The sequence below is a fragment of the Oncorhynchus tshawytscha genome, linkage group LG21 (genome assembly GCF_018296145.1).
Source record: "Oncorhynchus tshawytscha isolate Ot180627B linkage group LG21, Otsh_v2.0, whole genome shotgun sequence".
Lineage (NCBI taxonomy): Eukaryota > Metazoa > Chordata > Actinopteri > Salmoniformes > Salmonidae > Oncorhynchus > Oncorhynchus tshawytscha.
Window position 1 is genome coordinate 10,685,730 of NC_056449.1, and position 59,308 is coordinate 10,745,037.

General features: G+C 43.2%; 4 protein-coding genes across 8 annotated transcripts; 1 reads left to right on the forward strand and 3 right to left on the reverse strand.

The window, feature by feature from the left end:
* Positions 1-8,599: 8,599 nt before the first annotated feature.
* Positions 8,600-26,392, reverse strand: LOC112220903 (EGF-containing fibulin-like extracellular matrix protein 2). Of its 2 annotated transcripts, none has more exons than XM_024382865.2 (11): positions 26,168-26,392; positions 13,930-14,165; positions 13,550-13,598; positions 13,208-13,420; positions 12,781-12,903; positions 12,216-12,332; positions 11,927-12,046; positions 11,132-11,251; positions 10,824-10,950; positions 9,684-9,879; positions 8,600-9,412 (listed from the first exon to the last, which is right to left on the reverse strand). In XM_024382865.2, exons 2-11 carry the CDS (start codon positions 14,017-14,019, stop codon positions 9,251-9,253), a joined length of 1,317 nt encoding a protein of 438 aa, XP_024238633.2. In that variant the 5' UTR covers positions 14,020-14,165; positions 26,168-26,392; the 3' UTR covers positions 8,600-9,250. The 2 variants fall into 2 exon arrangements, with proteins under 2 accessions (XP_024238633.2, XP_042159012.1); XM_042303078.1 differs by lacking the exon at positions 26,168-26,392 and adding an exon at positions 16,837-16,977.
* A 1,330-nt stretch (positions 26,393-27,722) lies between these two features.
* LOC112220904 (acidic fibroblast growth factor intracellular-binding protein B) lies at positions 27,723-31,163 on the reverse strand. Its single transcript, XM_024382866.2, has 11 exons — positions 30,809-31,163; positions 30,542-30,626; positions 30,215-30,413; positions 29,997-30,123; positions 29,712-29,812; positions 29,497-29,630; positions 29,227-29,335; positions 28,962-29,025; positions 28,601-28,687; positions 28,357-28,454; positions 27,723-27,998 (listed from the first exon to the last, which is right to left on the reverse strand). The coding sequence occupies exons 2-11, from the start codon at positions 30,624-30,626 to the stop codon at positions 27,929-27,931; spliced, it is 1,074 nt and encodes a 357-aa protein (XP_024238634.1). The 5' UTR covers positions 30,809-31,163; the 3' UTR covers positions 27,723-27,928.
* A 13,558-nt stretch (positions 31,164-44,721) lies between these two features.
* ccdc85b (coiled-coil domain containing 85B) lies at positions 44,722-47,781 on the forward strand. Its single transcript, XM_024382870.2, has one exon. The coding sequence runs from the start codon at positions 45,994-45,996 to the stop codon at positions 46,594-46,596; it is 603 nt and encodes a 200-aa protein (XP_024238638.1). The 5' UTR covers positions 44,722-45,993; the 3' UTR covers positions 46,597-47,781.
* Positions 47,782-48,733: 952 nt separating this feature from the next.
* On the reverse strand, positions 48,734-54,690 carry LOC112220905 (fos-related antigen 2). 4 transcript variants are annotated; one of them, XM_024382868.2, is made up of 6 exons: positions 54,444-54,690; positions 53,935-54,139; positions 53,087-53,386; positions 52,389-52,646; positions 50,194-50,301; positions 48,734-50,020 (listed from the first exon to the last, which is right to left on the reverse strand). In XM_024382868.2, exons 3-6 carry the CDS (start codon positions 53,216-53,218, stop codon positions 49,460-49,462), a joined length of 1,059 nt encoding a protein of 352 aa, XP_024238636.1. In that variant the 5' UTR covers positions 53,219-53,386; positions 53,935-54,139; positions 54,444-54,690; the 3' UTR covers positions 48,734-49,459. The 4 variants fall into 4 exon arrangements, with proteins under 4 accessions (XP_024238636.1, XP_042159013.1, XP_024238637.1 ...); XM_042303079.1 differs by having other exon boundaries at positions 54,440-54,690; XM_024382869.2 differs by lacking the exon at positions 54,444-54,690 and having other exon boundaries at positions 53,925-53,967.
* Between the last annotated feature and the right edge of the window lie 4,618 nt (positions 54,691-59,308).

A 59,308-nucleotide genomic window follows, 5' to 3' on the forward strand; every position in this document is an offset into this window, starting at 1 on the left:
TTAGCCTGGGTACAGAGCAGGTTATGTCTTTAGCCTGGGTACAGAGCAGGTTATGTCTTTTGGGTACAGAGAGCAGCCTGGATATGTCTTTAGCAGAGCAGGTTATGTCTTTAGCCTAGGTACAGAGCAGGTTATGTCTTTAGCCAGAGCAGGTTATGTCTTTAGCCTGGGTACAGAGCAGGTTATGTCTTTAGCCTAGGGTCTTTAGCCAGAGCAGGTTATGTCTTTAGCATGGCTACAGAGCAGGTTCTGTCTTTAGCCAGAGCAGGTTATGTCTTTTCAGCCTGGGTACAGACCAGGTTATGTCTTTAGCCTGGGAATAGAGCAGGTTATGTCTTTAGCCTGGGTACAGAGCAGGTTATGTCTTTAGCCTGGGTACAGAGCAGGTTATGTCTTTAGCCTGGGTACAGAGCAGGTTATGTCTTTAGCCTGGGTACAGAGCAGGTTATGTCTTTAGCCTGGGAATAGAGCAGGTTATGTCTTTAGCCTGGGTACAGAGCAGGTTATGTCTTTAGCCTGGGTACAGAGCAGGTTATGTCTTTAGCCTGGGTACAGAGCAGGTTATGTCTTTAGCCTGGGTACAGAGCAGGTTATGTCTTTAGCCTGGGAATAGAGCAGGTTTATGTCTTTAGCCTGGGAATAGAGCAGGATATGTCTTTAGCCTGGGAATAGAGCAGGTTATGTCTTTAGCCTAGGTACAGAGCAGGTTATGTCTTTAGCCTGGGAATAGAGCAGGTTATGTCTTTAGCCTGGGAATAGAGCAGGTTATGTCTTTAGCCTAGGTACAGAGCAGTCTTTAGCCTGGGAAGGTTATGTCTTTAGCCTGGGAATAGAGCAGGTTATGTCTTTAGCCTAGGTACAGAGCAGGTTATGTCTTTAGCCTGGGAATAGAGCAGGTTATGTCTTTAGCCTAGGTACAGAGCAGGTTATGTCTTTAGCCTGGGAATAGAGCAGGTTATGTCTTTAGCCTAGGTACAGAGCAGTTTATGTCTTTAGCCTGGGTACAGAGCAGGTTATGTCTTTAGCCTGGGTACAGAGCAGGATATGTCTTTAGCATGGGTACAGAGCAGGTTATGTCTTTAGCCTAGGTACAGAGCAGGTTATGTCTTTAGCCTGGGTACCGAGCAGGTTATGTCTTTAGCCTGGGTACAGAGCAGGTTATGTCTTTAGCCTGGGTACAGAGCAGGATATGTCTTTAGCATGGGTCTTTAGCCTGGGAGAGCAGGTTATGTCTTTAGCCTAGGTACAGAGCAGGTTATGTCTTTAGCCTGGGTACTTTAGAGCAGGTTATGTCTTTAGCCTGGGATGTTATGTCTTTACCGAGCAGGTTATGTCTTTAGCCTGGGTACAGAGCAGGTTATGTCTTTAGCCTGGGAATACAGAGCAGGTTATGTCTTTAGCCTGGGTACAGAGCAGGTTATGTCTTTAGCCTGGGAATAGAGCAGGTTATGTCTTTAGCCTGGGAATAGAGCAGGTTATGTCTTTAGCCTGGGAATAGAGCAGGTTATGTCTTTAGCCTGGGTACAGAGCAGGTTATGTCTTTAGCCTGGGTACTGGGAAGAGCAGGGTCTTTAGCCTTATGTCTTTAGCCTGGGAATAGAGCAGGTTATGTCTTTAGCCTGGGAATAGAGCAGGTTATGTCTTTAGCCTGGGAATAGCCTAGGCAGGATATGTCTTTAGCCTGGGAATAGAGCAGGTTATGTCTTTAGCCTAGGTACAGAGCAGGTTATGTCTTTAGCCTGGGTACAGAGCAGGTTATGTCAGCCTGGGTTATGTCTTAGCATGGGTACAGAGCAGGTTATGTCTTTAGCCTGGGAACAGAGCAGGTTATGTCTTTAGCCTGGGTTATGTCTTTAGCCTTAGGTAGCCAGAGCAGGTTATGTCTTTTTAGCAGGTTATGTCTTTGGGTACAGAGCAGGTTATGTCTTTAGCCTGGGAATAGAGCAGGTTATGTCTTTAGCCTAAGTACAGAGCAGGTTATGTCTTTAGCCTAGGTACAGAGCAGGATATGTCTTTAGCCTGGAAATAGAGCAGGTTATGTCTTTAGCCTGGGTACCGAGCAGGTTATGTCTTTAGCCTGGGTAGAGAGCAGGATATGTCTTTAGCCTAAGTACAGAGCAGTTTATGTCTTTAGCCTGGGAATAGAGCAGGTTATGTCTTTAGCCTGGGAATAGAGCAGGATATGTCTTTAGCCTGGGAATAGAGCAGGATATGTCTTTATCCTGGGAATAGAGCAGGTTATGTCTTTAGCCTAGGTACAGAGCAGGTTATGTCTTTAGCCTTGGTACAGAGCAGGTTATGTCTTTAGCCTGGGTACAGAGCAGGTTATGTCTTTAGCCTGGGAATAGAGCAGGTTATGTCTTTAGCCTGGGAATAGAGCAGGTTATGTCTTTAGCCTCTCTACAGAGCAGGTTATGTCTTTAGCCAGAGCAGGTTATGTCTTTAGCCTGGGTACAGAGCAGTTTATGTCTTTATGAGCAGGTTATGTCTTTAGCCTGGGAACAGAGCAGGTTATGTCTTTAGCCTGGGAATAGAGCAGGTTATGTCTTTAGCCTGGGAATAGAGCAGGTTATGTCTTTGCCTGGGAATAGAGCAGGTTATGTCTTTAGCCTAGAGCAGGTTATGTCTTTAGCCTAGGTACAGAGCAGGTTATGTCTTTAGCCTACAGAGCAGGTGTCTTTACAGAGCAGGTTATGTCTTTAGCCTGGTACAGAGCAGGTTAGAGCAGGTTATGTCTTTAGCCTGGGTACAGAGCAGGTTATGTCTTTAGCCTGGGTAGAGAGCAGGATATGTCTTTAGCCTAAGTACAGAGCAGTTTATGTCTTTAGCATGGTACAGAGCAGGTTATGTCTTTAGCCTGGAAATAGAGCAGGTTATGTCTTTAGCCTGGGTAGAGAGCAGGATATGTCTTTAGCCTAAGTACAGAGCAGTTTATGTCTTTAGCATGGTACAGAGCAGATTATGTCTTTAGCCTGGAAATAGAGCAGGTTATGTCTTTAGCCTGGGTACCGAGCAGGTTATGTCTTTAGCCTGGGTACCGAGCAGGTTATGTCTTTAGCCTGGGTACAGAGCAGGATATGTCTTTAGCATGGGTACAGAGCAGGTTATGTCTTTAGCCTAGGTACAGAGCAGGTTATGTCTTTAGCCTGGGTACCGAGCAGGTTATGTCTTTAGCTTGGGTACCGAGCAGGTTATGTCTTTTGCCTGGGTACAGAGCAGGTTATGTCTTTAGCCTGGGAATGGAGCAGGTTATGTCTTTAGCATGGGTACAGAGCAGGTTCTGTCTTTAGCCTGGGAATAGAGCAGGTTATGTCTTTAGCCTGGGTACAAAGCAGGATATGTCTTTAGCCTGGGTACAAGAGCAGGTTATGTCTTTTTAGCCTGGGAATAGAGCAGGTTATGTCTTTAGCCTGGGTACAGAGCAGGTTATGTCTTTAGCCTGGGTACAGAGCAGGTTATGTCTTTAGCCTGGGTACAGAGCAGTTTATGTCTTTAGCATGGGTACAGAGCAGGTTATGTCTTTAGCCTGGGAATAGAGCAGGTTATGTCTTTAGCCTAGGTACAGAGCAGGTTATGTCTTTAGCCTGGGAATAGAGCAGGTTATGTCTTTAGCCTGGGAATAGAGCAGGATATGTCTTTAGCCTGGGAATAGAGCAGGTTATGTCTTTAGCCTAGGTACAGAGCAGGTTATGTCTTTAGCCTAGGTACAGAGCAGGTTATGTCTTTAGCCTTGGTACAGAGCAGGTTATGTCTTTAGCCTGGGTACAGAGCAGGTTATGTCTTTAGCCTAGGTACAGAGCAGGTTATGTCTTTAGCCTAGGTACAGAGCAGGTTATGTCTTTAGCCTGGGAATAGAGCAGGTTATGTCTTTAGCCTGGGAATAGAGCAGGTTATGTATTTAGCCCAGGTACAGAGCAGGTTATGTCTTTAGCCTGGGTACAGAGCAGGTTATGTCTTTAGCATGGGTACAGAGCAGGTTTTGTCTTTTGCCTGGGAACAGAGCAGGTTATGTCTTTAGCCTGGGAACAGAGCAGGTTATGTCTTTAGCCTGGGTCTTTACAGAGCAGGTTATGTCTTTAGCCTGGGAATAGAGCAGGTTATGTCTTTCTGGGAACAGAGCCTAGGGAAACAGGATATGTCAGGTTATGTCTTTAGCCTGGGAATAGAGCAGGTTATGTTTGTAGCCTATGTACAGAGCAGGTTATGTCTTTAGCCTAAGTACAGAGCAGGTTATGTCTTTAGCCTGGGTACAGAGCAGGTTATGTCTTTAGCCTAGGTACAGAGCAGGCTATGTCTTTAGCCTGGGTACAGAGCAGGTTATGTTTCAGCCTGGGTACAGACCAGGTTATGTCTTTATCCTGGGAATAGAGCAGGATATGTCTTTAGCCTGGGAATAGAGCAGGTTATGTCTTTAGCCTGGGAATAGAGCAGGTTATGTCTGTAGCCTATGTACAGAGCAGGTTATGTCTTTAGCCTGGGTACAGAGCAGGTTATGTCTTTAGCCTGGGAATAGAGCAGGTTTTGTCTTTAGCCTGGGAATAGAGCAGGATATGTCTTTAGCCTGGGAATAGAGCAGGATATGTCTTTAGCCTAGGTACAGAGCAGGTTATGTCTTTAGCCTGGGAATAGAGCAGGTTATGTCTTTAGCCTAGGTACAGATCAGGTTATGTCTTTAGCCTGGGTACAGAGCAGTTTATGTCTTTAGCATGGGTACAGAGCAGGTTATGTCTTTAGCCTGGGAATAGAGCAGGTTTTGTCTTTAGCCTGGGAATAGAGCAGGATATGTCTTTAGCCTGGGAATAGAGCAGGTTATGTCTTTATCCTGGGAATAGAGCAGGTTATGTCTTTAGCCTAGGTACAGAGCAGGTTATGTCTTTAGCCTGGGAATAGAGCAGGATATGTCTTTAGCCTGGGAATAGAGCAGGTTATGTCTTTAGCCTAGGTACAGAGCAGGTTATGTCTTTATCCTGGGAATAGAGCAGGTTATGTCTTTAGCCTAGGTACAGAGCAGGTTATGTCTTTATCCTGGGTACAGAGCAGGTTGTCTTTAGCCTGGGAACAGAGCAGGTTATGTGAGTTCTAGGAGAAGTCGGACATGTTGGAGATGTCCTTAGATTGAGTGCTCTATATCTTCCATTAGATGTTTTCTCTGCACTAGTGGTTGTATTAGGGTTTTTTCACAAAATGAAGTAAGATTTTTTATTTTTTATTAACATTTATTTCACCTAATTTTAATAAAGAGGCCATGTTCAACTTAATAAAAAACACATTTACCTATTTCAAGAGGTAAAAAAAAATGACTAGATTGCCAAAAACAGTAACAGAATTAACCATAACAGGGGTGACCATTGAATCCCCCCATGAGAGGGGGGATGGAAGCTTGTTGTGTGCAACAGAGATTGGCAGTTGAATGCAAGATTCACAAAAACATTTAAATAGTGAAAACATGTATAGCCTGTCTATCTATGGGTAACAGGGTTGATGTGTTATGCTCGACCCATTCAGTTTTACACTACAAAACACCAGAAAATGGCCTAAAAGAGTAGAACCAGCTCACCTGGTTTTACACTATGATTTGACTATTAGATGTTCAATGTTTGAAAAATGTATTATGAAGGAATAGTTTCATCCTATTAAAATGAGAGTTCAGTTCACGTAACAGGGTTGACCTTAAAATCAGGGATATGTTCTTGTCATTTTTTACTTTGTACATATTTGTGTGTGTATCCATAGTGTCTTTAATCACATCTTCAGAAATGACTTTGTCAATGTAACAAAATACCAATATTGGTGCACAGTTTCTACTTAGAATTGAAATGGGACGTGAAAGGGACACATTCCGTGGAACAACCCATTACTGTCCCATTGACTCCACCCCCACACCCGGCCCGCCCACGGTGGAAGGCTTGCCCAGGGAAACAAGCTCATACCTTGGTGGAAGTGGCAAAGAGAGGCCCACTGTTCCGCTCCCTACTGCCACCCCAAACACTCCTCCCCACGTCTGCATACACTCACACACACTCACAGTCTTATTACTCATACACAAACAAACACCCTCGCACATACAAATGCCCATACACGCCCACCCACACACAACATAGTGCCATCCTTCCCCATGCCCACTGTGCGGGCACAGTACAGTCTGATCCCATTTCGCTCAGGTCATTTCTGTGTCTCAGTGCCAACAGGAAATGCCATGGGACTTGTACCACTCTGTTCCTCCCCTGTAACCCACACACTCCTCCCACATACATCACTCCCCCCTCCTCCATATCCCGCAACAACATCACGTTGTTACCTCTGATCTGACCACTAAGCCCTCAGCTAAGGCTAACATACTGATGCCATATGTTTTGTAACATCTCATTCCAAAATCATGGGCATTAATATGGAGTCGGTCCCCCCTTTGCTGCTGTAACAGCCTCCACTCTTCTGGGAAGACATTCCACTAGATTTTGGAACATTGCTGCGGGGACTTGCTTCCATTCAGCCACAAGAGCATTAGTGAGGCCGGGTACTGACGTTGGGCGATTAGGCCTGGCTCCCAGACCGTTATACCTACTCCACCAAACTTTACAGTTGGCACTATGCATTGGGGTAGGTAGCGTTCCCCTGGCATCTGCTAAACCCAGATTCATCTGTCGGACTGCCAGATGGTGAAGCATGATTCATCACTCCAGAGAACACGTTTCCACTGGTCCAGAGTCCAATGGCGACGAGCTTTACACCACTCCAGCTGACGCTTGGCATTACGCATGGTGATCTTAGGATTGTGAGCAGCTGCTCGGCCATGGAAACCCATTTCATGAAGTTCCCGATGAACAGTTATTGTGCCGATGTTGCTTCCAGAGGCAGTTTGGAACTCTGTAGTGAGTTTTGCAACCGAGGACAGACAATTTTTAGCCTAGGTACAGAGCACGTTATGTCTTTAGCCTGGGTACAGAGCAGTTTACTATTCCTGTCTCAGCCTGGGAGAGAGAGCTGTGTGTCACACTGCCCCCCTGTGGCAGAAATTTGACAAACTGACTTGTTGGAAAGGTGGCATCCCACATCACTGAGCTCCTCAGTAAGGCAATTATACTGCCAATGTTAGGCTATGGAGATTGCATGGCTGTGTGCTCAATTTTATACACTTGTCAGCAACGGGTGTGGCTGAAAAATCCACATACTTGTGTACACATCACGTTGCCTCAGCATCTCTCAAGCCTAGGAGTTCACTGATAGGGAGAGGGAAGGCAGGTTCAGTAGTCAGGTTACAAAACCAGCAGATTCCATCACCTCGGGTTGTTACTATTCCTGTCTCAGCCTGGGAGAGAGAGCTGTGTGTCACACTGCCCCCTTGTGGCTGTACTGGCTACAGACTTCACCCTCGGTTCCTTGTGTCTGTACTGGCTACAGACTTCACCCTCGGCTCCTTGTGTCTGTAATGGCTACAGACTTCACCCTCGGCTCCTTGTGTCTGTACTAGCTACAGACTTCACCCTCGGCTCCTTGTGTCTGTACTGGCTACAGACTTCACCCTCGGCTCCTTGTGTCTGTACTAGCTACAGACTTCACCCTCGGCTCCTTGTGTCTGTACTGGCTACAGACTTCACCCTCGGCTCCTTGTGTCTGTACTAGCTACAGACTTCACCCTCGGCTCCTTGTGTCTGTACGGGCTACAGACTTCACCCTCGGCTCCTTGTGTCTGTACTGGCTACAGACTACACCCTCGGCTCCTTGTGTCTGTACTGGCTACAGACTACACCCTCGGCTCCTTGTGACTGTACTAGCTACAGACTACACCCTCGGCTCCTTGTGGCTGTACTGGCTACAGACTTCACCCTCGGCTCCTTGTGTCTGTACTAGCTACAGACTACACCCTCGGCTCCTTGTGTCTGTACTGGCTACAGACTTCACCCTCAGCTCCTTGTGGCTGTACTGGCTACAGACTTCACTCTGGGCCTGATTACGTTAGACTGCGTGGCGTATGAGTCATCACCATTGAGCTGAGGATAGAGGGGAGGGGTGGGGTGTGTGTGTGTGTGTGTGTCAAGGTGGAGGCTGGCTGGGCAGAGTGAGCAGCAGTGGTGGCGATGGACGGTGCATTAGGGCTTTCCCCTGTTTTTTTGTGGACTGGAGAAGAATCACTACCCAAGCAATATGGCTTTAGTCACCCAGGGGAGAGGCTGTGGCTGTTCCATCAGTATGCCACTGCAGAGCAGGTCGCCTTGTTATGCCCCACATATTAAGGCTAATGAGTCTTAAGTGAATATTGACCCGTATAATCCAGCTGATTTCTCTAGCGAGACCTTTTGCCTGCTCTCATTGTTCAAGAGATCTTTTCCATTCTCTCAGTGGTTGTCACACAAGAAGCCCAGACATGTTCTGCAGCTGTGGAAAGACAGAGTGCCACTGGCACTGGAGCACAGTGGACCTGGGGGGATACATTCAGAAAGGTCAACTGGCTACGACCATAGCACGCTGTGGGGGAAATTAGGACATACTGGTTGAAGGAAAAGGAGAAACAGGAGTTGAAGAAGTAGGAGAGAAATGGGACTATATTAAGAAGGGTGACATGGTGAAATAATATGCACAAAAAGCTATGGTTAACACGTGATTTAAATGTATATCGTTTTATTTTGTATCAGCTTTCTGATACAGCTTTCTGTAACGTTACAAAGCTACAAACGGTGTGTGAGTGAGTCAGAGCTTCAGCACCAAGACTAGGTATGATTCAGGAGCGGGATGGATGCGGGAGCGACAGGGCGAATGAAGAGGTTTGATCTGAGTGGTTATTGAGTCGTGTCCATGGATGATAAGGGAAACTGTCATAAAGGAATGGGAATAGCACGAAAACATAGGAGTGAGAATGAGTCTGTTCAAAGCAAGGGAACGACAAAGTCGGGATGAGAATGATTATGATACAATGATAACGTAATACGTTTTTTTGGTTCTCTCTAGATCTTCAATTGGAGGGTGTTTGGTTGGTACCAAAGGTTACTGGGGTAATGGGCAACGTGGAGCGGTTGAGAATGATACTCTAGGAGGCAGGGAGCAAACATGTACAGCATATCAAAACTACTTCGTAGTATTCATATTTATCAGTCATACGTTATTGATGCAGTATTCCTTTTTTATGACTGTTCTGTTTCTGACCCCTTTCAATACTAGATTGTTCTGTGTTTCCTATTTTTCCTCTCTTGCGTCTATACTGTGTGTCCCCCTCCCCCTCCCCCCTCCCCCCTCTTTCGGTCTCTCTCCCCTTCCTCTAGAAGGCATGAGGCCCTACGTAGATGGACAGTCGCAGGGCCGAACTGGTCTGGTAGCTCAGGAGGGGATTGACTGACACCATCTCCAGGTCCAATGTGTACTCCAGGGGTCCTGTCACGGCCCGGGCTAAAACCAACATGGCGCTGATGTTGTTGATTTGCTGAGGGAGACACAGAGATGATAGTGAGGTTAGTCAGAGTCAGTCACACTACATTATGCAGAAAAAGTGGGGGTTATTTCTCCTAGTCTTCGAAGTCAAGAAGCTTATCTAAGTGTTGTTATGATGCAAGGTCTCAAAACTGCAATACAATACATTTCTAGACCTCCACTGTCATCATAAATTCACTAGTCTATCATATATTCACAAAGTGGATGGGAGGGTGACTCAGGCTGGTGCTATACAAGGGTTGTTACACTATATCTGTGCTCACTCTGATGTAGAAGTCTCCGTTGTCGTCTCCAGAGCGGATACGGAAGGTGTTGTAGGCTCCGGGGTAGACGCTGGTGGCCTGGATCTGAAAGATGTCTGAGGGGACGGAGCGTTCCGACGTGATGCTCATGTAGCGGTGGACGATAGAGAAGGGTAGGTCTCGACAGGCTGGCTTGGTCACAGGACAAACACAACGACTAGACACACAGGAGAGAAAAGTAGCAGTTATTAGTCCTCTCTCTATTCTGTTTTAATTTCAATGAAACGGAATCAAAAGTGAATCATTAAGCCATCTAGTTCATGATGTCAAATTTCAGGAAGTGACTTCCACTACGACACAACTCATATACAGTCAGAGAGAGAGAGAGTTAGTTATTTAGTTAGTTAGTTAGTTAGTTAGTTAGTTAGTTAGTTAGTTAGTTGTCACCGTCCATCGCCTCCGCTGCTGCTCACTCTGCCCAGCCATATGAGTTGTGTCGTAGTGGAAGTCACTTCCTGAAATTTGACATCATGAACTAGATGGCTTAATGATTCACTTTTGATTCCGTTTCATTGAAATTAAAACAGAATATTTGTTCATCAATATTGTATATTTAGTGATGAATAAGTCTCATGTCTCATGATGAAATGCTCATGCCTCTAGATAAAATGTTCAAAAGAGTAGTTCATAACTCAACCACTAGAGGGGTATATTGCAATACAGAAGGAGCACTGGCGAACTATCCCCAAACCAAGACGGATTACATACAACTGTATTTGAACAGTGGCCATTTCCCCAAGTAATTTTCTGAAACCTTTTCATAGAGCCAAAACAAGTTGAGGGAAATACACCACTGTCCACACCTGTTATCAATTTAACACTTGTTTCCCTCTTCTAACAGCGTTCTAATTGTACTGGAACACGTTCAACTGAAAAGGGCACAGAATTGGACAGAAATATGGAAAAAGTAATTGGAGCAATCTTAGAAATAATGTGAGCTGTGCTCCATGCAGAGCGAGGCTGATGATATGGACAGAGGTTGATAATGGGGGAAGGTGTGTGTGTGTGTGTGTGTGTGTGTGTGTGTGTGTGTGTGTGTGTGTGTGTGTGTGTGTGTGTGTTTGTGTGTGTGTGAGCATGTTTTTATAAATGTTCACTCACTTGTCAGTTATTTGGATGTAAGGGTCCTGACAGAGGTTGGTGTCCACACACTGATAGGCACCGTGGATATTCACACAGGTCTGTCCTGTAGTACACTGGTGCTCTCCGGTCTCACACTCATTTATATCTGGGGGGGATAGAGAAAAGGTTTGGGAAAGGGAAGGTTCGAATACAATAGGACACAGAATCTCAATGAATAGAATAGAATCAAGTTGTCCACTAACGGGACAACGAAAGGACACAGGTACAATTAGCTGACGTTGAAGTGAAAGACGGACAAATGGAGAACAGATGGAGAGAGTGCTTACCCTGGCATAGTCGGGTGCCCAGCAGCTGGTAGCCTTCTGGGCACTGACAGGAGAACTTCCCGGGTTCATTGACACACTGGAACTGGCACAGGTAACTGGAGTAGCTGCACTCGTCTATGTCTGCAGAACGCAGGAGGGAGAGGGAGGGGAACAGCATTTCAGATCATAGCGCAGCTGTTTTAACCAAGGAAACAGACAGAGAGCTTTTAAATAATGCAAGAAAGAAAGAGATGGTTTTTCTTTTCAGATCGTAGCACTGCGATTTTAATGGCACTATAGAGACAGACAGACAGACAGACAGACAGACAGACAGACAGACAGACAGACAGACAGACAGACAGACAGACAGACAGACAGACAGACAGACAGACAGACAGACAGACAGACAGACAGACAGACAGACAGACAGACAGACAGACAGACAGACAGACAGACAGACAGACAGACAGACAGACAGACAGACAGACAGACAGACAGACAGACAGACAGACAGACAGACAGACAGACAGACAGACAGACAGACAGACAGACAGACAGACAGACAGACAGACAGACAGACAGACAGACAGACAGACAGACAGACAGACAGACAGACAGACAGACAGACAGACAGACAGACAGACAGACAGACAGACAGACAGACAGACAGACAGACAGACAGACAGACAGACAGACAGACAGACAGACAGACAGACAGACAGACAGACAGACAGACAGACAGACAGACAGACAGATAGATAGATAGATAGATAGATAGATAGATAGATAGATAGATAGATAGATAGATCCTCTCACCATTGCAGGCGAAGCCGTCAGGCCCCAACTCGTAGCCCTGGTCACAGCGACAGAGGAAGGTACCGTAGGTGTTATAACACCTCTGCTGACAGGGGGCGCCCATGTCACACTCATTCACATCTGGAAGGAGGAGGAAAGGGAGAAGTCTATCAGTATATATACATTCTAACATCAGTCTGGATAGTGTGGGACTCTGTACTTTTGTCTGGTTGTAGCTACTAGTTTTACCATGACTCTGTGTGTATACAGTATGCGGTATTGCGTGTGTGCGTGTCTGACCATGCCTCACCAATACAGGAGCGGTTGTTGCCGGCCAGCTGGAAGCCTGGTTCACACTGACAGGAGAAGGAGCCGGGGACGTTGACACAGCGATGCTGACAGTACCTGTATCTGCACTCATCAATATCTAACAGCACAGATGGAAGGAGAGCATTCAGAAACAGTTCCAGAGAAAGAGGAGATTGCTTTGACCAACCAGGTTGTTATGGTAAAGGAGAATTTGATCCAAGGACTTGCCTGGTTAAATAGAGGTCAAAAAACATGCTACAATGACTAAGCTGAACCACAACAATGCAGTGAGACCACAAACAGTGAGTTGGTGTGACTCAGGCCAAGGGGTAGGCTGGTTAGAGAGAGTCCTATGGAGTGCTATACATTCTTAGAAAGAATGGTGCTATCTAGAACCTAAAAGGGTTATTTGGCTGTCCCCATAGGAGAACCATTTGAAGAACCCTTTCTGGTTCCAGGTAGAACCATTTCCCCAGAGGGTTCTAGGTGGAACCCAAAAGAGTTCCTACGGGGACAGCCGAAGAACCCTTTTATAGAACCCTTTTTAAGAGTATAGTTTGACCTACCAATGCACTCGGTGCCAACCTTGCGGTAACCATCAGGACACTGGCAGGTGAAGGCTCCAGGTGTGTTGATGCACTGCTGGCTGGGCTGGCAGTCGTGTTCATCTCTCTCACACTCATTCACATCTGTGTGTGTCATATGGCAATGAAACACACCGTTTTAAGTAACATAGTAAGTTAATACATTTGATGCACCAACAGCTGAGAATGCCCCACATTGCTGAATTGTTATTCCTGTCTCATGCATTCCCCATCAACAACACCTACCACCCCGACCCCAAGGACAACAGGACAAACAGCTCTTTCACCACTCTCCGTCCCATAAAACTAAGAGCAGCTGTCCTCGTGAAATCTACACATTCCAGTGCCAGCTATCCACGTACACACACACATTATCCCTCCCCTGTCTCATCCTCCAGCCGGTACTCACCCACACAGCTGTCTCCCTGGGGTTCGTAGCCTAGAGGACAGGGGTTGAAGGGCTCTCTGGCAGTGCTCTCCAGGTTGGTCCCAGGCTGGCTGGGGGGGTCCTGGGCTGGGATGACTGAGGCAGAGCGGGGGAGGCAAAGGTAGCCCCCGTAGTGGTTGAAGCACTTCATCTCACCCTTACAGGCCTCCGGAATGGTCTCACACTCGTTTATGTCTGACGGGAGAGAGGGAGAGACAGCGAGAGGCTGAAGGAAAAGGACTGAAAGACAGGAGTGGTTTCAAGTTGTAATGCTCTCATTCACGACACGGACATGGGGACATGAGGATAAACGAGAGCCTTTACCTTTGCAGTGCTGAGTCTGGGAGTCCCATTGATACCCATCTGTGCATTCCTACAGATAGCAGGAGAGAGAGTCTCATGTACTGTATCATCCAAATAAACTTTCATGTACAGCTATTATATGCACTTTAAATCATGGCTGTCCACTGTCACACCAATAGGATGAGAGGGAGGAGGAGATGATGACACATAGTCCTGAGCACAGAGAACAGGTCAGCGGAGGTCAACTGAAAAGAGAAGAGCAGCTGCAGTACAAAAAGGGGCCAAATCATCAGTCTGGTACATGCTGGGAGGGGGACGAAAAGATAGCAAGGTAGGAGAGCGGGATTGAGAGAGTGAGAGAACGAGAGTCCTGGTTTGCACGCCGAAATACCCATCCTTACCGTGTAGGTGTCACTTTCTGTAGGTGGCTGTGAAATAGCACTGCGGAGGATCACAGACACACACAGGATGGACACACACACGCCCCGCATGCTCACGTACTGACTGGCAGATAGAACAGGATCACACGCGTTAACACACACTGGCACAGCCGGCGGGTCACACAGGTAACGGCGCCTCAGGTCAGGATGAAAGAAGCTTCCGACTTGTTGTGGTGCTCAGAGCAGTTCAGTGGTATCTGTAGAGAGGGAAAGAGAGACAGAAAGAGAGACAGAAAGGGGGGAGGAAGAGAGAGAGGGACAGAGAGAGAGGGACAGAGAGAGAGAGAGAGTATATGAGTTGTGTCGTAGTGGAAGTCACTCAGAGTTAGATACTCTGGCGACTCATTGACCTGGGTTGAGAACACTTCAGAAAGAGAGAGAGAGACTCAGCAACCTGAGTGGTAAATCATCCACCTCATAAACTTCTCAAAACACTGAGCTGTGTGTTGACATCTTTTCTAAAGCCAGGCTCAGACACAGAGCAGAAGTCAAGGTGGATTCCCTGATCCACCTCTACGCAGACGACACCATTCTATATACTTCCGGCCCGTCCTTGGACACTGTGCTATCTAACCTCCAAACGAGCTTCAATGCCATACAACACTCCTTCCGTGGCCTCCAACTGCTCTTAAACGCTAGTAAAACCAAATGCATGCTTTTCAACCGTTCGCTGCCTGCACCCGCACGCCTGACCAGCATCACCACCCTGGATGGTTCCGACCTTGAATATGTGGACATCTATAAGTACCTAGGTGTCTGGCTAGACTGTAAACTCTCCTTCCAGACTCATATCAAACATCTCCAATCGAAAATCAAATCAAGAGTCGGCTTTCTATTCCGCAACAAAGCCTCCTTCACTCACTCCGCCAAACTTACCCTAGTAAAACTGACTATCCTACCGATCCTCGACTTTGGCGATGTCATCTACAAAATTGCTTCCAACACTCTACTCAGCAAACTGGATGCAGTTTATCACAGTGCCATCCGTTTTGTCACTAAAGCACCTTATACCACCCACCACTGCGACTTGTATGCTCTAGTCGGCTGGCCCTCGCTACATATTCGTCGCCAGACCCACTGGCTCCAGGTCATCTACAAGTCCATGCTAGGTAAAGCTCCGCCTTATCTCAGTTCACTGGTCACGATGGCAACACCCATCCGTAGCACGCGCTCCAGCAGGTGTATCTCACTGATCATCCCTAAAGCCAACACCTCATTTGGCCGCCTTTCGTTCCAGTACTCTGCTGCCTGTGACTGGAACAAATTGCAAAAATCGCTGAAGTTGGAGACTTATCTCCCTCACCAACTTCAAACATCTGCTATCTGAGCAGCTAACCGATCGCTGCAGCTGTACATAGTCTATTGGTAAATAGCCCACCCATTTTCACCTACCTCATCCCCATACTGTTTTTATTTATTTACTTTTCTGCTCTTTTGCACACCAATATCTCTACCTGTACATGTCCATCTGATCATTTATCACTCCAGTGTTAATCTGCAAAATTGTAATTGTTCGCCTACCTCCTCATGCCTTTTGCACACAATGTATATAGACTCCCCTTTTTTTTCTACTGTGTTATTGACTTGTTAATTGTTTACTCCATGTGTAACTCTGTGTTGTCTGTTCACACTGCTATGCTTTATCTTGGCCAGGTCGCAGTTGCAAATGAGAACTTGTTCTCAACTAGCCTACCTGGTTAAATAAAGGTGAAATAAAAAATAAAATAAAAAAGTCAAACAAGTGACATGTGACATTATTTGCTAATCAAACATCTTTCCCCCTGAATCCACGCCAGTATTATGGAGAGGATATACGTCTCCCCCTGCTGGTGAAAGATAAATATAAGGGTGTACTCCATCCATCAGCTAAAAATAAAGTCAACAGCAAGGAAATGCTTTCATTATAGCTCTCCACACACAGCCATCTATTTCCCTAGACAGCCCCACTGTAACTGGGACTAGGAATACACACATACACACACACACACACACACACACGGAAGCGCCCACACACATACCACACACAAGCCCGCTGGGACTTCACATTGAAAACTTGTGGAGGCTGAACCTGCAGTATACCAGAGTGGGCCACTAAACACAGTAACCCTGTAAGAGGTCCAAAATCTCAGGGTATTATCTGTCAATTTCAAGACATTACTTTCCGTTCTCCCAGACGCCGCAGGCTCTCAGACAGGTATCTGCTCTGTTCATCCATCTACATCACTGTTACTAGTACCACATAATCCATTGTTGTCTTTATCTGAGCCTGGCTTCATTCATCATCATGGCTAGTGTTATTAATCACTGAAGTACTGCATATGGAGGTGGAGAAGTATACAGACAGGGCTTTGCTGCCCATTTCAGGAGAACCCAACCATCCTCCATGTAATGTTCTTGGCACGAGGAAGCACAGCTGTTTAAGTAGAACATGTACCTAGACAAATAAATCCTCAATTCCAGCTCCCCATTTCTGAGTAACCGTTGTTCGTGCAAAACTGTCAGCAGAGGCTCCAGACAGAATAGATAAAGAGGAAAGCTATAATCACTGCTTTCTTTATACGTGTACACACACGCACACACTTTAAATATTTTATTGAATCCACCAATCACATTACATCACAAAGGACCCATTTCAAGAGTCACTCACGTGAACAAAAAGAGCTTCTCCTCCACACAGCTAGGTGGCCCATAACTGCCGAAACAGAGAAGTACCTAGCCACATCTACTGTACATGCACACACCTACACACACACAAACCTCATGCCGAGTGTGTTGGCTATTATGCTAATTAACAAAAAAGAAGCCACAGAGTGATGTGCGTGCCACACGTAAATACTGTCTTACATCACACTCCAAATGTAGCCTTACCTTCGCTCTGAAGCACCAAAACCAACAGCAGATGTTCCACTAAGTTCCCAGGACAAGTACCCACTCAGTACACACAATGCACTTGTCACACAACTTCACAAACTTTCATACACTCACAAAAGTCTTATAGTGGGCCTTGCGTCATATCATCTTCAATAGGTCTGCATCATAAGCAGGAGGACACTTATATACAGCCCCGATATGAGGACACGTCAGAATCCTTGTGTAGACACTGTGGTACTCTTACAGCCAGGGCGGGGGGGGGATCTGACCTAAAACCACCAAAAAACAAAAACTGTCCGCCCGAGTCCACTCAGTCACCCAGGACTGTGGGCAGCAGGGAGACTTGGGTATGTACTGCCCCGCCACCGCTGACCAGTGAGCACCAAGTGGTGTTTGGACCTCTGGAATGCCCGTGGCAAGGATGTGGGCTGCAGTTCCCAGTAGGGATACCCTACTATCAGTGTTTCCCAGAGTATCAGGTTCTGGGAAAGCCCCCCATGGTTCATGTAGGACAGCTGCTACCAACCCTACAGCCTCTGGTCTCTGAGTGGTCGGATGGTTCGTCACTCTGACAGCTCTCCACAGGTCAACCACTGGTCTGTTCATTGTTTGTGGTTCTGGTAAAGACAAGCGTTGTTGAAGAAATATATGATTTCCTTGACTGTCATTGAAATGGAATTACAGTTGTATGACTAAAGGAAAATGGGTAGCGTGACAAACTTGCCATTTAACAGAAGTGTAGAACCACGTAGTTTACCATTTTTCACAGAAATATATATATATATATATATTTATATATATACTTCCGACTTCAACTTTATATATATATAAAGTTGAAGTCGGAAGTATACATACACCTTAGCCAAATACATTTAAACTCAGTTTTTCACAATTCCTGACATTGAATCCTTGTAAAAAATTCCCTGTCTAGGTCAGTTAGGATCACCACTTCATTTTAAGAATGTGAAATGTCAGAATAAGAGTAGATAGAATTATTTCTTTCAGCTTTTATTTCTTTCATCACATTCCCAGTGGGTCAGAAGTTTACATACACTCAATTAGTATTTGGTATCATTGCCTTTAAATTGTTTAACTTGGGTCAAACGTTTCAGGTAGCCTTCCACAAGATTGCCACAATAAGTTGGGTGAATTTTGGCCCATTCCTCCTGACAGAGCTGGTGTAACTGAGTCAGGTTTGTAGGCCTCCTTGCTCGCACATGATTTTTCAGTTCTGTCCACACATTTTCTATATGATTAAGGTCAGGGCATTGTGATGGCCACTCCAATAACGTGGCTTTGTTGTCCTTAAGCCATTTTGCCACAACTTTGGAAGTATGCTTGATCATTGTCCACTTGGAAGACCCATTTGCAACCAAGCTTTGACTTCCTGACTGATGTCTTGAGATGTTGCTTCAATATATCCACATCATTTTCCTCCCTCATGATGCCATCTATTTTGTGAAGTGCACCAGTCCCTCCTGCAGCAAAGCACCCCCACACCATGATGCTGCCACCCCTGTGCTTCACGGTTGGGATGGTGTTCTTCGGTTTGCAAGCCTCTCCCTTTTTCCTCCAAACAACAATGGTCATTATGGCCAAACAGTTCTATTTTTGTTTCATCAGACCAGAGTACATTTCTCCAAAAAGTACAATATTTGTTCCCATGAGCAGTTGCAAACCGTAGTCTGGCTTTTTTATGCCAGTTTTGGAGCAGTAGCTTCTTCCTTGCTGAGTGGCCTTTCAGGTCATGTCGATATAGGACTCGCTTTACTGTGGATATAGATACTTTTGTACCTGTTTCCTCCAGCATCTTCACAAGGTCCTTTGCTGTTGTTATGGGATTGATTTTCACTTTTCGCACCACAGTACGTTCATCTCTAGGAGACAGAACACGTCTCCTTCCTGAGCGGTTTGACGGTTGCGTGGTCCCATGGTATTTATACTTGCGACTATTGTTTGTAGAGATGAACGTGGTACCTTCAGGCATTTGGAAATGGCTCCCAAGGATGAACCAGACTTGTGGAGGTCTACAATTTTTTTTCTAAGGTCTTGGCTGATTTATTTTGATTTTCCCATGATGTCAAGCAAAGAGGCACTGAGTTTGAAGGCAGGCCTTGAAATACATCCACAGTTACACCTCAAGTTAACTCAAATTATGTCAATTAGCCTATAAGAAGCTTCTAAAGCCATGACATAATTTTCTGGAATTTTCCTAGCTGTTTAAATGCACAGTCAACTTAGTGTATGTAAACTTCTGATCCACTGGAATTGTGATGCAATTTCTTTGCTTTTTAATGCGTTTGAGCCAGTCAGTTGTGTTGTGACAAGTTAGGGGTGGTACACAGAAGATAACCCTATTTGGTAAAAGACCAAGTCCATATTATGGCAAAAACAGCTCAAATAAGCAAAGAGAAACGACAGTCCATCATTACCTTAAGACTTGAAGGTCAGTCAATGAGGAAAAATTCAAGAACCTCGAAGTGCAGTCGCAAAAATCATCAAGCGCGATGATTAAACTTGCTCTCATGAGGACCGCCACAGGAAAGGAAGACCCAGAGTTCCTCTGCCGCAGAGGACAAGTTAATTAGCGTTACCAGCCTCAGAAATTGCAGCACAAATAAATGCTAAGAAGAGACTTGCTTTGGGCCAAGAAACACGAGCAATGGACATTAGACCGGTGGAAATCTGTCCTTTGGTCTGATAGAACCAAAATCCTCAAATTTAGACCTAACTGCCGGGTTTTTGTGAGATGCCGAGTGGGTGAAGGGATGATCTGGTTCCCACCGTGAAGTATGGAGTAGACGGTGTGATGTGCTTTGCTGGTCACACTGTCATTGATTTAATTAGAATTCAATGCACAATTAACCAGCATGGCTAGCAATACGCCATCCAATCTGGTTTGCGCTTAGTGGGACTATCATTTGTTTTACAACAGGACAATGACCCAACACACCTCCAGGCTGTGTAGTTGGCTATTTGGCCAAGAAGGAGAGTGATGTATTGCTGTATCAGATGACCTGGCCTCCACAATCATCCATCCTCAACCAAATTGAGATGGTTTGGGATGAGTTGGACTGCAGAGTGAAGGAAAAGCAGCCAACAAGTGCTCAGCATATGTGCAAACTCCTTCAAGACTGTTGGAAAAGCATTCCAAGTGAACCTGGTTGAGAAAATGCCAAGTGTGCAAAGCTGTCATCAAGGCAAAGGATGGCTATTTTGATTCATCTAAAATATAAAACATATTAAAAATAAACACTTTTTTGATTACTACATGATTCCATATGTGTTATTTCATAGTTTTAATGTCTTCACTATTATTCCACAATGTAGAAAATAGTAAAAATAAAGAAAAACCCTTGAATGAGTAGGTGTGTCCAAACTTTTGACTGGTACTATGTATACACTACGGTTCAAAAGTTTGGGGTCACTTAGAAATGTCCTTGTTTTTGAAAGAAGAGCACATTTTTTGTCCATTAAAATAACATCAAATTGATCAGAAATACAGTGTAGACATTGTTAATGTTGTAAATGACTGTTGTAGCTGGAAACGGCAGATTTTTTATGAAATATCTAAATAGGCGTACAGAGGCCCATTATTACCAACCATCACTGTGTTCCAATGGCACGTTGTGTTAGCTAATCCAGGTTTACCATTTTAAAAGGCTAATTGATCATTAGAAAATGATTTAGCAATTATGTTAGCACAGCTGGAAACTTTTGTTCTGATTAAAGAAGCAATAAAACTGTCCTTCTTCAGACTAGTTGAGTATCTGGAGCATCAGCATTTTTGGGTTTGATTACAGGCTCAAAATGGCCAGAAACAAAGACCTTTCTTCTGAAACTTGTCAGTCTATTTTTGTTCTGAGAAATGAAGGCTATTCCATGCGAGAAATTGCCAAGAAACTGAAGATCTCGTCCAACGCTGTGTACTATTCCCTTCACAGTATAGCGCAAACTGGCTCTAACCAGAATAGAAAGAGGAGTGGGAGGCCCCTGTGCACAACTGAGCAAGAGGACAAGTACATTATAGTGTTTAATTTGAGAAACAGATACCTCACAAGTTGTCAACTGGCAGCTTCATTAAATAGTACCCGCAAAACACCAGTCTCAACGTCAACATTGAAGAGGCGACTCCGGGATGCTGGAGTCGCAAAGAAAAAGGCAGAGTAGCTAAGAAAAAGCCAAATCTCAGACTTGCCCATCTTAATATTTTCTTTTTATTGGCCAAAAAACACAGACACTGGACAGAGGAACTCTGCCTAGAAGGCTAGCATCCCGGAGGAGTCGCCTGTTCACTGTTGAAGTTGAGACTGGTGTTTTGCGGGATTTGCAGATTGGCCTAGCCAATCGGGTGATTGTGGAGGCCAGGCCATCTGACGCAGCACTCCTTTAGTATTGGTTTCTTTGCAGCAATTCGACCATGAAGGCCTGATTCACACAGTCTCCTCTGAACAGTTGATGTTGCGATGTGTCTGTTACTTGAACTCTGTGAAGCATTTATTTTGGCTGCAATTTCTAAGACTGGTAACTCTAATGAACTTGTCCTCTGCAGCAGAAGTAACTCTGAGTCTTCATTTCCTGTGGTGGACCTCATGAGAAACAGTTTCATCATAGCGCTTGATGGTTTTTGCAACTGCACTTGAAGAAACCTTAAAAGTTCTTGACATTTTCTGCATTGGCTGACCTTCATGTCTTAAAATCGTTGCTCTTTGCTTATTTGAGCCATAAAATGGACTTGGTCTTTTACCAAATAGGGCTATCTTCTGTATACCACCCCTAACTTGTCACAACACAACTGATTGGCTCAAATCAATCAATCAATCAATCAAATTCATTTATAAAGCCCTTATTACATCAGCTGATGTAATATACAAAGTGCTGTACAGAAACCCAGCCTAAAACTCCCAACAGCAAGCAACGCAGGTGTAGAAGCATGAACCTTTACAGGATCGGTGTCACCTCGCGGGATGGTTGAGCTAAAGTAGGCTAATGTGATTAGCATGAGGTTGTAAGTAACAAGAACATTTCCCAGGACATAGATAAATCTGATATGGGCAGAAAGCAAAATTCTTGTTAATCTAACTGCACTGTCCAATTTACAGTAGCTATACCATGCTATTGTTTGAGGAGAGTGCACAGTTATGAACTTCAAAATGTATCAATAAACCAATTAGGCACATTTGGGCAGACTTGATACAACATTTTGAACAGAAATGCAATGGTTCATCGAATCAGTCTAAAACTTTGCACATACACTGCTCCCATCTAGTGTCCAAAATCGACATTGCGCCTAACATGAAATAGTACATTGTGACCTTTCCTCTTTCATTTCAAAGATAACGGAACAAAAAATAAGAAAGAAACACTTAAAAAAAAAAAAACTTTTACCAGATCTAATCTGATACATTATCCAACATTAGTTTATTTCCACAAACTTCAAAGTGTTTCCTTTCAAATGGTATCAAGAATATGCATATCCTTGCTTCAGGTCCTGAGCTACAGGCAGTTAGATTTGGGTATGTCATTTTAAGGGAAAACGGGGGGGAAAAAGGGTGTGATCATTACGAAGGAAAGAAATTCCACAACTTAACTTTTCACAGGGCACACCTGTTAATTGAAATGCATGAAGCTGGTTGAGAGAATGCCAAGAGTGTGCAAAGCTGTCATCAAGGCAAAGGGTGGCTACTTTGAAGAATCTCAAATATAACAAAATATATTTGATTTGCTTAACACTTTTTTGGTTACGACATGATTCCATGTGTGTTATTTCATAGTTTTGATGTCTTCACTATTATACTACAATGTAGAAAATAGTAAAAAATTAAATTAAATTTAAAAAAAAACCTTGAATGAATAGGTGTGTCCAAACCTTTGACTGGTACTGTATATATATATATATATATACAGTGCCTTCGGAAAGTATTCAGACCCCTTTACTTTTTCCACATGTTGTTAGGTTACAGCCTTATTCTAAAATTGATTAACTGGTACAGTACTTTGTTGAAGCATCTTTGGCAGTAATTACAGCCTCGAGTCTTCTTGGGTATGACCCTACAAGCCTGGCACACCTGTATTTGGGGAGTTTCTCCCTTTCTTCTCTACAGATCCTCTCAAGCGCTCAGGTTGGATGGGGAGCGTTGCTGCACAGCTATTTTCAGGTCTCTCCAGAGATGTTCAATCAGGTTTAACTCCGGGCTCTGGCTTGGCCACTCAAGGACATTCAGAGACTTGTCCCGAAGCCACTCCTGCGTTGTCTTGGCTGTGTGCTACGGGTCGTTGTCCTGTTGTAGGTGAACCTTCGCCCCAGTCTGAGGTCCTGAGCCCTCTGGAGCAGGTTTTCATCAAGGATCTCTCTGTCCATTGCGCCTGCCACTGAAAAACATCCCCACAGCATGATTCTTCAACCACCATGCTCCACTGTAGGGATGGTGCCAGGTTTCTCCACAGCATGATTCTTCAACCACCATGCTCCACTGTAGGAATGGTGCCAGGTTTCTCCACAGCATGATTCTTCAACTACCATGCTCCACTGTAGGGATGGTGCCAGGTTTCTCCACAGCATGATTCTTCAACCACCATGCTCCACTGTAAGGATGGTGCCAGGTTTCTCCACAGCATGATTCTTCAACCACCATGTTCCACTGTAAGGATGGTGCCAGGTTTCTCCACAGCATGATTCTTCAACCACCATGCTCCACTGTAAGGATGGTGCCAGGTTTCTCCACAGCATGATTCTTCAACCACCATGCTCCACTGTAAGGATGGTGCCAGGTTTCTCCACAGCATGATTCTTCAACCACCATGCTCCACTGTAAGGATGGTGCCAGGTTTCTCCACAGCATGATTCTTCAACCACCATGCTCCACTGTAAGGATGGTGCCAGGTTTCTCCACAGCATGATTCTTCAACCACCATGTTCCACTGTAGGGATGGTGCCAGGTTCCTCCAGACGTTACGCTTGGCATTCAGGCCAAATAGTTCAATCTTGATTTCATCAGACCAGAGAATGTTGTTTCTCATAGTCTGAGAGTCTTTATTTGCCTTTTGGCAAACTCCAAGCAGGCTGTCATGTGCCTTTTACTAGGAGTGGCTTCCGCCTGGCCACTCTTTCATAAAGGCCTAATTAGTTCAGTCCTGCAGAGATGGTTGTCCTTCTGAAAGGTTATCCCATCTCCACAGAGGAACTCTAGAGCCCTGTCAGAGTGACCATCGGGTTCTTGGTCACCTCCCTGACCAACGCCCTTAACCCCTGATTACTCAGTTTGCCCGGACGGCCAGCTCTAGGAAGAGTCTTGGTGGTTCCAAATTTCTTCCATTTAAGAATGATGGAGGCCACTGTATTCTTGGGGACCTTCAACGCTGCAGACATTTCTTGGTACCCTTCCCCCGATCTGTGCCTCGTCACAATCCTGTTTCGGAGCTCTACGGACAATTCCTTCGACCTCATGGCTTGGTTTTTGCTCTGACATGCTTTGGCAACTCTGGGACCTTATATAGACAGGTGTGAGCCTTTCCAAGTCATGTCAAATCAATTGAATTTATCACAGGTGGACTCCGAGTTGTAGAAACATCACAATGATGATCAATGGAAACAGGATACACCTGAGCTCAATTTCGAGTCTCATAGCAAAGGGTCTGAATTCTTATGTAAAATAAGATATTTCTGTTTAAACCTGTTTTCTCTTTGTCATTATGAGTGATTGTGTGTAGCTTGCTGAGGATTTTTTTTGTATTTAATACATTTTAGAATAAGGCAGTAATGTGAAAAATGTGTGGAAAAATTTACTTGGTTTGAACAAGGAATTCAACTACTCTTGGGGGACAATGTGATGTCTTTAATTGGCCCAGGTGCTTACTTATGTTACTGGCATCAGTAGTATGTTAACTCGTGCAACAGGAGGCATCACTCTCCCTGAATCCACACCATCAGCAGAATGACTAAGCAAAATATCCACAGGGTCAAAAAGAAATGACCTCATGGGGACTAGGCAAAACACACAGCGAGACCACACACACAGTTATACACACATACAACTACATCTACACACACACACGTGGGAGAGCCAACCAGAGATGGTCCTGTCTTGAGATGTGCATACTGTACATAGCCAGCTTTGTTCTGTTCTGCTCAGTAGCGCATGGATTTGCTCTCTCCCTAACATGGTGGCCCGGTGGGCTCAAGTTGTGCTCTGCTCCCCTCGCTGCACTGAACCTGCCACCCAGAGGCCAGAACTTCTTACATGTGATACCACTGAACTCCTGTGATGGGAGATTTCTTTCACATTGCCGGACAGTAGCTCTGCAGAAAAACACATAACAGTTCCCTATGGCGTTAGCCTGTTGTCCCATTAGCACAGGGCGGCAGTCTGCTGGTGAGTACATTGCTGTAGTAAATGGATGAGGTGAGGCGTGCCGAGGGCAGGAGATAATGGACACAGGGTGGGTCAGAGGGGGGAGTTTGGTCCTCGGGTGCAACTCTCTGGCCCTCCTTGGCATGCTTCTGCACTTTCCCCTGAATCACTGTAGTCATTCCAGCCTCATGCAGGCCTATGAACGGACTATTCTTTCTGTCAAATGTTAGTTATTGAGAGTATATAAACAAAGCGATAAAATGGGGCCCTGCTCTGCACAGAAGTGGTACGTATGTAACGGAGTGGGAAGGCAGTGTCCTGCACTGTGATGGTGTGTGTATATAGGAGTGAGGGTGTATACAGGATGTGTTTAGTGCACCTGTCTCTCTAGTTTGATGTGGATGTCTTAGTGTGACCATATGGTACAGAAGGCCTGGCTGCTCTTCCTCACACTAATGGAAGACTTTCCAACAAACAAATCCTGAACTTAAGGTTCTCTCTTAACTGACCATGTTGTCTGGCAGGATTTGTCATGCAAAAGGTTTCCAGGGGATATTAATAGACTTTGCAATTGTGACATTAAATAGTTGTGAAATAGTAGTTGGATCTGTAAGAGAGTTTTGTAATACATTTCCATTAACAAATACACCTACTATATTACACATGCTCTCTGTCCCTCCCTCCCTCCCACTCCCTCCCTCTCTAACACACACACATACACAAGCGCAGGGCCTTGCCACCTCAGCTCTTGTAAGGATTGAACTGCAGCTGTGGAGGTTGAGAGGAGAGAATGGTTTAACTGTGACGTGTCCACCCCCTCCAGTAGCAAACAGAGGGTCAGAGGCATTACACACTTTTTTTCCCTTTTCTTTGTGACACACACACACTTGGTTACTCACTCGCAAACACTCTCGTAGACACACACCCCGCTCTTTCAAACCTGCACACACTGTCATTGTAAAACATGGTGAACTCACAGACAAGTCTTCTTTCCTGTGTGAAATCTTCTTCTTGCTATCTTCAGGTCCCTAGTTTGTGTCCCTGTTGCTCTGTGCTCGATGTGTTGTTCTAGTCCGCTGGTGGTGGTAGTCCCTGGTGTGTTGTGAGCATGAAGAGCTGAAGTGGTCCTTCTGTCTGTCCTGCTCCTGCCTCTATGGCCCTGAGAGAGTGAGTGGGGAGATCGACAGCTGGAGCAGCTGAATGCATGCAGGGGAGGGAGAGAGAAAAAGAGAGAGGGAGAGAGGAGAGAAGGACAGCCCATTTCTACCCCCACTCTGGCCCCCTGCACTGCCATCCTCCACCCTCCCACGACCCCCTCCCTGACCCCCAGGATGCAAATTCCTGGTCTGCGGCCCAAATTCAAAATCTGTCCAAATCACAGGCGGAAGAACAACTTGCATAGATTCACACACATATTCCCACCTCCCCCTGTGCCCCCACTCACTGGTCACGCAACGCACCTGGTTTCATTTCAAATCACCCTCCACAGCTTCACAACTCACTCCCCCACTCACCCCCCATCTATCTATCCTTACCTCCCCCATCTTTTTCTCTCTTTCTGTACAGCCACTTAGTTTCCTTCACTCTCGTCCAATCTGACACAGACAGATATTTATAGCTTGGGAGAGAAGTTGGTGGAATGTGGACAAAAAAAAATTGCGAAGGAGAGGGAAAGAGACAAGCCCTCTTGGAAAAGTGGTTAGCTTTTCTAACTACCAATAAATATTTAAACTGGAGGTCCTTTCTGGATGATATACAGAGACAGACATGTTTATATGTAAAAGCATGGAAAGAGTGACTGAAGTAATCATCCATTTCTTCAAGCGGTTTTGTTGTAACTACAGTAGTACTACTTTGGCAACACAGTATCTCTTCTAACAATTACATGAAAGCTGTGTACTCCAGGACAGCTCTACTACCGTATACAGACAGAGAAATATGTTCATCCTTTTGACAATATTATTATCGAAGTGTCTAAATTGCTAGTTATAATTTCAAATTCCTAGTTGACAAGGAAATGAGCAGTGTCATTATTGTCATTACACACACCTAATCATGGGTTGCTTTTGTGTGTGTGTGTGTGTGTGGGGGGAGCTGTCGTCGCAGGAGACATCACTGTCAGAAATCCCCAACCCTTCCCCAGCTGACAAATTGCGCCCCCTCCCGTTGCTGCTACCCAACCCCCAGTGGCCACACACAGACACAATTCACTACGGTCTTAGCATTTCATAATCCACTCAGGCTTATTTTTATTATGCAGATGCAATCCCAATATAGTCATTACCAATATTCATTCATCCATACTGGGGTGTATGAGATTCTAACCACTTCCTTGGCATGTTAAAACTGTGAAAGATCGAAGCGTTACATTAAACCAAAAGGGTCCCAACACCTGCAGCTGCCGTCAGTTTTTTAATCGTAGTACTTTGCATCTGACATTAACACAAACAAGCACTCACAACATATGCCCAAATATACACCTTATCTCCTTCACAGATCTGCAATACAATCAGCACAGAGACACCGTCGGTATAAAATCAGTTGACTTTATTTACAATAAAAATGAGGTGATATACATGATGACGTCGCAAAGTAGGTCGTCAGAAGAGACAGAGGGGAAAAAAACTGCATAACGGCATGAAGGATGGAGAAATGTGGGCACTGGCATTAGAGGAGGAAGGCATCTGACAAAAAGAGCAGAAGATTTAGAGCAGAGATAGTTGAGCGAGGTCTACGTCTCAGTCATGGTACATTTTGAGGATGCAGCTTTTTATCACTCCCATGTACCTGTCCCACACTACCTGGTGTCTGAGAGAGAGGAGGAAGAAAGAAGACAAATTCGCATTATGAGAACTGGCCAAGGTTCCTAATATGGGGCAATTCTTTGTTACTTCACTTTAAGGAGAGGCCTATGTTTTAATATGGTTGTCTGATGAATATGTCTTTGCTGAGTGTGTCGTGGTGCAGGGTTGTGTAAACCGTTAACTACATTCCAGAATGGCTGCGCTAGAAACAAGGTAACTATAGTTTAAAGAAACGTGGAGAGAGATGCAGTGACACCCACTGGTGACAACTGGGATGTGAATATGAAGAAAAACATAAAACAGCCTGTGACCTTGATGAGTGCCAGACAGCACAATATGCATAACAATTATATTATACTCACTTGAATGTGTCGAGTACGTGTGCAGAGTTAGTGTAGTGAGTGAGGTAGAGTCTCATGTCTCCTGCTGTCCATTTGTCTGACCGACACGGCTCAATGAACTGGCAGGGAGTGAGGGGGAAAGATGACATCAGTCTCATGGGCAGCAGAAATGTCTGTAGACCTTATTGGCCTCGTAACCCAGAGCCAGTGTTGAATATAGAGACGAAAGATGTACTACTACACTACTAATGATTTATAAATGTACCTTTTCCACCAGATCAATGAAGAAGTCTCTGACTTCTTTTGTGTTGGTTAGTTTGGCAGCAATGTTGACAAGGCCTCTGGAGAGATTCTTTGGCGAAAATAGAGAGAAGAGTTTGTTTAAAATATTTATCAAATAATGATACTGCAGTTTAGAAATAATTGATACTGCAGTTTAGAAATAATTAAACTCAAGTGAACTGATTGAATTAGACAACGTACGTGCACATTTGACCCCATATAACCATGGTTACCACAATTACTATTGACTGATTTACAGATTGTTGTAGTAGGCTGGACATCACCTATGAAACTGGGTGATGTCCAGCCATGTTGGATAAACACAAGCATGTGTTGTCACTCACCTTGAAGTTGGCTTCCATCTCATTAAATGCTTTGGTCTTCCCCCGGAGAGCCGTGCACACCAAACTGAGTGGAGCAGAGGGGACGAGAGAAAACAGGAGCAAGGGCATGAGGGACCTTACCAAATATTATCATTCATAATAATAGAACACACATAATATGGAGAGAAATAAAAATCTTTGTGAATTCTTGACAGGAACTTAAAAAAAAAAAAATCAATAACATACACATCAGGCGATCAATAACAAATCAACCACACTCTCATGCCTCTTGTGCTGGTCCAGCAGATCCCTGTCAGTGATTAAAATCTTCAGTTCTTTTAGATCTTGTAAGAACTCCTTCTCAAGATCCACGTCCATGTCTTCCACCATGTTATCTGAGAAGACAAAACTACTTCAGACCTCTGATGTTGCCATATTATATTACAGTGCTGGGATCGTATAATTGTTTGCAGAACTTCAATTATAATGCGGGTCTCATAGGGAATCAGGACTGATTGCACTGTACAACTGCAGATCTGATAGACCAGGGAATCACCCAATGCTCCCACTGTCCAGTTGCTGATGAGCTGCCCTGCACAGAAGGCAAAGTCCTGGAATGTAAGATAGTGCAGCTTCTTCTTCCCCGTCTCAAAGCGATTATTGGCAAAGAAAACGATGGCAGCGTAATCCCTGAGAAGAGGAGACACAGGGGAGTTTTATAAAAATAACAGATAGATACAAGATTTAAATTCCACTATTTTCTACTCTTACCTGGCCAGCTTGTCAGAAAGAAGGAAGTGCTGACGAATGTTCTCCACCAGGGGTCCCTTCAGTTCCTCCACAACTTTGAATACACGCTTGAAGTTATCAAACTAGGAGAAAAAGGTGATAGTTCAGAAGTCCACATGTAGAAAAACAGTTACATTTGGCCTTAAAATTGCAGTGTCTAGAGCTCTGTAGCTCATAGAATCTGTACAGGCAGGACAGTTTCACTAATGTTACAGGTCAGAGATATAGTCATTGTTATTGGGAGAGTCCGTCTTAGGTTTTTGCTACCTGCCGCCTGCAGCTCTTCAGTGTGACACCAGTCTTTGCACTGACGTCATCGAGGTCCTTCTTGGTCCCCTTTGAGAGCTTCTTCCCAAGGACCTCTCGCACAAACACGCTATCGAACGCATAGTACCTTTACACAGAGGAGAGACAGACAGATTAGGTGACGTTTAAGCCAGAGGAAGATAAGATATAAAGATGTGTATCAGGAGTTGGTAGAGCACCTCTCTATGAGCATGACCTGGCGATGAGGTGGGATCTGGAACAACAACTGATTGGCCAGCTTGACAGGGCTGTGTAGGAGGCGCTCACACATCTGGAAGGTTCTGTACTGGTCCATGGTGTCACTGTGCAGAACCTCAGCACTGGCCTCACACCCCTCCAATACCCCTCCCTCCATACGAACCTTCACTGCATCATTCACTGAGGATGGGGCAGAAAGGTAACAGGATTCACGGTTTACGTCATAGAGAATTTGATTAAATAACTTTGATGGATGACTGTGTCTAGTATATCTATGTGTGTGAGTTGGTTAATGTTGTGGCCCAAACCTGTGTAGCCATCCAGCCATAGCTGATACACTTCCTCATCCATAATGGTGGTGTTAACCACAAACACATCAAGTTCAACTGACATCTATGCAGAAACAAGAACAATTGTTTTAATAAGCTTCAAAGTTTTCATTTAACTTGTCACAATACCTGTGGAATATCATTAACCATAACTACTGTACTAAGTTATCAAGTCAAGGTAGCTAGCTACTTATTATATTAACTAAAGTTACATACATTATCTGACTAAACAAAGAAGATACTTACCCTTTTAAATTATAGTTCCAATATTCTATATTGTTATACTGCAAGTTTTTTAAAACTAGGAGTAATAATCCATAAACTGTCCAGAATTGGTAAATGAACGTTGGTTAAGGTGGCTAGCGAGTTGACCAGCGATTATCACCCAAGATAAAACAGGTGAAATATGAATTAGTATCTAAAAACATATCGGATAATAACCTCATATAAAATATATATTTACTACAGGAGACATTTCCATCCGTTGCTAATGCTGTAGTGATGCCCTTTTAAAAAAAACAGAAAAGACCTGTCAACATCAGACTTGCTTCCATACAGCTGAGCACTTCCGTGTTTTGTCACGCAATGGAGTCGTAGGTCCTTCTTCTTCTTCGGTGGAGTTTAACGTCGGTTGGCATCCAATATGTGCATTGCCGCCCCCAAAGGAACTATGGTGTACATCCCTTCAATGTTCCTTCAAAAAACGTCACTGAGGAAATGTTAGGTCTGCTGAGAGCAAACTTGAACGTTGTGAAAATTCTGTGCAACTTCCAGCGCACGTTTACTGTGAACCCTGAGGCTGTACCCACTTTAAATTACAGTTTTAACAGTGGCCAAGTAGGCTACTGTGGTTTTTTGATCACAATATAGGCCTAACAGAATGGCCTAAAATAATAAACTATGGAGAAAATGCATCCCATAACAGTTTAACATGGAAATAGCTGTTCTATCATTCAGCCTACAGTAGCAGCCAATGTGTGGCGTTCAATGTAGGGCTACAATCCATGAAATTTATGAGAGAAAAAAAAAACATGCAGGGCTTGACATGAACCTTTATCCACTTGTCCTTCAGACAAGTAGGTGGCTGAAAATGTTTGTGTTGTTTGATACAAGAAACCACTTTATAAACTAAAATACATTATTCACATACCATTATTACAGAGAATCAGAAAATTGATTCTACCCTCTGCCTATTGGCTTATTCAAGCCTGTCTCAAAATACAACACTGCCCCTTTAAGACAGAAATGTACATGTTTTGTGCTCATTGCTGTCTACAAATTATCTATAACTGAGCTAATAAGTCCCTAACTAGCAAAGGATATGAACAAAATGTGCACAGGCGGCTCTTGCTTTGATCTCAAAACAAACACATTACTAAAGACCACAGCTGTAAAAACCATCCAGTCCTAAGTAAATGGCACAGATTAATTTATGGCAATGGTCTATTTGCATATAGGCCTACTGCAGCTCTGATTGGTTATACAGCACCAGTCTGTCTAGACTACAGGCTGTCATGAGCAGTAGAATCCTACTCTGATGCGTTCTGCCTACAAGAAAATCTATTGCATAGTTTGTTTTGTTTTCGGGATGTTGAATTGAAGTAGCTAATATTGCATTTAATCAATCACAATTGCCACAGTAAAGGGAAATGTTGATAGTGTTAACTACCGAACAGGGAAAACTATAGAAAGTTGAGTGAAGTTCAATCTTATGCTTCTCTCTGTGGGCTTCTGTGCTCTGCACGGCAGTCCTGAATGCACACACACAGCTTAGAGGGAACATTACATCTATTACACTTTGTGATACAAAAGGGGGAACGGGAAAAATAAAATAAAAATATATTTTAATTACCTTACACATTTCACTACTTCGACCCTATCTGCCACTGCACCATGCCAAAGGCCTGGGAGAATAGGACACCACCAGTCAACACACCCTGTAACTTTTCTGAAGTCAAATCTGGTATACCCAAATACTTCTCTGCAGCTGCCACCACAACATCTATTCTCTGTGATTCACGTTCCATTTCTGTGGTACAATTGACAACCATTGCTATGAACGCTAAGAAGCCAACCTTACTGAAGCATACTGTATATCACTCGTTGGCCTATCCCTCTGTGCTGGCACAGATCTACTACTCACAGGAATCCTCTCAGGATACCTCACCCTTGACCCATCCTCCTCTACTTTCTTCACTGTCTCAGCATGTGACATCTTCTGCACTACTCTAGCCAGCTCAACCTGCCTCTCTCTCACTGGACAATTCTGATCCCGCCTCTACCATACGTCCTATTGGCCAACGTGCAATCATTGGAGAATAAACTGGATGAGCTCCGTTCGAGACTATCCTACCAACAGGACATTAAAAACAGTAATATCTTGTGTTTCACTGAGCCGTGGCTGAACGACGACATAGATAATATACAGTTGGCTGGGTTTCCCTTGCATCGGCAAGACAGAACAGCTACCCCCGGTAAGACAAGGGGTGGTGGTCTGTGTCTATTTGTCAATAACAGCTTGTGGGTAAAATCTAATATGAAAGAAGTTTTACGGTTTCGATCGCCTTAGTAAGAGTAAGCTGTAGACCCAACTATTTACCAAGAGTTTTCATCTAGATTTTTCGTAGCTGTCTATTTACCACCACAAACCGATGCTGGCACTAAGACGGCAGTCAACGAGCTGTATACCACCATAAGCAAACAAGAAAATGCTCATCCAGAGGCGGCGCTGCTAGTGGCCAGGGACTTTAATGCAGGGAAACTTAAATCCGCTTTACCTCATTTCTACCATCAAGTCACTTGTGCAACCAGAGGGACCACCTTTTTTTCCACACACAGAGATGCATAAAAAGCTCTCCCTCGCCCTCCATTTGGCAAATCTGACCATAATTATATCCTCCTGATTCCTGTGTCAGAGGAGGCATTAAAAACTTCCAAAGACTCCAGCCACCCTATTCATGGACTGTTCTCTCTGCTACCGCACAGCAAGCGGTACCGGAGCGCCAATCTAGGTCAAAAAGGCTCCTTAACAGCTTCTACCCCCAAACCATAAGACTGCTGAACAGCTGATCAAATGGCTACCTGGACTATTTGCAATGACCCCCCCTTTTTTTACACTGCTGCTACTCGCTGTTTATTATCTATGCATAGTCACTTTACCCATACCTACATGAACATATTACCTCAATTACCTCGACTAACCTGTACCTACGCACATTGACTTGGTACCGGTACCCCCTGTATATATAGCCTCGTTATTGTTGTTTTATTGTGTTTATTGTATTTTTTACTTTAGTTTATTTGGTAAAATTTTTTGTTAACTATTTCCTTAAAACTGCATTGTTGGTTAAGAGCTGGTAAGTAAGTATTTCACAGTAAGGTCTACACCTATTGTATTCAGCGCATGTGACAAATACTATTTTATTTTATTTTGTTTGGCTGCTGTGATTTCAAACTTTCCATGTGTGTGGTCTTGGTCGGGAGAGATGACGGTAAGGAAGTTCAGTTAGTGTCACGCCCTGACCTTAGAGAGCCGTTTATTTCTCTATTTGGTGAGGTCAGGGTGTGATGTGGGGTGGGCATCCTATGTTTTGTATTTCTTTGTGTTTGGCCGAGTGTGGTTCCCAATCAGAGACAGCTGTCTATCGTTGTCTCTGATTAGGAATCATACTTAGGCAGCCTTTTTATACACCTATGTTGTGGGATCTGGTTTTTGTACAGCTCTTGTAGCCTACGGAACGGTCGTTTTGGGTTCACGTTGTTATTTTGTTGCTGGTTCTCATTTAAATAAATATGATGACCACAAATTACGCTGCGCCTTGGTCTCCTTCAAACAACGGACGTTACAGTTAGGCTATCATTTTGCCTTTCACTTTGAGCTGTGTCTTTGGTGTAGCTACCTAAGTTCTTGGTAGATGTATACTAGCTTGTTATTGCTGTCTAACATTCACGTGGCTATAATCAACAAAGCTAACATTAACTAACCTAGGTTGTTAAAGTAGCTATCATCATTGAGAGTACTGTTTGCTGTGAGCGACTGTTAGCTAACGTTATCAACTCATCTAGCTAGCTAGCTTACTAAACTATTTGTAATTTGTGCTTGTGTTTGACAGCATATCACAGTTTTTAAAGCTGCTGATAGCTGCATAGGTTTATTTTATCCCAATGCCAATTGTATTGTTGTCCCGGCTGCCCCCTCTCATATCATGCCCCGAGACTATGCCCCCTCCCATATCATGCCCCGAGACTATGTGAGCACATATTGAATCTCACAGATTGACAGATTTGCATCCCCTTCCGTTAACACTTAGTGTTTAAGTTTTTGTCATTTCAGAGGGATCTGTGGATGCTGGTGGCGTCTCTGCGTCTGAAACCATTCGACATGAGAGAATGGTAAAACAGAGTCATATAGAGACCTGTCACAATCGGGGGACAGGACCGGCCTTCAGAACCTGCAGGCTCTGGTGAAGTGCATCACGCTGCGTTGTACAAAGACCAGCCATGTGTGTGGGCAGCCTCTGTTCTCTCTGCCGGAAAGGAGCATTAGTATAGAAGAGGTGGTGATGGCACGCACAGAGGGACGCACCCCCATCCGCAGGCACGTTGTGGAGGGATCCTTCCTCAGGAACTACGTGGATGTTTTGGTTATTCTGGTCATGCTGAGACGGTTCTGCTGCTACCCCTACTGGGCAAGACCACTAAACACACAGGTGTGGTAGCTGTGACTCCTGCAGAGTTGAGAGGGCATCTGATAGAGATGCTGAGGCTGGTGCTGGGCAGTGGCTCTGATGAGGAGTGTGCTGTGTGTCTGGACTGTCCTTTTGCCCTTCACCACGCACTGGGCACACAGGTCTACTGCAGACTCTGCAGCGCAGAGGTCATATGTACCAAGCAGGAGCAGACGCGGTGCCCTCTGTGCAGAGGCCAGATCAATGCCAATGAGCTGGTGGAGTTTCCTCAGGAAGAGGAGGAGGAGAGCAACCTCTCAGAGAACTGGAGGAGCAGCTCCAAGGTGGAGGCTGTAATGTCTAGCCTGCTCAGACTGCACAGTGAGGAGAACAGCATCAAGAGTCAGAAGCAGAATCTGGTGGAGAAGGCTTTTGGCTTCCTCAGAGAGAGGAAGACTTCATGTGTAGATGATATCCGAGCCCTTGTGGAGCTCTAGACATCTGGCTGTTAAAAATACTGTTTGAAGAAGACTGTTCTCACTGTTCTTTTGTTCTTTAATATCCTTTAAGTTCAGAGGGAATGTACACAGACACAAACACAAACACAACAAGGCCCATCTTTTACAGCAGTTGTTTCTAAAATGGTATATGTGGGAATACAGTTTGTGACAAACCATGAAAAAAAGGGTGAATATCACCAGGGACCTCACAATACAATATCACAATACTTAGGTGCCTACACGATATGCATTGCAATTCTCACTATTCTATATATAGCCTATTGCGTTTCTGCAATTCAATGTTCTAAACATATTGCTCACTATATGTCTGCTGTAGTGAGACAAGAGAGCCATGAGAAAATCCTTTTTGATCAGTCATGGAAATGCAAGAAATACTGCAAAAGGCCTCTTGTGTTATTTTCTTTCTGGCTTTCATTATAGTCCTGTTGCCATGCCAAGCTAGAATTGGTACATTGTACACGTGGTACATTCTCAGAAATGTCACGTGTAGAAAAAGGGGTCTGTGAGGAGGGGTGGGTTTCTTTAGGATTCAGATTAACCCTAGATGCTTGTAATGTCCAACTGGTTTAGTCATGATGATAACATGATACCCCTCCAAGTCAAGACCTAAAGCACCTTCTGTATACTCCAAATGCCATTCTGTTTTGGCTGTACATTGTAAAATGAATATCTCACATTAAAATGCCCTCTTTCATAATTTCATTCTGTCTTTCAAAATTGTCCAACATGATAAGTTTGGATGCTGTTCACATGAGAAACCATCAGTCCAGGCTAAACATAGTGCCAACTGTAAAGTTTGTTGGAGGAATAATGATCTGGGGCTGTTTTTCATGTTTCAGGCTAGGCCCCTTAATTCCAGTGAGGGAAATCTTAACGCTACAACATACAATGACATTCTAGGCGATCCTGTGCATCCAACTTTGTGGGAACAATTTGGGGGAAACCCTTTCCTGTTTCAGCATGACAATGCCCCCATGCACAATACAAGGTCCATACAGAAATTGTTTTTTCGAGATAGGTGTGGAAGAACTTGACTGGCCTCCACGGGGCCGTGACTTCAACCCCATCGAACACCTTTGGGAGGAATTGGAACGCCGACTGTGAGCCAGGCCTAATCACTCAACATCAGTGCCCAACCTCACTTATGCTCTTGTGGCTTAATGGAAGCAAGTCCCCGCAGCAATGTTCCAACATCTAGTGGAAAGTCTTCCCAGAAGAGTGGAGGCAGTTACAGCTTCAAAGGGGGACCAATTCTATATTAATGCCAATGATTTAGAATGAGATGTTCGATGAGCAGGTGTCAACTTATATATAAACTCGGCAAAAAAAGAAACGTCCTCTCACTGTCAACTGTGTTTATTTTCAGCAAACTTAACGTGTAAATATTTGTATGAACATAAGATTCAACAACTGAGACATAAACTGAACAAGTTCCACAGACATGTGACTACAGAAATGGAATAATCAAAAGTAACAGTCACTATCTGGTGTGACCAAAAAGTACTGCAGTGCATCTCCTCCTAATGGACTGCACCAGATTTGCCAGTTCTTGCTGTGAGATGTTACCCTACTCTTCCACCAAGGCACCTGCAAGTTCCCGGACATTTCTGGGGGATTGGCCCTAGCCCTCACCCTCCGATCCAACAGGTCCCAGACATGCTCAATGGGATTGAGATCCGGGCTCTTCGCTGGCTATGGCAGAACACTGACATTCCTGTCTTGCAGGAAATCATGCACAGAATGAGCAGTATGGCTGGTGGTATTGTCATGCTGGAGGGTCATGTCAGGATGAGCCTGCAGGAAGGGTACCACATGAGGGAAGAGGATGTGTTCCCTGTAACGCACAATGTTGAGATTGCCTGCAATGACAACAAGCTCAGTCCAATGATGCCGTGACACACCGCCCCAGACCATGACGGACCCTCCACCTCCAAAATCGATCCCGCCCCAGAGTACAGGCCTCGGTGTAACGCTCATTCCTTCGATGATAAACGCAAATCCGACCATCAGCCCAGGTGAGAAAACCGCGACTCGTCAGTGAAGAGCACTTTTTGCCAGTCCTGTCTGGTCCAGCGATGGTGGGTTTGTGCCCATAGGCGACATTGTTGCCGGTGATGTCTAGTGAGGACCTGCCTTACAACAGGCCTTACAAGCCCTCAGTCCAGCATCACTCAGCCTATTGCGGACAGTCTGAACACTGATGGAGGGATTGTGCATTTTTGGTATAATTCGAGCAGTTGTTGTTGCCATCCTGTACCTGTCCAGGTGTGATGTTCCTCTGCAGGTGTTGTTACACGTGGTCCGTCACTGCGAGGACGAACAGCTGTCCGTCCTGTCTTCCTGTAGTACTGTCTTAGGAGTCTCACAGTACTGATATTGAAATGTATTGCCCTGGCCACATCTGAAGTTCTCATGCCTGCTTGCAGCATGCCTAAGGCATGTTCACGCAGATGAGCAGGGATCCTGGGCATCTTTCTTTTGGTGTTTTTCAGAGTCAGTAGAAAGGCCTCTTTAGTGTCCTACATTTTCATAACTGTAACCTTAATTGCCTACCGTCTGTAAGCTGTTAGTGTCTTAACGACCGTTCCACAGGTGCATGTTCATTAATTGTTTATGGTTCATTGAACAAGCATGGGAAACGGTGTTTAATCCCTGTACAATGAAGATCTGTGAAGTTATTTGGATTTTTACTAATTATCTGTGAAAGATAGGGTCCTGAAAAGTCTTCAACTGGAGGCTTCATTAAATAGTATCCGCAAAACACCAGTCTCAACGTCAACAGTGAAGAGGCAACTCCGGCATGCTGGCCTTCTAGGCAGAGTTCCTCCGTCCAGTCTGAGTATTGGCTTTTTCTTTGCAACTCTGCCTAGATTGCCAGCATCCCGGAGTCACCTCTTCACTAAGGCCTCTGTACGCCTATGTAGATATTCCATTCAAAATCAGCCGTTTCCAGCTACAATAGTTATTTACAACACTAACAATATCTACACTGTATTTCTGATCAATTTGATGTTATTTTAATGGACAAAAAATATGCTTTTCTTTTAAAAATAAGGACATTTTTAAGTGACCCAAAGTTTTGAACGGTAGAGTATACACAGTACCAGTCAAAAGTTTGGACACACATACTCATTCAAGGGTTTTTTCTACATTGTAAAATAACAGACATCAAAACTATGGAATAACATATATGGAATCATGTAGTAACCAAAAAAGTGTTAAACAAATAAAAATATATTTTATATTTTAGAATCTTCAACATAGCCACACGTTGCCTTGATAACAGCTTTGCACACTCTTGGCATTTTCTCAACCAGCTTCATGAGGTAGTCACCTGGAAAGCATTTCAATTAACAGGTGTGACTTGTTAAATGTTGATTTGTGGAATTTCTTTCCTAGGTAGGGGTGGTATACAGAAGATAGCCCTATTTGGTAAAAGACAAAGTCCATATTATGGCAAGAACAGCTCAAATAAGCGAAGAGAAATGACAGTCCATTATTACTTTAAGATATGAAGGTCAGTCAACCCGGGAACATTTCAAGAACTTTGAAAGTTTCTTCAAGTGCAGTCACAAAAAACATCAAGCGCAATTATGAAACTGGCTCTCATGAGGACCACCACAGGAAAGGAAGACCCAGCGTTACCTCTGCTGCAGAGGATAAGTTCATTAGAGTTACCAGCCTCAGAAATCAGCAATTAACTGCACCTCAGATTGCAGCCAAAATAAATGCTTCCTGGAGTCAAGTAACAGACACATCTCAACATCAACTGTTCATAGGAGACTGAGTGAATCAGGCCTTCATGGTCTAATTTCTGTAAAGAAACCACTACTAAAGGACACCAATAAGAAGAAGAGACTTGCTTGGTCCAAGAAACACGAGCAATTGACATTAGACCGGTTGAAATCTGTCCTTTGGTCTGATGAGATTTTTTGAGATTTTTGGTTCCAACCGCTGTCTTTATGAACCGTAGAGTAGTTGAACGGATGATCTCTGCATGTGTGGTTCCCACCGTGAAGCATGGAGGAGGAGGTGTGATGTGTGGGGTTGCTTGCTGATGACACTGTCAGATATTTATTTAGAATTCAAGGCACACTTAACCAGCATGGCTGCCACAGCATTCTGCAGCGATACACCATCCCCATCTGGTTTGCGTTTAGTGGGACTATCATTTGTTTTTCAACAGGACAATGACCTAAAACACACCTCCAGGTTGTGTAAGGGCTATTTGACCAAGAAGGAGAGTGATGGAGTACTGCAGACTTCAACCCAATTGAGATGGTTTGGGATGACTTGGGCCGCAGAGTGATGGAAAAGCATTCAACAACTGCTCAGCATACAATATGTGGGAACTCCTTCAAGACTGTTGGAAAAGTATTCCTCATGAAGCTGGTTGAGAGAATGCCAAGAGTTTGTGCAAAGCTGTCATCAAGGCAAAGGGTGGTTACTTTGAAAAATCTCAAATCTAATATTTTGATAACAATATGTATAATATGTTTTGATTTGTTTAACACTTTTTGGTTACTACATGATTCCACATGTGTTATTTGATAGTTTTGATGTCTTCACTATTATTCTACAATGTAGAAAATAGTAAAAAATGACCCTGGAATTAATAGGTGTCCAGACCTTTGACTGGTACTCTCTCTCTCTCTCTCTATATATATATATATATATATATATATATATATATATATATATATATACACAGTGCCGTAAGAAAGTATTTGCCCCCTTTCTGATTTTTTTCGATACTGAACATTATCAGATCTTCAACCAAACCTAATATTAGATCAAGTTTACAAATAACAAAAAAGGGTATGCTTATTTTATTTGTTTAATTAACAAAGTTATGCAACACCCAATGCTCCTGTGTGAAAAAGTAATTCACCCCTTACACTCAATAACTGGTTGTGCTACCTTTAGTTGCAATTACTGCAACTAAATGCTTCCTGTATTAATTTTGTCCCAATATTGCATGCAGAACTGCTTTATCTCAAAGATATTTGTCGGTTTTCAAGAACGAACTGCTCATTTCAAGTCCTGCCGCAACATCTCAATTGGGATTAGGTCTGGACTTTGACAAGGCCATTCCATAATGTCAAATTTGTGCTTTTTAACTATTTTCACTTAGGCTTGATTGTGTGTTTTGGATCATTGTCTTGCTGCATGACCCAGCTGCGCTTCAGCTTCAGCTCACAGACGGATGGCCTGACATTCTCCTGTAGAATTATAGTGGGGCAAAAAAGTATTTAGTCAGCCACCAATTGTGCAAGTTCTCCCACTTAAAAAGATGAGAGAGGCCTGTAATTTTCATCATAGGTACACTTCAACTATGACAGACAAAATTAGAAAAAAATAATCCAGAAAATCACATTGTAGGATTTTTAATGAATTTATTTGCAAATTATGGTGGGGAAAAAGTATTGGGTCACCTACAAACAAGCAAGATTTCTGGCTCTCACAGACGTGTAACTTCTTCTTTAAGAGGCTCCTCTGTCCTCCACTCGTTACCTGTATTAATGGCACCTGTTTGAACTTGTTATCAGTATAAAAGACACCTGTCCACAACCTCAAACAGTCACACTCCAAACTCCACTATGGCCAAGACCAAAGAGCCGTCAAAGGACACCAGAAACAAAATTGTAGACCTGCACCAGGCTGGGAAGACTGAATCTGCAATAGGTAAGCAGCTTGGTTTGAAGAAATCGACTGTGGGAGCAATTATTAGGAAATGGAAGACATACAAGACCACTAATCTCCCTCGATCTGGGGCTCCACGCAAATGATCACAAGAACGGTGAGCAAAAATCCCAGAACTACACGGGGGGGGGACCTAGTGAATGACCTGCAGAGAGCTGGGACCAAAGTAACAAAGCCTACCATCAGTAACACACTACGCCGCCAGGGACTCAAATCCTGCAGTGCCAGACGTGTCCCCCTGCTTAAGCCAGTACATGTCCAGGCCCGTCTGAAGTTTGCTAGAGAGCATTTGGATGATCCAGAAGAAGATTGGGAGAATGTCATATGGTCAGATGAAACCAAAATATAACTTTTTGGTAAAAACTCAACTCGTCGTGTTTGGAGGACAAAGAATACTGTGTTGCATCCAAAGAACACCATGCCTACTGTGAAGCATGGGGGTGGAAACATCATGCTTTGGGGCTGTTTTTCTGCAAAGGGACCAGGATGACTGATCCGTGTAAAGGAAAGAATGAATGGGGCCATGTATCGTGAGATTTTGAGTGAAAACCTCCTTCCATCAGCAAGGGCATTGAAGATTAAACGTGGCTGGGTCTTTCAGCATGACAATGATCCCAAACACACCGCCCGGGCAACGAAGGAGTGGCTTCGTAAGAAGCATTTCAAGGTCCTATAGTGGCCTAGCCAGTTTCCAGATCTCAACCCCATAGAAAATATTTGGAGGGGGTTGAACATCTGTGTTGCCCAGCAACAGCCCCAAAACATCACTGCTCTAGAGGAGATCTGCATGGAGGAATGGGCCAAAATACCAGCAACAGTGTGTGAAAACCTTGTGAAGACTTACAGAAAACATTTGACCTCTGTCATTGGCAACAAAGGGTATATAACAAAGTATTTAGATCAACTTTTGTTATTGACCAAATACTTATTTTCCACCATAATTTGCAAATAAATTCATTAAAAATCCTACAATGTGATTTTCTGGATTTTTTTCCCTCATTTTGTCTGTCATAGTTGAAGTGTACCTGTGATGAAAATTACAGGCCTCTCTCATCTTTTTAAGTGGGAGAACTTGCACAATTGGTGGCTGACTAAATACTTTTTTGACCCACTGTATCTGATACAGAGCAGAATTCATGGTTCCTTTTTTAAGGCAAATCATCCATGGTCCTGAGGCAGCAAAGCATCCCCAAATCATCACACTACCACCACCATGCTTGACCGTTGATATGAGGTTCCTACTGTGGAATGCAGTGTCATCTATCCATAGAACATTCTTCCAAGAGTCTTGATGATCATCCAGGTGCTTCCAGGTGTTTTTTGGCAAACTTCAGTCAACGTTTTGGTTGAGATGGTTCCCATTATGTCTGGCGAAAACCAAACACTGCATTCCAAGTTAAGAACCTCATACCAATGGCCCTCCAACTGGTAATTACTAGTGGGAAACTCATCTATCATCCTTGAGCTCCAAGTAGGAGGTGGGAATTGTGAAGTTGTAAATACCAGTTGGATGCATTCACATGCTTTGAACTCGTTGAGAAGCGCCCGATTGGCTAATGGCCAACAAGTTGTGTCAACCATAAACTAAAAGTACAGCTATCAGGCTTTTAAACAAATAATATTGTTCAAAAACCATATTAATAGATTGCTTTTAAACAATATTGTTTTGTAGTTGCATTTAACTGCTGAAAATGTTGTTATGCTGTTATCGCTGTCAGCGGTCACCATGTGGGAGATGTGTGAGAGAAGCTCAAGGATGACAGACGGGTTTCCCACTAGTAACTACCAGTTGGAGGGCCGTTCAAATAGAATTTTCCCAGTTGTATGTGGTAAACATAGGGAATGATAGAGATATCATCTTTATATATGTCCCATTATGATGTCTGTGGGTGCACGGGCAGTGCCATTGAGACCATCTCCATTTTGAAGTAGTACATTTTTCTTTTTACTACTACTTTACGAGTTGGCAAACAAACTGAAAGGGTGCATACTACCATCTAGAGTGTGTTGTTTGAATGGGTATAAAGCCACGGTTGGTCATTTACTGCCACCTACAGTTATGGAATGTTTGCTCACAAGAATAATTAATTGACTGATTCCTCCTGATGACCCAGATGGAATCATGTAAATCCTTCCTTCACCCACAGGACGACGCACTCAGTTGACTACTTTAAAATGGTGGTAGCACTCAATGGCAATGTCCATGCCAAAATGGGTTTTATCCATTTAGAGTCTTCCATGTAATTCGATGGTGGTAAATTCCCACTTCCCAATTGGTTAGGAACGCCGCATTACTCAATCAAATTATTTAAAAAGGAATATCAGAACTGTTATTTTCCAATAATAAACACAAATAAAATAGTAAAGAGTAGAAAGATACTATGAGGAATTGTGGTGTGTGTGTGCGCATTGCGCACTTCCCACACAGAGATTAATCTGACTAAATCTCACCAAATCCCTCTCCTCACCCCTCCCATCCTCCTTTTGCTTTATCTGTCTGTGTCCTTTCAAAATTACAAAAGAGAAAAACTACATAGTCAACTGTCTTTTTGTTTTACACCACTCACTGCAAACCAGCCAACCCCCTCCCTCTCTCAGTTCCAGCCCTTCTGTTAGCTAACCTCACAGTGCCCTGATTCTGTCCCAAGCGAACCCCAGTCCTGGCTAACACCCTATATTGTTAAGGCCTCACTGAAACAATAGAGTAGGAAGTGGAGGGCGGAAGGATAGAGCCGAATGCCGCAGCTTAAACCATAGAAAAGCCATTTGTCACACTTTCTGTCTGTGTATATGAAACTGTGTACACTGTAACTGTGCTACACTTCTTGTTATGCGTCAAAGTGTGATGCTGATACCTTTGTGTCATACTCTGCTGTGTGTGTGTGTGTGTGTGTGTGTGTGTGTGTGTGTGTGTGTGTGTGTGTGTGTGTGTGTGTGTGTGTGTGTGTGTGTGTGTGTGTGTGTGTGTGTGTGTGTGTGTGTGTGTGTGTGAGAGAGAGAGAGGGCCAAAGCTTGAGGGGGTGGGGGCAGAGTGCAGGAAGTCTTTAAAAAATATATTAAAAATGAATATTAAAAAAACGATAGACTAAAAAGATACTATGAAATATAGCCTATTCTTTGTGTGTATTTTATAGATTAGGTCTATACATAGATTTGAACACAAATGTGAACACAAAAAATGAGTATGCCTATAAACACATGCACTCAAATTGCATGTGTGATGTCATTTCTTTCCACTGGACACAATACCTAAGCTATTATTTTACCGTAAAGGAAAACCAAACGGAAAGGGAGAGGGGGAGACGGCTTCAGCAGAGGGGACATTCCTACAGCGCCTCCTTCACAACCGCAATCAGACAACCAGATTTGAATGCTCATAACGACATACTGTAGGATAATAGTCAGCGTTTTTTTACTTCAATGTACTGTATATTTTTATCTTCAATGTTAAGCCGAGCATATCTTCCAAAGAAGTGGTCTGTATCGATTTCGTATATTTTTATTGTGTTTATCCGTGTTGTTTTGATAAGCCTCGCCTGTGGATGATGATTTGACACTTCTATTACTTTTTATGTGAGGGGAGAGTAAAAAGCACAATCCCATTATTTTTAAATGGGCGTCATTTTCTGAAATTCACAGAGTGGAGAGAAAAACCGAGTTTGAGAGAGAGGAGACATCCGTTTGATAAGTGATAGTGAAGAAGGCGGACATTGTTATCCTCCACACACCACGCAATAGGACAAGCATGAGTCTGGATTCATATTTTTTGAGTGACTTCAAAGCCTTATGGTTTGATTGTTTTTCTATGGTGAATTTCAAATGACTGCCTCTCATAGGTTCATAATCAAAAGGAATGCATGTTATGCCATGAACAAATCCTTGAAACAGAGGGAATACAACATTTACTCGGACAACGAACGCAGATGCTCTGCAGCAGGTCTTTTCTGAAAAGACGTGAAGATCTCAGTGAAAGAACATTGTCATATCTTTGTCCAAGGTTTTGCGTTATAGGATTACGAGCCAGCTACAATAAAAACGAAATAACGGATTGAAGCAGCATGAAAACCTCACCCTGCCGACGGTAACCAAGGAAAAGAAAGGGGAAACAGGACAGACAGTAATGCATACTTGTTTCATAAAGGCCTCTAATCACAGATTATCATGTGAGATTTGAGAGTGATTGATTGACATTTGACAGAACAAATATTGCCATTGTTGCTTGGTTTTGTTATAGCAATAGCGACCTTGTTCAGGGCATTTTATAGCTCATAGAAAAACGTAAATTTCATAATGTGAAACATGTGCACTGTTCCCATTATCCATAGGCAAAGCCAAGAATTGCTGTTGACCTACATTTGTTTCAACGGTGGGAAAGAGACAGTTGATAGTCACAATTCAGGGCAGACTAAAAAGCTTGTTTTTCATGCCCCATTGCAGAGCATCCCAGGAATTAAAGGCTACAGTTATTTTACCCTCAACTGCCTGTAATCAGGAAAGTCATTTTTTCTCAGGTTATTGTATTACAATCAGTTAAAACAATATGGGGAGTGACAGTGAGATTTACAACAGAGAGTTGTCAAAGATGTCTGACGAGGATTTACTCGCCTGCTCTAAAGAAGAACTGGTGAGGCGACTGCGTAAAGAGGAGTCTGAAAAGATCTCTGCTCTTATCCAGCGTGGACGACTGATAAAAGAAGTCAACAAACAATTACAAGGCCACCTGCTTGAGATCAGGGAGCTAAAAACCATCAACCAGCGTCTCCAGGAAGAAAACACAGAACTGCGCGACTTGTGCTGTTTTCTTGACGATGACCGACTCAAGGTGAATAAACTGGCCCGGGAATGGCAGCTGTTCGGTCACCACGCAGCCAAAGTGATGCGTGAGGATCTGGGCGGCTACTTGAAAAAACTGTCCGACCTAGAGCGCATGCAAGACGGATTAGTGAAGGAGAATCTGGACCTGAAAGAGCTCTGTCTGGTCCTGGAGGAGGAGTGTGTCAGCAGGAGTGACTCCAGTCCCGGTGGATCCACCGAGCTCAACCTGCCGTGCATGGTGTCCCGAGACCTCGGGGATGGAAGTTCAAGCACTGGGAGCGTTGGTAGTCCGGACCAGCTCCACCTGGTTTGCTCACCGGATGACTGAAGATGGAACAGAGCTGGATACTTTCACTGATTAGTGAAAAAGCACGATACAGCGAAATATGGGTCGAGGAAATATGTTGACATTGTAGGAATATAATTGTTTACAGCATTCATTGCTAGAACACAAACTTTGTTGGGATTCTTTTAAGAAGATAGCATATTACACGAAATACAGCAACATCTCCAAAATAGCAGCCAGTCAGGTGTGCCTTCAGCACCTGCTGCTGTCCTAACGAAAACTTGAAAAATAATCCTGAAGAGAAAATAAAAATGCTGTTTCCTGGAAAGATGACAGCCCTACAGAGACATTAGACACTAAAGATCAAGATTTTTTGGAATTATAATTTCTCAATTTGTATTTATTTTTTTGACCAATCTTGTCAGAGGTTTTCCTCTTTTCAGTGATTGAGACTGTATATGGTTAACATTAGAAGGTGTTGTTGGAAGGAGGTTGAGTTAGGATGTTATCTCATGCACTGGACTGTCATGGCACCGTATTGCACTGGACAAAGCTACCATGGATCCCTGTAGATTCATATCTCAACACAGATTTGAGCCATACTAGTACATGATATCCAAAACCATTGAAAAATTTGAAGGGTGAGTTTTTTTTGTGAGAGACCTTTAAATAACATTTAAATCATGTAGATTATGCATTTAGTCCCTCAGGTCAGGATTGGAGTGCTGTGTGTATGAAAACACAAACTAACAATGAAATTGTGTATTATCAGCGCTGTCTTGGCAGCCCTTCAGTTTTACACTGAAATTGCACGAGAGACATAGTGTGCTACAGTAATTTAGGCTGTACAATACACTAAACATGGCACCGCTGGTTTGTGTCTTACACCTGCACCTATGAACTGAACTCACTCAGAACTGAACTGCCCAGGAAGTTCTCAACCAGCCACTTTTGTATCAAACTGGTAGGTCTAGACTACGAGATGATGGATTTATAGATGCTGGCGACTAGGCAAGACACATTTCTTTATTATTGTTATGATTATTATAACTGCTTCACATTTTCTGTATAAGTTGCCAGTAGTCAGGATCCCGATATAACTCATGTTTTGTGGTAATTCTGTAGAGCTACTCTCTCATTGTCTTCATTAACTTGACCTATCAGTATTACTTCATTAATGAATACACATTTCTGTTTTCTGCTTATAAAACATGCTCCTGGATTGGATAAGATTAGCTTTTTTGGCTTTAATTGGTGGGCTGCTCGTAGTGCATTGACGACCTTTAAATACACTGGCTGAGACACTCAATCGTGTTATGACCTTTGTGCGTGCAGGAAGGCCATTTTACATGGTGTAACGTGAGTGATTGATTGATCTCGCGATCTGTTTGTCCCAGACTGCAGTTGATTGATGTTCCTGTCCATGTCATACAGCCTGACATTGTGGATATTCATCAGATTTATTGTTGGACCTGTTTGCACAGCAAGGAGATTTGGAGTGGACAGTAACACTTTCATCAACTTAGTGAAACACAGAGAGCTCCTTTGACAGCGAGGAACACACATAGGCACTCTCTCTTCTAACCCCTATACTTATCATATGCTCTCTGGGCCCCGTGTGAGTGAGTGACTCACTTAATTTGCGAGAAGTACAGTAACAAGAGAACTCTGTGTTCTGGAATCAGGGTCATGGTAAACAGTTCTCCATTTACTGGACTCATTATGATCTACTCCTCTACTTTCCTGGACTCCCTCTTACTGTAAACATGCTTTCCCATTCAATCAAACCAAGACGTCTCATTGTGACCTCATTTTCTTCTTGCTCGTTATCTTTCATACTCGGCACATCTGAAATGTTAATGTGTTCTTTTCATCTGTTTGTATCTGCCAGTGATCCAGTTCTTTGCCTTTTACAAGGACAACCATAGAGGAATGGCCAGTTTGCCACTCCCTTTCCTCCCCAGCATCCATTACCCCCTTCTGTAAGGTTGCTAGGCAGCAGCATCAAGCAGGATCTATTCAAAATGGAACTACTAACTAATTGGTTTAACACTAAGGAATATTCTTTAACCCTTTGTACTATTTTAAAGCATAGAATTTGCTTGGACTTGACAATGTGATATTTGCATCGGTATATTATCAAACATACTTGATCACCACCAAATCAACATCCGTAACCTTGTCTTTATAGTCTTTTATTGCATTGCTTTGTAAGATCGCATCAAAATGAAGGCACTGCCCACTATAAACCCACAGTCAAAAGAGAACACATTATCAAAAATATACACTACACGCTCAAATACATGTCTATATATATTCTATATTTACTCCCATGGTCCTGCCTTAGTTGTCTTAAATGTTCCCAGAATAATGCGGTTTTGCATAAATGAAATAAATTCTATTGTATTAAACTACAATATGTATACATTTTTTTATATAAAGATAGCATACATGAGAAAGATTACAACTTGGCACGCATGTATGATTATCCTAAAACAAAACCAACGTGTTTATTACCATGTTGTTACAGGTAATAAAGGCCAGTGTTCATACAGAACATGTAAGGCTTCAGTAAATTGATGTGGTTCCTACATTTCAAATGCAGAAATATCACCATTATTGACAAAGTGCACAAAGTTTATGCATTTTTGTTTGAACATTTGCACAATTCTACCTCTTGGGTTTTGAGCATAACACATATAGTTAGTCAGATGTTAAATGCATCAGGGAAAACAAAAAAATAGTGTAACAATACAATCCTTTAAATATGAGTCGTTTGCATCACCATAATGCTTTGTGAGTGTCAGTGTGTTTGTATGGCACCCATGTCGTTGTCATAATCGTCGTCATCTTCATAACCGCCAGTGTTGTCACTCAGTCTTTTCCAACATGGAAGCCCGTTAAATCACAGTGTGAAGATGGTAGGGGAGTTTAGGGAGTGATCTGATTGGTCCCCACTGCTGCTGCTACGGCGATGGGCAATACTACAGGGCTGGGGGTTTCGAGACTGCTGGGCCACTTCCTGTTGAGAGGAAGATGGCAGAGGCGGTAGAGCCTGGGATGAACTAGTGGAACTGGAGTCTAGAGAGCCAGAGGGATAACTGAAGACCAGACTAGCCATGAAAGGAGTAAGAGATGGAGTAGAAATAAGAATTGGGGTGTGAAGGGACTCAGATTCCATGGGGACGGTAAAGGATGTCACAGGACGAGCAGGGATAATAATTTGGGGTTTGGGCTTCTTAATCTTTGATTGGCTCTTTACTGAGGACCGTGGTAGGTCCTCAGGCTCGATTTTAATTCCTAATGAGGGAAGCCCTGAGCTCGGGTCAGAATCCAAGTCAGAGTCCTGGATCTTGCAAATGGGACGGTGGGCCTCTATGACCAACTCTAGCTTTTCTTTTTCCTTCTTTAGTTGAGCAATCTCCTTCTGCAGATGGGACTTTTTAACTTCCAACTCGTCTGTCTCCTAAGGGAAAACGAAAGAGAAAAGGTTAGGGTTGTATTGTCAATCTATTTCTTTTTTCAATTGGCACAAAAACCCAGTAGTTAAAACATTAAATGTGAGTATCTTATAAACAGGTGATATGATTTACAAAACGTAAAAAAATATGTTAATAAGCCTCTTCAAATTAAACTTACACTTTGCAGCGTGTCTGTCAGCTCACGTCGGCGGTTACGACACTTGGCAGCTGCCTGTTTGTTTCGCTCCCTCCTTATTCTGCGTCTTGCCAACTCCTCTGGGGACAACTAAAGTGAGAGAAAGACATTTGATGACTATGAAAAAAAGTACCAATAAGTTTGACAAAAATGTACTACAACTTGAAAGACATCTAGCTCAACGCAACTGAATGGGACCGCACTAAACAGCAGATTACTAAAATGTGTTGTGAAATACTACCACCTTGTGTATAAACTGAGTCACTACATTCAAACTTTCACAACGTCATTTTGTAACATCAGACTTTTGTCACACCCTTCCTCCAATTTAATGTAACATTTTGTCCAGTTATTTGTTTCTTTACATCCAATTTTTCCCGCCCCTGCATTATGATGATTCACTCAGACCCCCGTTGTGACTCCGGTATGAGTCATATGACTTGCCCCGCTGAGTCACATGATAGCCCATTTTCCATCCCATCAAGCTCAATCAACCACACATTCTGGAAGTGTAACTGATAGCCAACGGGTATAAAAAGCATATACCCTCAAGGAAAACAAAAACGCACTACTAATAGTAGTTAAGCAATTTGATAATTACTTGATGTGTTGCCGTCTTACATTTCGTGAACCCGCACGCACGTCAGATATATTTGGTCTCAAAATCAAAAACAGGCTGATAAAAGCACTCATTTTCTAGCACTTAGCCTAATAAGTCACTAACGTCAAATGAGCGGCGTATCTCAAACAATTATAAAGCAGGTCAGTGTACATAGCTGTTCCAAAGTACATAGGCCTAGGTGTCAACCGAAACAGATGTACATAGCTGTCCCAAAGTACATAGGCCTAGGTGTCAACCGAAACAGATGTACATAGCTGTTCCAAAGTACATAGGCCTAGGTGTCAACCGAAACAGATGTGGTCGACCTCTGCATCATCTGGAATTTCCACATTTTCACCCCGAAAAAAATCGAGCCCATTCAAAAGAGAGCTCTCAGGAATATTTGTTTCTGTAATTTTGTTTTCATCCTATCAGACAGAATGGGTGTGGTAATGTCTCACTGCCATATCAGAAGTATAAGTCAGTCACCGACACTACAGGATATTACTCACTACTGACACCGACTCAGCCATCCGTCTCTACACCTCTGTGAAGTCCCTAGTTGCCCCTTTCCATGCCCCTCTCAGTCCCAACGAAGCACTGGAATTCTAAGCCTCTCTGTATCCAGTGTAGCATTATTAACAAGACAACTACACGGAAAAGGGTCTACTAGTGCAGAGCGATTAACCGAAATGTCTATTGTTTTTTTAAAGAACTAATTGACAGAAGTCAGTTCAATTATTTGATTTCCATTTTGTTTTTCCTGTAGAGATAAATCAGATGAAGCCTGAACTGTCCGGTGTAGTAGGGAGGTGTAGTTTCCACCAGGCCAATATTCTACAGTTTAGCTCAGAAAATGTTGTAATTAACTACAATGACCATAATCCATTGTGCTCCTGCTTAAACTTGTCTGGTCTGAGTGGAGCAGACATGGAGACAGAGAAGAGAGAATGCGCGATCGAGAGGGCTAGAAAGCAGTTGCTTTGCGTGCTTGAAAATACATGATCTAAGTCAGGGCCCGAGTTTAGGAAACCATGATCTAAGTGATTGATAGATGGTATTCAGCAGTCAAAGTATGCCTTATTTATTTGGAAAAACTATTAAAATAGTGATTTTGTCAGACAGCATAGGCATCAGAGCTCTACAGAGATGAGATGACTCAGAATGAAATAATTAAGTCATCAAATAAAACAAATATTTTATTAAAGTATATTAAAGTAAAGTTATGTGAATAAATGATGATTAATAAGTGATAAGTCACAACCATCATGGGACTTTTATTAACTGGTTTATTCAGTGTTAAAGCATTCAGCCCACACAAAAACCATGAGATTTTTTAAATAAATCAAACTGAAACCAAACCGACTTCAAAAGGTACTAATCACTCAGCACTATGGCCTACTAAACTATACCTCTTCAAAGACAACCACCTCTTCGAAATGCATGTTGTGATAAGTGACCTTACGATTCATCTGCATTTTGGTCAAATATCCACCGACATTCTGGCACAATACCTACCTACCTTTTGAAATAAGAGTTTCACACTCTGCTGGCTAAAGACGAAACATATTCTTACATGTTCATCGTTCCTGCGTCTGGTCGTGCTTCCAGAACTTGCCGCGGCCCTTATGACCCCTGGTCTGTAAAGGTGTGGTTGGGAAGGTGAGGGGTTGAAGGACCTCATTCCTGCTACAGGTGGGTAAGGAGGACGTGGAGGCCGTGAGGGGCCAGCTGGACCGATGAGGGAGGGCTGGACCAACCACTGGAGGTCTTGGTTGGAAGTGATGTCGTTGAGACTGGGAATAAACTGACTGCCTCCTGCCACAGTGAACTTCTGAGGAGAGCAAGAGCAAAAAAAATAATGAGAGCAAAAGAGAGCGAGATTAGCGTAAAGAGATTGACAAGCACAGGGATTTAAAGCAAAACTATTATTTTGAACCAGATATTTGACATGGACATATGCATGTATCAGGACATAAAGGCAACACTTTTGATAGACTGAGAATTAATGGTCAAATACATCCATCACGTGTATCAAGTCAACATAAGCCCACACTCAGACAGTGGTAATCAGACTTACACCATGGCTATAATACAATTATTAGCCTACTACATTTCTTATGTCATTATTATTCTATTACTACTCTATTATTAATATATTCTGCAATTAATATTATTAAGCAATATAATTATTGGGGGAAAACTCTAAACAAAAATTAGAATGTATTACTCTTATTAAAGTTTATCAACATAGCCCATATGTGTGCCGCCTACCTGATGTTGTTGAGTGGTTGAGGTGCTGGTGTCCTGGGATACAGCGCTCGATCCGGTGTGTGGGGACCCAGAGTCGCTGTTGTGGTACGTAGAGCTGCCTCCGCGGCCCATGTCCCCAAATTTCCGGTACATCTTTGATTGTAAACTGCCACCCCGATGAATGCAAAGTAATCCAGAGGAGTTTTATGAAGAGCAAGCGGTGAAGTGAACGAAGCGTTCGAGTAGTGTCACGTTCACTTTTCAAACGTTGGGGAAACCCTCCTTGTTGCGGGAAGTTGGTAGGATCTGAAAATATGTATCCTGAAAGGGGAAGGAGGAAACTTCTAATGAAAAGCTTGTTCTTGTGTATGACTAAATTCTCTCAAATAAATTTAAAATTACTCCTTACTTACATGGATCATTCCAGTCGGACTGAAAAGTATAGAGTGATCGTAGAATTATAAACGTCTAAACCAATACTATAGTTTTTCCACGCCCCTCCCAAATTACTGGAAATGGTGTTGTCTGGTTTTCGGCGTGTAACTGACCACGTGCGAATGACGTTTTTGGCCATATATGGTGAGTTTCCTCCAGCAAGTGTTCCCGGGAATCCTCAGTTTGGTTGTTTAAATCAAATTGTATTGGTCACATATACGTATTTAGCAGATGTAGCGAAAGGCTTGTGTTCCTAGCTCCAAGAGTGCAGTAGTATCTAACAATTCACAACAATACACACAAATCTAAAAGTAAAAGAATGGGATTAAGAAATATTTAAATATTAGGATGAGCAATGTCTTAGTGGCATTGACTAAAATACAGTAGAAGCTGTTTTTCAGTCTCCGTCCCAGCTTTCACGCACCTGTACTGACCTCGCCTTCTGGATGATAGAGGGGTGAACAGGCCGTGGCTCGTTTGGTTGATGTCACAGGAAGGCGAAAAATATCATGAAGGACATCGGGTGCTGTATGTGTCCCCCGGTGATGCGTTGGGCAGACCGCGCCACCCTCTGGAGAGCCCTGCGGTTGCGGTCGGTGCAGTTGCCGTCCTACGGACAGGACGCTCTAAACTGTGCACCTGTAAAAGTTAGTGAGGGTCTTAGGGGCCAATATGAATTTCTTCAGCTCCCGAACCTACAAAACTATGGGGCAAAACAGATGGGGTTGGCTTAGATTTGTGACAACATGTAAACTATATATTTGGTCTCCAATGTTTATTGAAAACATGAAGACGTTTGCACAATGACCACTTGTCTCAAATACATTGTTAGTTGTTGGTTAGCTAGCCTGCGAGTTTTAGCAGACATTAAATCAGTCAAAACACCTCAAATCAAAACGTGTTATCAAGAACAAGCTTAAACTAGTTTAAATGACTCACGTACGATTCCCAATCCCCACATGGCAGTTTCTTGTCATTGTTGGTAGCCATCCAGAATCACAACAACTCACGGACATCTGTCCAATTGAAGCGTGTGTATTGTTTTGGTGTTATTTTCAGCTAACCCATAACAGGAGCGGAAAGCACGCTCTCTGCCCCATACTTTGTTTCTGCCCCATACTTTGCAACCACTTTCTTTTTCTTGAACACACAAATCTATGGAACACTGCCTGAAGGAGGTCAGTCAGCGGAATGACACTTTGGCTGCGTTTAGACTGGCGTTTTTACTAATTGGTCTTTTGACCAATCAGATCAGCTCTGGAAAATATGTGATGTGATTGGTCAAAATACCAATTTATGGCAAAAATATAAGAATTTGGTTTGCCAGTGTGAACGCAAAATGTGAATTATTTCTCCATCTGTTTCAACTGTGTTTGGCAGTGTCAGTAACTTGCTGTTTTCTATGTAGTCTACTGTCAAACGCTTCTTAAATCCTAAATGTGCAGAGACTGCCACCATCTCTCTAGTAGTGGCGATATCACTGAACCGCTGCAGTCCCTGCTCTCCCTTATGGCTCGATTGGGGTTGAGTTCCCGCCATGGTTGACTCATCTTTTGTGAATAACTACCGAGTATTATCAAAGCCAATACATAGCCTACTGTATGATTCAGTTGCAATTTATACCAGCTTGTCTCTTAGGATATAGAATAACGCTACAACTTAGCAGCATGCATTATGATACATTGATATGTATTGAAGATACAGTGAATCATGACTGTTTTATCATTTTTATCATTTGAGCCATTTTGCTCTTACTGTTGTTTTTGGCACATCACAATGCGTGAAAGTGAAAGATGTATACAACATTTTATTTATTTAATTTTATTTAACCTTTACCTAGGCAAGTCAGTTAAGAACAAATTCTTATTTACAATGAAGGCCTAGCAACAGTGGGTTAACTGCCTTGTTCAGGGGCAGAACAACAGATTTATAAAGCATCGCATTTTTGTCTTATGCATCACAGTGACCTAATATTACTTTCACTTCCTTATTTTCAGGTTTACTTTGCCTGTATTATTTATTTTTGTGGGGAGACACGTGCACTTCTCTCTCTGTGGCATAGTATATGAATGCCACCTCATCAGACTGTTGAATGAAAATATAGGGGAAGGTGAAGATGACTTAATGCCTCTGGAATGCCATGATGACACACCGTTTCTGTCTCTATATGACATGCCACAACATGCTGACCAGCCCGGGATTTTTTTCCACACCAATTGACTCAGACATGCATCATTGATGCATCACAGACGTAGACTACATATACATGCAGAGGTAGCTACAGTGGTACACACCATACAACCATGCACATTACAACACCCAGATGCATTTTCTAAGTCTTCATGTTTTTTTCATATGCCACATCACATACACCTACTCATCCAATCCCCCATAACACACACACACAAACATATGCAATCTCCTACCATACACACTAACATCTAATATGGATGAGTAATTTCCCTGTCTTTTTTGTGTATCTTTGATAAATAATGTTTTGTTGATATGTTGTTCATTTGATTATGTATCAGATTACAAGTAATAACCTTCACAATTACCAAGTGTATTTAATTAGTCACCATGAGTCACTGTTTCTTTCAGAAGACAACATGGGCTACCTTCTATAAAACTAAAGTTAGCCAGAGGAATAGTGCACTGTAATTTGGTTTTATGTAAATCAACACTGTGTTTACAACGGGTTTTTGCTATATATATTTGTTACATTTCTTAGGTGACAGATAAGCATAGAAGCAGAAAATAGCCAACTAATTGAAGCAAGCAGGGTCAAGCTGAAATAATGTTCCTCTGTTCAACAGTTTTGACTTTTGGCACAAGCTGCCTACAATTCTTGATAAATGTGTAGTTTGAGTGCATTCTTTGAGCATAAATTGTTTCTGTATCCAAGCTCTAGATGACAATCCACCTCTTCAAGGAGATAGGATACTGCTAGTACCATAGACACTCAGGAGGTAGCTGATTTAGCTTGATCTTGGCCATACTTATAAAAATATCTATATGGCTGTATAATGTATATTATATGCTACCAGGACTGCCCAACCCTCTTTCTGGAGATCTACGGTCCTGTGGGTTTTCAGTCCAACCCTAGTTTAACACACCTGATTCTACTAATTAATTGCTCAAAAAGACCTTAACTAGCTGAATCAGATACGCTAAATTAGGGTTGGACTGAAAACCTACAGGGCAGTAGATCTCAGGAAGAGGGTTGGGCAGGCTTGTGCTATATAGAGCCTATTCAGATCTTTTTTTCACTAATTGGTCCAATCAGATCAGCTCTGAAAAATATCTTGATGTAAAAAGTACCAATTACTTAGTGGAAAAAGGGTCAGAATTGAGTTGTCTGTGGTAACGCAGTCTATGTGGCTCTCTATAGCATATATACACATCATACACACTAAAATACAGTAGAATAGAATACAGTATATACATATGAAATTAGTAAAGCAGTATGTAAACATTATTCAAGAGACTAGTGTTCCATTATTAAAGTGACCAGTCAATGCCACGCCGACATTGCTCATCCTAATTCCATTATTTATTTAGATTTGTGTGTATTGTTGGGAATTGTTAGATATTACTGCACTGTTGGAGCAAGGAACAGAAGCATTTCGCTACACCCGCAATAACATCTGCTAAATATGTGTATGTGACCAATACAATTTGATTTGATTTAGAATACATGTGTATTCATGTCATAATATTCTAAATGTTTGACATGGTAAAGACTCTACAGCAATCCTTTTTACACCGGCCAAGGTTGAAGGAGCTGATGATAATGCACGATTCCTGATTCACCACGACAGATATCCCGGAAAACCAATCAGTGCACAGGCTGAATCTTTATTGGTCGTCATAAATTACCACAGCCTCAAAGTCATAATTATTGGCTAAACCCCGCCAATTTCTACATTTAATCTTCTTACACTGCTAACTTTATGCCTAACCTTACATTTTAAGATATAGACCATTTTGACTTTGTGGCTGTGGTAACAACCATCTTTATGGTTGTGACGAAAGTGAGTACAGCTTCGACCGGAAGTTATTTTTGGTAGCACGTCAGGAGAGCAATTTAGCGTACCTTTTATTTTATTATTATTTTTATTTCACCTTTATTTAACCAGGTAGGCAAGTTGAGAATAAGTTCTCATTTACAATTGTGACCTGGCCAAGATAAAGCAAAGCAGTTCGACACATACAACAACACAGAGTTACATATGGAGTAAAACAAACGTACAGTCAATAATACAGTAGACAAATAGGTCTATATATGATGTGAGACAAGGGAGGTCAAGGCAAAAAAAGGCCATAGTGGCGAAGTAAATACAATATAGCAAGTAAAACACTGGAATTGTAGATTTGCAGTGGAAGAATGTGCAAAGCAGAAATAAAAATAATGGGATGCAAAGGAGGAAAATAAATACAAATACAGTAGGGGAAGAGTTAGTTGTTTGGGCTAAATTATAGATGGGCTATGTACGGGTGCAGTAATCTGTGAGCTGCTCTGACAGCTGGGGCTTAAAGCTAGTGAGGGAGATAAGTGTTTCCAGTTTCAGAGATTTTTGTAGTTCGTTCCAGTCATTGGCAGCAGAGAACTGGAAGGAGAGGCGGCCAAAGGAAGAATTGGTTTTGGGGGTGACCAGAGAGATATACCTGCTGGAGCGCATGCTACAGGTGGGTGCTGCTATGGTGACCAGCAGGGTCTTGTAGATGACCTGTAGCCAGTGGGTTTGGCGACGAGTATGAAGCGAGGGCCAGCCAACGAGAGAGTACAGGTCGCAGTGGTGGGTAGTATATGGGGCTTTGGTGACAAAACGGATGGCACTGTGATAGACTGCATCCAATTTATTGAGTAGGGTATTGGAGGCTATTTTGTAAATGACATCGCCGAAGTCGAGGATCGGAAGGGTGGTCAGTTTTACGAGGGTATGTTTGGCAGCATGAGTGAAGGATGCTTTGTTGCGAAATAGGAAACCAATTCTAGATTTAACTTTGGATTGGAGTTGTTTGATGTGAGTCTGGAAGGAGAGTTTACAGTCTAACAGACACCTAGGTATTTGTAGTTGTCCACATATACTAAGTCAGAACCGTCCAGAGTAGTGATGCTGGACGGGCGGGCAGGTGCAGGCAGCGATCGGTTGAAGAGCATGCATTTAGTTTTACTTGTATTTAAGAGCAGTTGGAGGCCACGGAAGGAGAGTTGTATGGCATTGAAGCTCGTCTGGAGGGTTGTTAACACAGTGTCCAAAGAAGGGCCAGAAGTATACAGAATGGTGTTGTCTGCGTAGAGGTGGATCAGAGACTCACCAGCAGCAAGAGCGACATCATTGATGTATACAGAGAAGAGAGTCGGCCCAAGAATTGAACCCTGTGGCAGCCCCATAGAGACTGCAAGAGGCCCAGACAACAGGCCCTCCAATTTGACACACTGAAGTCTATCAGAGAAGTAGTTGGTGAACCAGGCGAGGCAATCATTTGAGAAACCAAGGCTATAGAGTCTGCCGATGAGGATGTGTTGATTGACAGAGTCGAAAGCCTTGGCAAGGTCAATGAATATGGCTGCACAGTATTGTTTATTATCGATGGCGGTTAAGATATCGTTTAGGACCTTGAGCGTGGATGAGGTGCACCCATGACCAGCTCTGAAACCAGATTGCATAGCGGAGAAGGTGCAGTGGGATTCGAAATGGTCGGTAATCTGTTTGTTGACTTGGCTTTCGAAGACCTTAGAAAGGCAGGGTAGGATAGATATAGGTCTGCAGCAGTTTGGGTCAAGAGTGTCCCCCCCTTTGA

Excerpts from the sequence above, each read along its gene's own strand:
- LOC112220903 (XM_024382865.2), bottom strand. The coding sequence starts at position 14,019 with ATGCGGGGCGTGTGTGTGTCCATCCTGTGTGTGTCTGTGATCCTCCGC. Across the intron at positions 11,252-11,926 it reads TGACGGCTTCGCCTGCAATG|ACATAGACGAGTGCAGCTAC; the intron begins GTGAGAGGATCT and ends TGCGTTCTGCAG. Across the intron at positions 9,880-10,823 it reads TACATCCAAATAACTGACAA|TCGTTGTGTTTGTCCTGTGA; the intron begins GTGAGTGAACAT and ends CTGTGTGTCTAG.
- LOC112220904 (XM_024382866.2), bottom strand. The coding sequence starts at position 30,626 with ATGTCAGTTGAACTTGATGTGTTTGTGGTTAACACCACCATTATGGAT. Across the intron at positions 30,414-30,541 it reads ATGGCTGGATGGCTACACAG|TGAATGATGCAGTGAAGGTT; the intron begins GTTTGGGCCACA and ends CCCCATCCTCAG. Across the intron at positions 29,026-29,226 it reads CTGCTGGACCAGCACAAGAG|TTTGGTGTGCACGGCTCTCC; the intron begins GCATGAGAGTGT and ends TGCTCCACTCAG.
- ccdc85b (XM_024382870.2), top strand. The coding sequence starts at position 45,994 with ATGGGGAGTGACAGTGAGATTTACAACAGAGAGTTGTCAAAGATGTCT.
- LOC112220905 (XM_024382868.2), bottom strand. The coding sequence starts at position 53,218 with ATGTACCGGAAATTTGGGGACATGGGCCGCGGAGGCAGCTCTACGTAC. Across the intron at positions 52,647-53,086 it reads CAACCACTCAACAACATCAG|AAGTTCACTGTGGCAGGAGG; the intron begins GTAGGCGGCACA and ends TGCTCTCCTCAG. Across the intron at positions 50,021-50,193 it reads TGACAGACACGCTGCAAAGT|GAGACAGACGAGTTGGAAGT; the intron begins GTAAGTTTAATT and ends GTTTTCCCTTAG.